The sequence below is a fragment of the Megalops cyprinoides genome, chromosome 2 (assembly GCF_013368585.1).
Source record: "Megalops cyprinoides isolate fMegCyp1 chromosome 2, fMegCyp1.pri, whole genome shotgun sequence".
NCBI classification, from domain to species: Eukaryota; Metazoa; Chordata; class Actinopteri; order Elopiformes; family Megalopidae; genus Megalops; species Megalops cyprinoides.
The window spans coordinates 30,805,861-30,877,949 of record NC_050584.1 but is presented as its reverse complement, the minus strand read 5'-3'; the positions used below and the strand labels follow the sequence as shown (position 1 = coordinate 30,877,949).

Sequence of the window (72,089 nt, the reverse complement as noted above, 5' to 3'; positions counted from 1 at the left end):
ACAGCCTTTCTCTTTCTTTTAGTTAACGTCCTGCATTCTGCTTACAAAGGTTCTCCTGCTGTTATTGACCTTACCCAGTCCCAGTGATGTAACCCCTGAGCAATGCCTTTTAAGATGCTCCCCTAAAATGAATTCATTTAATTAATGAATTAAACTAATTAATTAAACAAACTTCCACTGTGGTCTGACAAGATTACAGCTCTATTCTATAGAAGTACTTTAATTACAGACACATTGGGTTGTTAACAGAGCAATCTTATTTCAAATTTCATTTTGCATTACAATATTAATGACTGACACACCATTTTCCAATCTTTTTTTATGCCTGTATGCATAGACATGACAGACTCAACAGCATAGAGTAGTACATGTATATACATTAATAAAGGGTGCAGTCTCTCATGAAATCAGGAAATGACAGTGAGGCTGCACAGCTGCCCTAACTTCACTCCCTTTAGTTGATTCGTTCTTTATACTAATAGCTTGAGTACTGTTCTGTGTGCTAATTATAGTCCCTGTGTAAAACAAATTGAAGAGAAAACAAGCATACGCAATTCTAAACAACAACTGTGTTTTATACTGAAATTACAGTTTTTTTTTTCTCTCTTTGTTGTCTGGGTATTATCCCTTTCTAAACATTTGGCAAAGCCTGAGTTGAAAGTGTTAATTGATCATGACTGCTAAATAGGCTACAATTATGCTCTCACTAATTGTTTTCGAAGAATGTTACACTCTGTTCTTCCCAAATTATCCTTTGCACAATCTAACCTAATGTTGTGGACAAATTTATTATGGTGTGCAGATCTCCCACTCAAGGACACACACGCATACCTGGATAAATATTTACATCCTGAAGATACCCTGCTGCTGTAATTCAACACATCTCCAATCCACAAGAAACATGTGCTACTTCAGAAACTTTTCTCAACATCCCTTTCTAAGAAATAAAAATGTGTGTGACAGTATACACTGAGAACTGTTTTGGAATTCTGTCAAAGACAAAGCACTGTTTTCTAAGCCATGCATGAAGAGTCACTTAGACTGAAAGATCACCTTACAGTGACAAGAAGAAAGAAGAAAGGCAGGAAATATATTTGTACTGCAAGCTGAAATGTAATTCAAATGGTATTCAACATATGTTCATAACATACAGATCTATGGTTGTTGTCACAGTTCCTGCTCTTTACCAGGGTCATAACCTGATAAGGAATAATCAGAATGAGTGTATGTTCAGCCTCTGCTTTAGTGTATTCTATAAGTGAAGGACAAATGCATGGCCTTGTGAGTCAGGCAAACTTGGTGGAAGTAACCCATTGCTCCTACCTTAGGAAGGAAGGATACAAACCAGACTAGGTCAAGGGGGATATTTATATACACCACAAAATTGTCCTATGGGTGCCCGTGGATATAAGCATCATACCAGACACTAAATGTTCCAAAATTTCTTTTTTTTTTTTTTTGTTTGTTATGGGCCACATTGATGCAGAACTTTCACTCGCCATCTAATCTGTAACCAAACAACAACTCACTTGCTTTTTAGTTTGCACAAACATCTCTCATAAATTTAAATATTTGCACACTTTATTGTAAGTTCTCATAAACACATGGAGTTATGTTTTTCATTTTAAGTTAATGTTATCATGGATTTTGTTGATATGACCGGCATTCTTCTCATGCTTTTTACTTTATCACTCATGGGCTGCAAAGCTTTCATGACCCTGTGTCTTCCCCTTCCTGTTAGGAAATGTCGCCAAGCTCAACAGCAACCCAAAAGAGACAATGTATGTCTGGTTCACACCCAGCCCCTGGGTACAAATCATGTCCAAGCTGTATCCCAAAAGACAATGGAGAAATACAGCATACAGTTCCATCATCTCAGTTTCATTGTGTGAATAAGGAACAATGTTTCTCTGAAGCCCCATTTCACATGAACACATCAGACAGTCTGACTTTGATGTCGTACACGAACACTGGTCATTTTCATCCATAGTATTGTGGTTGCCATAGAATAAAACAAATTATTGTTCTAAAGTTAAAGGTAATATTCTTCTTAAACATAAAATATTACAGATTTCATTCAAATATCTTAAACGAATGTATACACATACAGTCCAAAGAGAAATAATAACTCTTTCAAATCAGCTAATACGTATGACATTTACCAGCGTAACTTTTCATACCTTTATAACTGATCTGTAGTTAAGTGTACATCTTTGTATTCCAGCAAGTAAAGCGTTACTGACAACAGATAACAGAATATATACTTAACATGCCAGAATACAGTGTATCAGACACTCCATTTACTTACTCTTGCTACTGTGGATCTCGTGGCGTTAAAAATCTGTGGCAGGAAACTGAAACAGTATTGAAACCACACTGACCTACGTGTAACTGACTGCTTTAATCCTTCTTAAATACATAGTTTAGGATTTATTCCCAACTTATAAACAAAGTTATTCCTATTTATAAGCCGTTTTAAAAGAAAATATGACTATAGTAAATCTGAATTGTCGTTTCAAAAAGTGAGTTCTTAAGAATATACGACAACGGTTCCTCCGAGGCAAAACAGAAATTTAAAGAAAATGCAACCAAGAATTACCCTTCTGTGGTGAAGGAAACTTTCTTACCCTTGTGATATCTGCGGTAGCCTGTATGCTTACAACGGCGGATTAATTTTTGTTTCAGAGTGTGACCTCATGTCCTTGTAATTGCGGCACGATTTGTCGCCTTTCCGTTATTTCTGTAGCTAAGTATTGTATGGTCCTCTAGAACGACTGTACTGCCCGATGCCGGTAGGGCGGGGACTTACCAAAACTGAGTTCAAAAAGATCATCGTCAACAATGTCTTCAACAAATGAGTTGACAACCAGGGGAGTTCGCTTTTAACTAAACAGTTATAACTGAACCCTTCATTTGTAGGTTTTTTTTTTTTCCTTGCGTCCTTTGGGCATGTGAAAAGAACTGAAAATATACACATTCGGGCGTCACTCTTGAGTGGGGTATGGATACTTTCCTCTCTGTAAACCATTTAGATGTAAGACGTATCCTTCCTACAATTAAAATTGTCTATTTGATATAAATGTTGGTCACATCTCAAAGGAACAAAAGTATAATATGCAATTGTAAAAAAAAAAAAAAAAAATGGTGTGAATTGTTTTAACCATTAAGTACTCAGAGAGAACTTACTTACAATTTTAACTACACTCCACGTTGTAATCCCATGTCTAAAATCCATTATTCAAACATTTATTTAAATACACAGCACAAAACATTAAAAATGTATCCATGCAAAGCTATTTCATATAATGCCATACAGAAGCACTTGAACACATGTTCAGTACTGAATTCTCAGTTCAGTGAAACAAATCTGCTGCTTTCTTTGGGGAGGGGAGGAGGGGATGGGGGCTGGGGTTTGCTTGGTGCAAACTGCATCAGTTTGCTACCGTCATTTGCAGTTATCTTAAGCTGGATACTCAGTATACATTGGCCTACAAATGCTTGGTGCACTCTACCCCCCTTTCTTGCATGTCTCTGTTCGAGAGTCTAGTTTTTCAGGAAGAAGCCTTCTAGTTTACTGGTACGAAGCTACCAGGGAGTCTCCTTTTCCATTTCTATGGTTGTGAAGCTGTTTATATTGGAACAATGCATCTGAAAGGCTTTCAGTTGACACATAGTAAGTGCAATAATAAAAATAGAATGACATTTTCCACCATGAGGGGTATCCTCCACAATCCTAATAATACTGACATTAATAATTACTGGTATAGTAATAGTCATAATGATTATAGCTCTAGGTAGCAATTAAATGGGGGCCAGTTGCAAGAACATGCCTTAGGCAAAGGGTTCAGATACTGGAGAGTGATTGAATTTTCAGGTTGTTTTTACATCCAGATCTGACTTGTGGAAATGCACAAAAAATGAATACGAATAACATGAATAAATCCATTGAACAGCACTATCAACCTAACCAGCCCAACTAAACCTGCATAGCCTTGTTATTGCCAGCAAAAGACCTGGAAGACCTGAGCGGAAGTGTGAGAGGAAGTGAGGTCACCAAAGTCTCCAATCCCAGATTGTCACATGTAATCACTGCAATGTGTATTTGTGTGAAATATTGCTATCCTTTTTTAATCCACTGGACCCATAACCTTTTAAACAACAGGTTTCTGTCAATGATGATGGCAAACTGTCTCCCACAATCACCCAGCTTGAGTGCATTATTTGTCCCTTCCTGTATATTCTGCATACTAACAACGTATTTATCTCTGGTTATCCATTTTTCAAATATGTTCATTGTGATGGGATGATCAAGCAGTGAATTCCACACTGCAGTAAGGAGCAGAGAGAAAGAAGCCACCCAAGAAGTGTGAGGAAAAGGCAAACAAGGCAGAGCAAGGAGAGAGAGCTTCTGCAAGCCTAAGAGGCCAGAGATGAAGGGATGAACAGAGAGTAAGCCCACCAGGACCAAAGATGGAACAGCATGCACCACCAGTTCCAGCAACTCCAGGACCAGCCCACATGGACAGCGTGGCAGGCAGAGGAGCAGCCAGAGTTGTAAGTGTACCTCAAGGAATTGTTTGCAAAGTGGGTCAAGTCAGAGCAAAGGACTGAAAGAGATCTCTGAAACCGTGATCCTGGAGCAGTTCCTGTGGACAGTGAGTTGGAAGTCTGGATAAAGGAACATGACCCCAAGACTGCAGAGGAAGTAGGATGCCTCACAGGGGTTGTTGCGTCTGCCAGGGAGGGGAACTGACGCACCAACTTTCATTGTGACAGCTGCTCGCATCTAAACATGAGTCTGATGTGGGTGAAAAGAGGCATGGTCATGCAGTAACTAAGGTAAATTCTGGCAGAAAAGCATACATCAACCCTCCGAGGAAATTCTCAATTTGCGTGGACAGCGCACAGGTAATGGCAACCACAGCTGCCAAAAACCTAGGGATAACTTTGGACAGCAACTTGTCCTTCAAAGAGCATATTGCAGCCACAACCAGGATCTGCAGCCTCCTGTTATTCAACATAAGGAAGATCAGACCATACCTCTGTGAACAGGCAGCCCTAGTGATGATCCAGACCCTCGCTGCTTACAAGGTTACAAGGTTCTTTATTTGTCATTCGACATGTTAAAAACACGAAGAACGAAAACTGTTCCCCAGGACCAGCGTTTAAAATAGATAATAATAAATAAATAAATGATCAAAACCTAAAATCATATAATAACTAAAACACATTGTTAAAAAAAAACTAGCAACATTGGGATGTAGTGCAGAGGGCAGCTTATGGCACTGAGTTCATGAGCCTCACAGACTGAGGGAAGAAGCTGCACCTCAGCCTTGTTGTCTGAGCTCTGAGGCTGCGCAGCCTTCTGCCTGAGGGGAGGAGGGTGAACAGTTCATGGGCTGGGTGGGTGGGGTCTATCATGATGTTCGTTGCTCTGGTTCTGCATCTGCTGTTGTAAATGCCCTCCAAAGAAGGGAGGCTGCTGTTGGTCATTTTTTGAGCAGATTTAACCACTCTTTGCAGTGTCTCAGAGCCACAGCAGCCACAGAGCAGTTGCCGTACCAGACAGTTATAGAGGATGTCAGGACGCTCTCCACCACACACTGGTAAAAGGAAGTCAGCACAGCAGCACTGAGACCGGCCTGCTTCAGGCGTTGGTGAGCCTTCTTAATGATGCTGGCTGTGTTCATGGCCCATGTAAGGTCATTGGATATATGAAGACCCAAGTATTTAGCTGTGCTCACCAGCTCCAAGCTTATCCTCCAATGAAGAGGGGAGGAGGGGTGTGAACTCTCCTCCTAAAGTCCACCACCATCTCTTTTGTCTTCCCTACATTGATGCACAGGTTGTTTGCATCACACCAGTCAAGGAGTTCTTCTACCTCCCTTCTATACATAGACTCGTCGTTGTTGGAGATCGGACCAACAATAACCGTGTCATCCGCAAACTTCACAATATGATTGCCCAGGTACCTTGCAGAGCAATCATGCATGAGTAGCGTGTACAGGAGGGGGCTCAGGACACACCCTTGTGGGGAGCCGGTGTTGAGTACGATGGTGGAGGACGAGATGCCATGGATCTTCATGGACTGTGGCCTGCCTGTCAAGAAGTCCAATACCCAGTTACACATAGATGGTTTCAACCCCAACAGTAGCCTGGACCTCTTGAAACAGACAGGCACCACAGCTTGGGACAGAGAGGTGTCAGCACCCCCGTGAGTTCCTGAGCACACTCTCTTAGACCCCGTCCTGGAATGTTGTCTGGTCCTGCTGCTTTCCGAGGGTTGATCCTCTCTAGCGTCCTCCTGACGTCCACCACAGACACAGTGAAGGGCAGCTCACCTGGTGGGACTGTAAACCTGGTGCTGTGGGAGGAGTTGGATGACTCGAAGCGGGCGTAGAAGGTATTTAGGACATCAGGCAGTGATGGATCTCGAGGGCAATCAGCATCCCTCCCTTTGTAACCAGTGATGCTCTTTATACACTTCTACATGCTTCGGGGGTCGTTGTTGGCAAAATGACTCTGTATCCTTTGGGCATAGGTCACCTTTGCCCTTTTGATGGCTGCATCCAGTTTCCTCCTCGCTGCTCTCAGTGTCACTGGATCTCCAGACTGGAAGGCTGAGCCCCGTACCCATAAAAGAGACCGTACCTCTCCTTTTATCCAGGGTTTCTGGTTAGGACGGATGGTTATCTTCTTTGTGATGGTGACATCATCAATACACTTGCTGATGTATCCACACACAGATGAAGCATAGTCCTCCAGATCCACCCTGCCCTCATAGGTTGCTGCTTCTCTGAATACCTGCCAGTTGGTGCACTCAAAACAGTCCTGGAGTATAGAAATGGCTCGAATAGGCCACACAGTGATGGTCTTCCGTGTGGGCTTGTTGTCTTTGAGCACAGGACGATGTGTGGGAACCAGCAGGAGGGAGGTGTGGTCAGAGAAGCTGAGGTGGGGGTGGGACACCGCCGTGTATGCCTCCTGTCTATTGGTGTAAACGTGGTCCGGCGTGCTATTGCCCCTGGTCGCTATGGAAACATGCTGGTGAAAGCATGGCAAAATGTCCATGAGTTTAGCCTGGTTAAAGTCCCCTGCTACCAGGATGAAACCCTCCGGGTGTTTTGTCTGGAGCTCACAGTTGTGATCATGTAGCTCCCTGAGTGCCATGCTAATGTTAGCGCTCGGGGGGATGTAAACAACTACCATATACACAACTTTGAACTCCCGGGGCAGGTAAAACAGATGGCATTTCAACGATAAATATTCCACTGACTCAGAACAATGGCTGCTCACCGGACTGCAGTTTGTGCACCAGCGCTTGTTGATGTAAATACAGAGTCCTCCTCCACGAGTTTTCCCCGACAGGTGGCTTCGGTCGGCTCGGAAGAGGAGTAGCCCCTTGATCTGGTAAGCTGAGTCCGGCATGTTGTTGTTAAGCCATGTCTCTGTCAGGAAAAATACACAGCACTTCCGCATCTCTCTGTAGCTGCTTGCTGGCCTCCCGGCGTATGTCATCTGACCGCTGCAGCTGATCCAGAACGCAGCAGCCTAACTGACATTCAACCTCCCCAAGCAGACCCATGTGACACCTCTCCTTGAGTCCCTCCACTGGCTACCAAGTTCAAGACCTTGCTACTAACCTTTAAGGGACTTAACGGATCAGCCCCTCAATACATACAAGACATGATAAAATCCTACAAGCCTGCAAGAGTGCTGCGCTCTACTACCTCAGGTCACCTCTGTGTCCCGAAATACAAGGGCAGCATCTCTCGAACCCACCTCTTCTCAGTACTGGCACCACACTGGTGGAATGAGCTTCCTGTCAAGATTCAAACAACACACTCCCTGGACACCTTCAAGAAAAAACTTAAAACTTATCTTTTCAAGCAGTATCTCTAACCTGTCTTCCTCTCTATGTCTATCTATCCTATTGATCGCTATTTTTATTAAAAAGCATTCTACACTAGCCTAGCACTTAACTTTGTATCTTACTGACCTCTTGTAATACTTTGTGACAACTATTATTAGCACAGTGATGCACTTATTTGGAAGTCACTCTGGGTAAAAGCATCTGCTAAATGAAGCAATGTAATGTAATGTAATGTAGAAAACCACCTGACAGGCTTAGCAGGCAGGGGATGAGGTGCAATAACTATGGGGAGCTGGGGTACACCAAACCTTTTTGCCAGGCTAGGAAGACAAAACAGGCAATGTTATGTTCTGTACCATGACCAGGAACTCAGATCTCTAATCTGCAGGGTCTGGGTCATGTTGTGTCTGTCCTTGTGAGTACCCAGTGTGTAGATGCAATAACAGATACCAGTAGCTCCCAGTCCTTGGTTCTGGATAGCTTAGTGCCAAGGGAAGAATAGGGAGAAGAGGCTAAAGTAAAAGTGTACTGTGTACATGATGATGGCAATGTCTACCACACAGCAAAGGTGTTCTTGGCAGGAGATAGTCAAATATTTTTCCTACCAGTGGCCTTAGCCTCTAAGTTACCCTATCCAGTAGTGTTAGGCCAGAATGTCCTCACACTTCTTGATTTGTTGCCACAGTTAAATTCTTGCAATGTGGTTGTGACAGGGGCACAGAGTGCAAGGCAGGCATTTAAAGTACTACCGTTCAATGGGATGAAATTGGAAGGTGGTTCTGGGAAAAAGGGAAAGTCAAAATTGCAAAAGCTGCTGAACTGGAGCCACTACCAAAACCAAGATCTCATGTAGACTTTGACATCCCTACCAATATATCTCAGATGGAGAAAGATGACCCATGGTTCAAGAAACCATTACATGATTCAGGAAAGTGTATGTCTTGATGGGGTTAAGCAAAGAGGTCTAGGTTACCTGGAGGAGGAAGCCTACATTTTGAGAAATTCCATCCAATATCAGAGGGAGGGTAATACAGAGGCATTAGCATTGCCAGCATCTATGAAACAGTCATGACCTTAGGACACACAGTACCATGAGCTAAGACATTTGGGAAAGCATAAAATGCTGGCAAGGATTAGAAGTCATTTCGCAAGGCTTGGGATGTACTCTGAACTTTCTGAATTCAGAGGCTCTGACCGGGACCAATGGCTGCCCTATCTCCTCAACGGGATTCTCTCTTTTTGAACTCCTTTGTGGGCAGCAAGTGAGAGGACCATTTGGCCCTGCTGAAGGAGTACTGGGACGGTCCAAAGGAGGCAGGTGAGAGTGTGGTGTCCTACGTGGTGAAAATCAGAGAACAGCTGGAGGAGATGACTACATTGGCCCAACAGAACACGAGGGAAGCTAAAAGGCAACCAGAAGACCTGGTACAACCAGAAAGCTGGGACCAGAGTCTTTGAGCCAGGGCAACAGGTGCTGTTACTGCAGCCAAAACATGGCAGCAAGTTGCTTATGAAATGGCACAGCCTTTATGTAGTAACGAGACAGGTGGGATCAGTTACTTATGAGCACTATGTGCCAGAGAGGGGGAGGAAGCACCAGACATTCCATGTTAATCTGGTGAAGGAGTTCCACCCACATCCACCACCAGTACAGCAGCAGGTGTTTGTGCAAGTTGAAGAGGAAGAGAAAGAATTTCCTGAGCAGTATATTCCCACACAAGGGACTTCTCAGAAGGGTTAAGGTGGGCTTAACTCATCTGGACACCAGCTCAGCAGAGGGAACTAGGTGTATGTCTGGACCCTGTCCTTTTTCAGGAGAAGCCTGGACTCACCACCTTAGCCTAACACACCATTCACCTTCAGAACTATACTCCAGTCAGGAAGAACTGCTACACAATCCCAGAGTGGTTGCCGCCAATCCTGTGACAGGAAGTGGAGGTGATGAAGGAGATTGGTGGAGCACTCGATCACCCCCGTCAATGGTGCAGTCCCAAAGTCCTGGTGCCAAAGAAGGACGGGACAATAAGGTTCTGTTTTGACTTCCGCCACATTAATGCAATTTCCAAGTTCAACCCACATCCCTTGCCCTGCATTGACCTCATTGAAAGGCTAGAAAAGGCTCAGTAAATTTCAGCCTTGGACCTAAGCAAAGGCCTCTGCTGCCTCCAGAGACCAAAGAACTGACAGCTTTTAAGACACCTTTCAGACTATACCATTTTATTGCTATGCCTTTTGGCCAACAGGGGACACCAGCTACATTCCAGCAATTGATGACCCAAATGCTGCAGGGTGCCACAGAGTTTACTGCTGCATATTTGGATGATGTTGTCATCTGCAGCCAGTCCTGGGAGGAACACCTCGTTCATGTCCAGAAGGTACTTCAGCTGATCCAGTCAGTGGACCTAACCATAAATCCCCAGAAATGTTCCTTTGCTCACAAGGAAATCCAGGACTCGGGGTATGTGATTGGTAAGCAGGTCATCTGGCCACAGGTGAGGAAGGTGGAAGCAATTCAGTCATTTTCAGTGCTGGCCACAAAGAGGAAGGTGCGGTGCTTTCTAAGCCTTGTGGCATGGTACCGGAACAATTTCTCCACCAGGGCTGCTATTTTAAAGGACTTGACAAAGAAGTCAGCACCAAGCAAGGTCTGCTGGGCAGAGGACTATGACAAAAGTTTCAGGCCCTCTGTGGTGCTCCAGAGCCCTGATTTCACCAAACTGTTCACTCTGCAGATGAATGCATCAGGAGTGGGGCCTAGGGCAGTGCTTTTACAAGGAGAAGATGAGCAGAAGTCAGTCACCTTCCTGAGCTGCAGACTGCCCCCCAGGGACACAAGGTATTCCACTGTGGAAAAAGAGTGCCTTGCAGTAAAATGGACATGGACGCATTGCGTTACTATCTCCTAGGAAGACACTTTGTGCTAGAGACAGATGACTGAGCTTTACAGTGGCTGCATAAAATGTGGGATGCCAATGCTTGGGTCACAAGGTGGTACCTGTCTCTCCAACCTTTTAATTTTACTGTACGTTATAGGACTGGTGCTTCCTAGCATGTAGCAGACTGTCTCTCTTGCATTCCAGAGGGCAAGAGCTCAGGCAGCCAGGAGCAGAAGGACACTTGCCTCTTTTCTGAACACCACATGTGCCAACTGAAGAAGGGGGAAGAAATATAGCAGAGTGAGTCCTCCGTTCTTTAATAATGATAAATGGTAACAATGTGTACTAGGTTTACTGTTTTTTTTTTTTTTAAAGGCAACTACGTGTTGCTGGAGAAAACAGTTTTATTTACAACTGCGCTGTGATTGGACTGATAAACTGTCATTGGACTTCTTACAGGTAAATACCGTGTAGTTCTGCCACAGCAGGCGCCAGGGGGCGGCAGTGTAGCATAGTGGTTAAGGAGCAAGACTCGTAACCGAAAGGTTGCCGGTTCAATCCCCGCTGGGACACTGGTGCTGTACCCTTGGGCAAGGTACTTAACCCACAGTTGCCTCAGTAAATATCCAGCTGTATAAATGGATAACATTGTAAAGAACTGTAACCTATGTAAGTCGCTTTGGATAAAAGCGTCTGCCAAATGAATAAATGTAAAATATAAATGTAAGCCAGACCAGCAAAAGCAGCACCAAAGTTAGCATGCAGGTACATAGTCGGAGCGCCACGGTCTATGTTCCGCATGGGTTTGCTAACTACATGCATCACAAATAATATTACTACGTGAATTAAATAAAGTGATTGGGACATTGGCTTCATGCACACAAGAATATTTCTGAAAATGTGGACAGTTAAATGATTTTTTAAATATAATAAGAGTGACACAACTTACCACATTGTTTGGCGGGTTTGGTGCAGTATTAGCAGTGTCAGGGGATGTAAAAGATGGGACGTTGTCTTCCACAAAACTTTAGATCTAAAAGGCTTTTCACACTGCATATTCTTAGCCCAGGGTTAAATGTCCGTTGGAACACATGACTAATGTTTACATTCTAGAGTGACGCGTGACTACTCTTTAACAGCAAGCAGCAATGTTAAAATGTCACCATTAGCAGGGTGTTATGTGAAAATGGTGTTGAAACCCTAATTTTAGAGCTTTTGTTTGAGTTGTTCCGGCGTCCTATTGAAACCTGCCTTGGCTAGCATTGCCGACAGATGGTGGAAAACCTTTCTGTTGCGGCATGTTCCATCTAGTTTGTCTTGAAACAGACTTTTCCGACCACAAATTTAGGATCAATGCTGTTTCAGCCTGCGACCAATTTGATCTTTTTAAGTCTTTTCCATATATAGTATTGTTGTTTTATGTTAGCTAGTTTGCTAGGTACCTTTAACATATGAATGTTGCCGGGTTTGGTTAGTAATAACATAAAGCACACACGTACTGTAATGATGTGCAAAGAAGTCGTGGAATTGGACAACAAAAAGTCCATTGCAGGGGCGGACTGGCAACAAAAAGCAAAAATTGTTGAATTAATGTAATGATCACCTGACACCTAATTTGACTTAATAGCCTGCTTTTATTATCAGAATTATTTAAAATTTGCAAAAACACAGGACTAAATTAGAACCAGCAGACTCTATCCACAGGAGTACACTATATTCACAGTGTGAATACAGTGACTCACACTACATATTCACACAAAGCACACTATATTTACAGCAAACTAAATTCACATAAAGAACACTATATTTACAAAATATCACACAAAGCATATAATATTTTCAATGGTTTTTGTTTGTGATTTCCTTTCTGAAGAGTAGAGTGCATGTTTGTGTAAAATGTGTAAACTGTTTCTTTAGATTGTAGAGTAGCCTAAGTATTTAACAAATCATTTTATTGCTGGGCTGGCTATCAAATATTATATGCCTTATAGGCTATAATGCGAAAAAGAATTGATGAGTAGTTTAGAAGAAAATGATCAAATTTAGCCTACATATTTATTTTACCCATTTACAGTTGAAGTTGATGACCTTTTATAAAAACACTTTAGAGATATTTAGCGTAAACTTCTCTAAACGTTTGTGCAATGAGTCTGACTAATTAAACCTTGGAAATGGTCAAACCTGCAGCGAGACTCTAGCACTGAAACCCCAAGGTTAACAAAAATATTTTGTTTTTTAGTTAGTTCATTTAGCTAGTTCACAGCACGTAGCATGTAAGCATGACAAAGCACCTGCTCCCTGCACTCTCCTCTTTGATGTTGGCTCCTTTATCTTAGAACAGTTTGCGGCGTCAGCCAGAAAAGCCTTTTTCTTGGCGCACCTTCTCTGCACCGCCCGTAACAGGAAGTGCTTTCAACATTTGCTATTCAAAAATGAAGGGATGCAACCATGAACTCATGAATTAGAGAAAGCAAACATTTACAAAGACTATACATGGACATTCAAATACAAACCTCTTTAACATGGTAAGTCTTGCAAGCTAAGTTATATGCCAAATGCAGCTTTATTCGAGCTGAAAGACAAGCGCACCTCTTTGCCTTTCCTGCATATAGTCAGAGGTCCTTTCATGACCCAAAATGTCTAGTGTCTAGTGTATCAGCTGAACCTTGAGAATGTCCCACAGTTCAGCATGGTATCAGGAATCCCACTCAAGGACATGAGGTACTGCTCCATGGGTTTTGTCTATTTTGAGTTATTTTCTGAATCAGCTTCTCCAAGACTCATAAATAAATCAAGTTCATCAAACTGATCTGACAACAGACTGTTTTATTGATGAAGGTAAAGAATAAGGCACATATATGCTTGAAATCTGCATGTAAGGTCTCACTGCAACAGCTTATCTATGCCGACCAATAAATATTGAAGGAAACGTGACAAAATAATAGTCATAGACATTTTTGACTGATTCATTCATTTTGTCCTTACTGGCCTTGTAAAGTTTTTTTTTTTTCGCCAAGCACCCCACATTAGGAAAAAAGTGAACTGCAATTAAATTCAGATTAACAGCATGTAGGTCTCACTTCACCCTTCACCACTCACCACTTCTGGTAGTCCACGTGAATCCAAATTCCAAACAGGCCTGATGAGATTTATTTTTTTCATATTTTTTGGTTTAGCATTATATAACACAGTCCCAGAGAAGCACTTTTCAACAGCATTAATGAATCAGTTCTCAGTCAGTAATGCTAGCAAGGTAGTTACTGTGAACTACTATTGCATTGTTTCGATAGTTGCAGATGGTAACATTTTAGTAACAATGCCTACAACTGATCCTGAAAACATATAAGTAATGAGTTGATATGCAGGCAAAATGCAATAATGGATTGGGTGTTTTGAGACTTGTTTAATTTTAAATTCATCACACTGACATTATTTCTTCTTGCATTTTTAAAATTTAAAATTAAAATTTAACTTTAGTTTAAATTTAAGAAATTTAAATGTAAAAATTAACTATTAATCACTGAACACTCACTGAACCCCTCCCACTGCAATGTAATATTCTGCAATCTCAATTTTGCTTGATCTACGCTGTAATGAAATTAAGGCACAAATTTATGGTATTAGTTTTTCTTGAATTTTATTTTGAAATATTATAATATTATAATAATGTTATTATGGATGTTGCATTATCCTCATGCCACCCTTGAATGAATCAGTGCTCCACTTGGGCCACCCCAGTCAAAAAAGTCTAGAATCGCCACTGGACTCTGTCCCTTCTTGTACAATGCATCAGTGTTTCTGGAGCAGTCTAGCTTGTTGTCCAGATACACACAAAGATATTTGTACTCATCCATTAACTCCACATTCACCCCTATGATGGAGACAGGGGTCAGGTTGATCTCCATCTCCTAAAGTCCACCACCAACTCCTTTCTCTTTTTTGTGTTGAACTAAAGGTGATTCAGTGCACACCACGAAACAATGTTGTCCACTACATTCTTTTGATGTAGCCCACAATTACAGAGTCATTTGAGAACTTTTGTAGGTGGCAGCTTCCAGAGCTGTAGTAAAAGTCACAAGTGTAGAGGGTGAATAGGAAGGGTGACAGGACTGTCCTCTGTGGGGTGCCTGTATTGCTGACGACCATCTCTGACACATAGTTCTGAAGCCACATATACTGCAGTCGACCATTCAGATAGTCCAGCCCATCTACCTGCATCATCACCAGTTTGTTCCCCAGTAGAGCAGGCAGGATAGTGTTGAATGCACAGGAGAAATCAAAGAACGTGATCCCCACTGTGCTGCCTGGCCAATCCAGGTGAGCATAACAGCAATGTAGTAAGTAGATGATTGCACCGTCCATACCCACCTTTGTTTGGAAGGCAAACTGCATGGGGTCTAGGGATGCCTTCACCACGGGCTGCAGGTGAGTCGGAACTGGCCTTTCCAGTGTCTTCATAATGTGGGAGGTCAGAACCACTGGTCTGTAGTCTTTGGAAGAGCTGGCGTGCATCCTCTTTGGTACAGGAACCAGGCAGGATGTCCACCACTTCACAGTGACCCTTTCAAGGCTCAGGTTGAATAATTGCTGGAAAACACCACACAGCTGGTGGGCACAGGCTCTGAGTACCCTTAGGTTGACACCATCGGGACCCGCAGCCTTGCCTGGTCAGAGTCTGCTCAGCTCTCTCCTCACCTGCTCTGCAGGGAATGTCGGAGGGGAGAAGAAGAAGGGTACGACAGGACAGTTTAGAGGAGGAGTCATCAGGGGAGCAGGAGTGAGGGTGAACTGGAGCCCTCTCATTAAATCTGTTGAAAAACAGGTTTAACTCGTTGGCCCTGTCCAAGCTGTCCTCTATTTTCAGGCTGCTGGTCTGTTTGTAGCCTGTGATACTCCTCAATCCACTCCACACTTCCCTCAGGTTGTTGCACTGGTGTTTTAGCTCCAGCCTGATCCTGTAGCTGTCTTTGCCGTGCCTTGCTTTCTCCTTCAGTTCCTGCTGCACCCTCTTTACCTCCTCCCTGTCCCCAGTCCTGAAGGCTCTCTTCCTCTGTTTCAGGAGGTCTTTGATGTCAGAGGGTTAAACACAGTGAGTGAGAGGCTGCCCTGTTTTGACAGTACAGAAGACTGACCCATAGATCCATACTTTTGTGTGTGGGGATTACAAAGTGTCAGTGAACCAGGAAATTGAAACTGACTGCTATCCCTTGGCATGGGTGGAGGTAGGGTGCTCTTCAAAATTGACCTGGCTTCATCTTACCAGCATGTAGACGATGACTCAAATAAATATACATCAATAAACACTCAAAAAGGCTTGTTTGTGTTAAATTGACTTTCTTTTGGCATAAGTTTTGTTCAATTTTACAGTAGATAATGGAAATCCTGATAAAAGACATGAAGGTGTTGTTTTTGAATGACCTCCTTGTTATGCATTCAGTGAGTAATGACAGTTGTCATTACTACTCGCAAACAGCAATTGGCACTGTGAGTTGTCGGCATGACCTGTTGTTACGTGTTCATTGCAGTCATTTATTAAAAACCAGCAGAGTAGAAATGGCTATTGGTGTGTTCATCTGCGTTTGTGTGTTCCAGGTTCTCTGCGCATAATATAAACATATTATCAAACATAATTTGGCCGTTCTGAGTGCGACCATCTACTCAACCTTGTGAAGGTCCTACAATGTCTGTAGAACAATGGACAACATGTGAAAAGAACCAAGTGTGAGTTTGGCAAAACTCAAATTGACTATCTAGGCCATGTGCTGGATGAGAATGGAGCTCGACCATGTCAAGAAAACATGAAAGCCATACAGGAGGCTCCACCCTCAATCTGTGTGAAAGACCTTAGGTGTTTTTGGACCTAGTTAACCATTATGGAAAGTTTGTGCCACAGCAAAGCACAAAGTTTCATGTCAGAGCAGTTTCAGACTTGTGAAGAAAAATGGAATCTTGCACACTGTAAGTGGTCCTGAACACACTGCAACTAATGGTCTGGCAGAAAGGTAGGTTCAGACATTTAAAGCTGGCATGAAAGCTTGCCAGTTCCCCTCTAAACATAGATGACAAGATCTCCCTTTTTCTGCTATAGTTTTGTATCACTTCTAACTGTTGATATGTTCTTACACAGACACATCCACATTAGATTGGATTTTCCAAAGCCCAGTGCAAAAGAGACTGTGTGTGAAAAAGAATTGCAACAAAACATTATCATGCGAACAGAGCAGAAGATTCTTTGATATGGATGACCCTGTATATCTGTGTAGCACTGTGGGAGAAAGGCACAAGTGGATTCTAGGACTTGTGGTAAGGCAGATGGGGCCTGTGTCATATGAAGTGAAAGATGGCATGGTGACCAGCTGAGGTTTTGAGCTAGTGGCAATTCTTCATTTGAGACTGGAGAACCTCAGACTGACCAAAAGTACTGCCAGAGCTCAGTGTCTGATAGCACACAAGGACTAAATGAGTCTCAAATTAAAACACCAGAGCTCCCAGATCCTGAACCTGTGTAAAAAGGGTAACCTGAATAAAGTCACTGAAATAATTTGCTGTTGCCATCTCACCAATACATTACACCCAGATAAAAAAATGTAGTTATTCCAGCGATATAGAAGCTAAATTTAAACAAATAAAATCAATATATGCACAAATCTATTTACAGGTGTGTAAATGAACACCTACCACAAGCACATAATCTGTGTTGTACTGTGTACTTATGTTGTGATCCTCTGTGGGATTATTTCAAGACTAAAATCACTAATAACATGCTCTAGTCTCTAGCATTAACAGATATTGTTAACCACATGAGAATTAAGTGCTCGACTCCTGACAATAATTACACCTCTACAACAAAGGGTACAAATCAGAGAACAACAAGATAAAAATGAAGTCTGATCAAACATGCTTTCATGAAACTGACATGGTTTGTAATTTAATGTGACTTAGGGATTAGTTATGTCAAAAGCTTATTAACTCAATTTATATTACTGCACTCAACAGGAGTTTTGCACCCATGATGCTGAGGGCTGTGTATTAATTATTTAATATATTCTCTTTATTTCAATATAAACTAAACAGAGCTCAAACATTTGGCACATGATTCTGAACAGCAAACAGAATGTTTGCTGTCCCCACACCCAAGCTTCCACAAAATATAAAAGTGCTGTTTGCTTAAGGAAATGGTAGCTGTTATCCTCCTGGTTATTAAGTCAACTTGTAATTTATCTGAACAGCATACATTGTTAGCACAAAGACCCTGGTATGGAGCGGGTTGCGCTGAACCATGTTGCAGGGGTATAAACTACAGATTGTACAGATCCTGAGGGGTTGGTAGCAAAATAATCAACAGATAATGATGTGTTTTTGGTATACAACATCACTCAACATATCCAGGTAGCTTCAATAATGTCTAACATAGCAATTTACGGATGTGTATGCTCTACACCCCTAGTGTTTTCTGTTCTATTTCTCTGCAATCTATTTTAAGAAACCATTTTAAAGGATTGTTCCCTACCATAAACTTTATTTGATACAGAAATGCAGTGCACTGAATCATCCTAGGACCAGAGAAGTCTCCCTCTGATTTCCTAGTTACTACTTCTGAAGCATCAGTGGACCGCATTCTCTGAGCCAGGATGTGTATACTCAACTTGCATACTGACTTCTTGCAACAAGTCAGAGCTTTGCACAGGACAAACCCTCAAATTATTATCGGGTGGCTGTCTGAGAGCAATGAATCGATGTTTTATGGGGACATTCTTATTGCCAGTTTCATATTTAAGCTTCCGTTCAGTATTGTCACTCTCTGCCTCCAGTCAGAATGTGGCCCCTGTCAGATGTCACCAGAGAATCATTGAATGATGTCTGATTGCTATAGGTGACTGACCTTTAAAACTGATAAAGGGATCTGCTCTGGAAATGTTAACCTTTGGGAATGGAAATTATGATTAGATGCCATGCATGTAAGGAAGTTTGATATGGATCAACACTCAGGCTAACCCTTATTCTTTACCCAAAATCAAGTGCTCCATAAAGACTAATTATATGTCAGTACATATAGTAATGTGTCTCACTGTTTAAGTAAAAACAACCTACTGTACAGTTCTTTAAACTGGGAGGTTCACTCAGCCTGAAGCAAAGTCCTATACATTATAAATAGGTTTGTTATGTTTGATACACCAGAGTGCAAAAGACATGACTCAGGTTGTGTCTAAATGATTCCAGATTGAATCCACTTGTTTCTGAATTGTCATCTGAAGGTTGCTGGCATTAACCCTGAGGGGAACAGTCGTATGTGCCAGCACTGCACTTGCATGGACTGGTCACAGTCTTTAAGGGGTTGCAAAATTTTGTTCTTTTACCAAGGAAGGAGATTTATGACTGCAAACTGTAAGATGCAAGTCAAAAATGCCCAGGGCCCACAATAAAAACAGCTAAATAACATATTAACAAACTGCCAGAGAGAGAGAGAGAGAGAGAGAAAGAGAGAGAGAAAATATGCTCATTTTGGAGGCACATAATCAATATTTATAAAAATATAAGGGTTTAGTAGGCTGAAAGCACCAAAGGGAAAAGAGAAATATATGTTAAACTTTTTAAAATTAAAAAAGAAAAGGATTTAGCTGTAGGGTTTTCATTGTGCTTGTTGTCGGCTCATCTCAGTGGAGTGTAATTTTCAAATACCAAACAGAAGAGGCAATAAAAAATTAAATTGCAAGTATAGTGAGTAAAAAATTGAGGCATTATAAATTCACTTTAATTTAGATAATTAGACCCAAAAGGCACATACTGCTGAGATAATCTAAGAAAACTCATCCTTTAGGATTCATATTTAATGTGTAACTTGGGTCATAAATAAATCAGTAAATTAATGAACTAAAAAAACTGTTCATTAAAAGTTGGCCATTTAACTTGGTTACAACTTTGGACAAGGGAAATGTAATGAATAATTATCAAGATATTGAGTGTGGCAATACAGTTTGTTTTGATCTAATTTCACAAATAAGGAATGTTCAACAAAGTGCATATATATATATATATATATATAGTACTATATACAGTATGTAATAATGTAATTTAAGACCAAATTACTGAGAATCATTTACGTTCAATGTTACCTGGGAAAAAAGATGTATGTAAAATCTATAAACAAATGTATTTTTAATGCAATGTTTACATCATTGTTATATTAAATACTTGTGACATTGAGACCGATCATTAATTTACGCCAAAATTTAATTTAGTACAAAGAGTAGTACAAAGACTTACATAATGCACATATTTTATAGCATCACTGAAATTCAGACTTTTACTCTTTTACAGACTGCCATTTATGCCTATTTTCATATGGTTCATAAATTGATTATTTTTGAACCTATAGTTATTCATTGCTGTTATTTGTTCTAAAAATGTAGGCTACATTGGCATATCCTTCTTTGTAATTTAAAGATTGCTCACTAGACATTTTCATTAACTACAACCTTTTAACAAATAAACCATTTATAATATGTGGCAGCTGTAAATACTAAACCTTAAAGACTTCATATTCTCCTGCAGGTTATGAGCACTGTCCTTTTTCACAGACATACCTTATTATGGCAAATTCTGGAGCAGATGTACTGTAGGCTCATTAAAAATCAATGAACAATGGGCTGTGATCAAATTCCCAGAGTTAATCTGTATGCTGTTTATTATCATCTTTAGTACAATTACAGTATTTTATATCTGTTGTGAGACATACTATTCTCATGTCTGTTGTTAAATTTCCAATGACCCTCTATTATGTTTATACAATTTTGGCCAGGTAATTATAATCAGACATTTTTTTTTTCTAAGAAATCAGAACTTGTATAAAACAAATTAATTGTGTACTGTGGGGGATACAAGAGAAACTTGGTCTTTATTCTTGTTCTGACAGCAAAAATAAACTGGGTTGAGAATTAAGCAGCAAAATTGTTAGTTAAATTGTTAATACGACTTAAACTGTACAGCGATAAATCAAAATAACTGCACGGGGATTAAATTAATTATTGGTGAGATGCATTATTTATTGAGGCTCTAATATACAATTCCGTAAACATATTTGTTTCAAATTACGAACTTCCACAGAAATAGAGGTCTCTACTTAGCACTGGGATTCGTTGATGTTCGTGCAGATTATATCTGCATTCAGTTTTATCTTGTTGAGATGCCATTCTCCCTGGAATAAAAACTGTACTTTTAGAAATAGAACTGTACATTATCTCCGTTCGGTCGGTAGAAAAACTCAACAGCTACTTCAACTGGTCATATAGGCTACTAAAGACGAACTGGTAATAGCACAGTAGTTCCTTCCTTAAAATAGTATTCACATTTTAATATATCTTATCAACTAATCCATTTTCCACGAAAGCCATCTAAAATAGTATTAGGCTACTAATCGCAGTTGCCCCCGCCTTCGAGCTGACCTCTCCTTTCATCCTATCGGTAAATAGGAAAAAAAAAGTAGTCGGTACTGGTTTCGAGAAAACAGTCATTGCACAGTGTTAGGATTGTTAATTGCAGGCTATTTCTGACGGATATTGTGCTGCGACTTTCCATACCTTGCATTTAGCCCCACCTACTGCTCGCTTGGACAACCAGTTTAAAAGTAGAATTGTTTCGACGTGGTAATGCTAAAGATGTTAAAATCCGTAGAAAAATACAGTCAATGATCATTTTAATATAGTTTTGATTATGATTATGTTACACGTCATTAGCCTTTAAGATAAGTGATTGACCTTTGTTCAGACATTTTTTAATTGGCTCTCGTGACCGTTTTCCAGTGGAAATGCTGTCATTTATTGACATCCCCCTTTGACAAACAAAGAGGCTGTAAGTAGGCTAAACTGGCCTACAAGAGGACTCATTTTACGAGTAACCGCGGTTAACTCCACTGGTTTAGTGTAGGTAAGAACTGCTACACTGGTTACTATTCAGACATTTTAAAAATGCGAATGATCCGATTGCTTTGCTGTGGTAATTTAGCTGGCGGACTGGGGTTTCAACGCCTATAAACTAAATATGCAGCAAATGTGTAGTTTAGTCAAAAATGTTGAATATACACTATCTTTACGGCATATCAAGTCTGAGTCTTGTCTAATCTGCTTGTCTGTATAATACTATCTAGTTGAGATTATTTTGTCAATTTATTTAGTTTAGTTTATTATTTATTTAATCTAGTGACGACGTTTTAAACTTTCCCTTGCGGTCCATATTTTATCACATATTAAACTACAAAATACGAACGTGTGTGGGAGAATCAATTAATTCGATTGGTTTATTTGAGAGGCTTGGCCATATTACGTCATGCAGAATCTTACTAAACTAAACGTAAGATAGGTTCACTTACCGACTTTCTCAGTTCAAGAGCACAACAATTCATTAGCATCGATGTTAGGACTGACGTGTACGAAACTGAAATAAAAAATTGCACTGTAGTCGATGACAGTAAACTTTTTGAATCGGGCTGTCTCACTTGCCACGCAGGTGCTTAAGGATTTGTCTAGATAAAGAGGACAATTTGAGAAAAAAGCGCTAACGTTAGCTAGCTACCTAGCTAAGTTAGTTAGCAGATTAACTTGTGGTAAGCATGCGTATCCTTGCTTTTTCTCTTTCCATACGAGAGGAGCCTCGGCTAATCAGTTGCTTTGGAATTATAAATCATCAGTACACCTGCACAGTGGTGTTTTCTTAATGACACCGTAGAACCTACGTTATGTGGCTAAATGACGTCTCTAAATGGAGGTTATAAGAAAGAGTAATGAAGACTGGTCTAACTTAGTTTACTCGCGTTAGCTAGTATGCGATTTGGGCAAAAGCGAATGGTGACACTGCTGTACCCTTGAGTTATTTTAATGTGGCTACATGCGGTTGATTCTCCATTATGTCATTTCAGCACTAGATACCGTCCACATCTTTGTGTCTTTTAGACATGAACATCGCATATCACACACTAAGGTGCTACAATTCGACATGCCGTGCGCTAAATATAAACTCTATCAGAAAATTGCGTCAATTTTCAACCTCCTCAGTAAGTTCTTATCCTAACATGTCATTTAGGAATAATGTCTTTTCTGGTTATGTAACTTTGAATGCAATTTTGTGTCCAAGCATTGTTTGTCATCTTTGTTTCTAAGCAATATTCTCAACTATTGTTGGTTGATCAGAGTTTCATTTTTGGGTAATTATAACCATAAAATTGGTATCTGGAAACTGCCGAAAGCTTTCTGGTCTGAATTCATCTGGTTCATTTGTTGTTTCTTCAAGCATGAGATGGCATCTTTTAGGCATAGAAATTCCAGAAGAATTGAGGGTCTGGATAAGAATGTGTGGTGAGTATACATGTTCAATAGTGGTTTCAATAATGTGAATATTTCTGTAAACCTTGAAATCAATATGTGTTAAATACGTCTTAAAATGTATTCTGGGCATGTCCGTCTGTCCCTAGGGTGGCCTTTACCTCTGTGGCAGCAGACCCTTCCATTGTGAACCTTGGTCAGGGATACCCAGACATTCCTCCCCCTGCGTACATAAAGGAGGGCCTGGCACAGGCTGCAGCAGTAGACAGACTGAACCAGTACACAAGAGGCTTTGTAAGATTGATTTTGCTCTGAATGTGAAAATGTTCCTGAAAACTTCCAGACAAAAGAAAGCACAGTGCATGTCACATTTGTTATTAATGATCTGAAAAGATGGTCTGTGCTGAAATGGTGATTTATGTACACAATGACATCAGGACATCACTCTTTACATTTTTATACTGGCATGTGGATTAATCTTTTCAAAATGTTAATACCAATGATTGAAATAAATGTCTTATGTTTTAAACAATGGATCTGTGTAAAATAATGTCATGTACACATGTTTCTGTTTGTTTCTAAACAGGGGCATCCACCTCTAGTCAAGGCACTGAGCCAGGTCTATGGGAAGGTATATGATCGTAAAATTGACCCATTCAAAGAGATTTTAGTCACAGTAGGAGGATACGGCTCTTTATTCAGTACCATGCAAGGACTAGTAGAAGAAGGAGATGAGGTAAGTAACTGGGTACACTCAGTATATCAGCTCACTGGATTCATTTGTCAGCATTGTGTCAAGGCATAACCATATGAGGTGGCTTTTCATTTTTTTTCCTTTTCATTTTGTTTTTCATTGGTAATATTGACTAAAGAATTAAAGTGTTAGCTTTTCTCATTGCTTACAAAACCTTATGACAGTAGTGGTAGAGATTAATGAAGTATGCAAATGAAAACTGTTGTCCAGTTCTCTTACCGTCTCTTATTGTCCATTCAAAGGTTATAATTATTGAGCCTTTCTTCGACTGTTATGTACCCATGGTTCGAATGGCTGGAGCAAAGCCCGTTTTAATACCCCTGAGACTTGTAAGTTTTGCATCAGAACAGTTTGACTTTTTTGAAGAATGGTCTTCAAGCTTATGTATAAAGTAAATACAACAGCAATCCATTTTTTTCTTTTGCTGTATTTCAGAACTCTAATAACAAAGCAGACATCACTAGTGCTGACTGGAAACTGGATCCAGATGAGCTGGCAAGTAAATTTAACTCAAAGACCAAGGCTATCATTATCAACACACCCAACAATCCTATAGGCAAGGTGAGTGTTCTGTATAGTGTAGTCTTTTGAGACCGTCAGTAGTGACTATGGCAATGTGATACAACTTAATGATCATATGGACCCTGAAAGCAGCATTGTTTGTTTCCAAATTAAGTGTTTTTCAAAAAATACAATGATTGTAATTATTCCCATCCGCGAAAATGCCCTTTCACATGCTTGAATTCATTATTCATGCAAACAAGGTCACCAGGGTCAGAAAATGCAAAGCAGCACAAAGCAGATCTACATCTGTATTTCATAGAGGATAATCTTCTTGCTAGCATATGCCTTTCCATTGCCAAATATAACACTTAAGAGCATAGCTGTGTTACTCTGGAAAACACATGGTGTTTTAACTGTTACGTGTGTGTTTATAAGGCACTGTATGTATGGAAGATATCATGCCATAGTAGAGTAACTCTGGATAAGAGTGCTGCATAAGTGAATGAATTATAATGAGAGATATGCATAGTTTTATCATCAGGAAATCACTGGTTAAGAGTACTTTTTCTTGCTGGGATCCTCTCTGGGCCCATCTCTCGAATTTAAAAATATGCAATAATTTTAGATTCTTGCAGTGGTAGGTAGTCCTGTCCTTGCAGAGGTACCATTCTTATTATTGCCAGCAGTTATTGCTCCCTGTAAATGATTCACTTTAAAAAAAACTTACTACTGAAATCCACTGCTTGGAATTGCATGTGCATTTGTAGTCTCAGTACTTGTGCCCTCTACAGATTTTCACCAGAGAAGAGCTGCAGGTCATTGCTGACCTGTGCAACAAACATGACACACTCTGCTTCAGCGACGAGGTTTACGAATGGCTGATATACAAAGGCCATGAGCATATCAAAATAGGTACTTTTTTCCTATTTAGGTCTATTCACTTGGAGTAGAAACACATTGTGAAACTAATATGCTGTAACTGTGGCCTGAAGTGAATCTGTGCCTTGTTGACAGCTACTCTCCCTGGTATGTGGGACAGAACCATCACTATAGGCAGTGCTGGGAAGACCTTCAGTGTGACAGGCTGGAAGGTGGGATTACCTCTTGCCTTTTAAAGTTAGACTGCTTCTCTCCAAAGATGACTTGCAAAGTGATGGCTTCAGTCAGTCACAGTGTCACTGTGTAACGGTTGGCTAGGGAAATGTCCTTGCTGTGCTTCTCCAGACTCATCAGCTGCAGTTTTTCATTAGTGTCCACTTAATTTTCAGGCAGTAGTGTAGCAAACATGGGACACTGCACTTCAAAACATGTTAGCTGAGGGCTAAACCAGGCTGAGCAACTCTAGCTCCTGAGTGTGGCAGGGTTTCTCAGGTCTTCATTATTTAAGTTATTATTTGAAGTGGAACTGAAGTTTCATATATAGCCTAGGTTAGGTGCTGTAAAACCTGCAGGATTCTGGCCCAAGATGTCTGGGATTGCCTGTACATTACATGTTATAAACCTTTCTAACTTAAAACTGACAAAAGGTGTCAACAAAGACAGCATCACATGGTTGGCTGTGCTGTGGTAGCAATGAACAGAATTGTTTCTTCACATTATCTTGTTTTTTCTCCGTTTTGACCATGATTTTCTATCAAATGACACATTTAAGAACAAGTGACTGTTGCCAAATACAAATACATCCACTTATTTGAAATGGGGAGCTACTGATCCTGTTTAGCTAAATCTGTCATTGTGTAATATTGTAGTGACCCACATTTTATTCAGCATATTGCCGCAGAGATTGCTTTGTCACGTTTACAAGTGTGTTTTCTTTTTAGCTTGGCTGGTCTATTGGGCCAGAACATCTGATTAAACATCTTCAGACAGTCATGCAGAATACCCTGTATACATGTCCTACTCCTTTACAGGTAAATAAAATGCTTAATACTAAGTTAAGGCTCAACTGTAAAATATTAGTATAAATAGTTCATACCCATTGCATTAAGATTTCTTATGTAAAAATGGGTGCCTTACACAAAAAGTCTGAAACCTCAAGACCTCATCCATACAGTTTCACTGTATTGTTTCTGTCAAATGCTTGACAGCCCTGTCTTAAAGAAGTCATACTGCTGTGCTCCAGTTAAAGGTTTCCTTGTCTTCCTTACATAACTTTTGGCATGAGAAATTGTGATGAATCAAAGACAAAACTTTTGAGTTTCCTTCTTTACCAAAAGGGTATAAAAAAACTAACTTCTTTATGAGTCTTTGTATTATTAAATGAACATTGAAATGTTTAAAGGCTAAATAGCTTTAATTTTTTGAGTAGCCCCTATAACCCCTTTAATTTCAAAGCATACTTACAAGTGTGCAAACTTCTGCATCTCGCTCTGAGTCAAAAAAGGTGTTGTGGGGACTGGACAAAGGTAGCCTGTTTTTTCCCCACACCAAAGGTTGCATCTGTATCGATTCTGTAGGAAGCCGTAGCTCAAGGGCTCCTCCGGGACTACAAGCTCCTGGGAGACCCTGCCTGCTACTTCACCTCACTGGCTGAGGAGCTGGAAGGGAAGAGGAACCGTATGGCTGCCATACTGAAGTCCGCTGGCATGTCTCCCATCATTCCTGAGGGAGGCTACTTCATGATCGTGGATGTGACTGCACTCGGTGAGTTTGTTCGGGTCTCTCGTGCACATGAAGGAGTGTCTCGGTTTTAACCGTGATGCAGTCAGGTGGGGTAGGAACACTTCTTTTGCTGGAGCCATCCTGCCTTACTGTGCTTACATTGTTCCCAGGTCTGAATCAAGGTGGTAATGACTCGCATTGTATGCCTACCAGAACGGCAAATATTTCTGGTTATGCCATGCATTGAGTAATACCAACGGAATGGGTTTAGTAATTTCCTTTAATTCTTGAGGACTCATTCCTTGCTGTTGTGCTGTCTTCAGCACTGTACAGTACATACCACAGATATCAAATATCAGTGGTATTTATTACCAAGTCTCTAGTGACCATTCATTTTGTATGCCTCCAAACTTAGGTTGTGCTGGTCATATATGAATTCAGTGATGAAGCATTCCATGTTGACCTCCATATTGATCTTTTCATGAGCTTGTATCAACAGGAAAAAGGAGGCTGGGTCACTGGTTAGGTCAAGGTAGGGGTGTGACCAAATATTTCAGAGGAATTTGGGTCACAGTTTCACAGGTCAAAAGTGGAGGTTTAGAAAACACGTCATTTTCATACCTCCACAATACTGTTGCAGGATCTAGTTCATTTTAAGGTATTCAGAATTACGATACTGTAATGCTGATGCATATTCTTTGTTCTTAAAAAGTACAAAAGTGGTAATAGTTAAAACCAGAAGCTATCCAAAGAAAAGTGCAAAAGGCAAAAAACACTGCATGACAAATTTTACATTACAAACATAATGCCATGGGAGACACAGATAGAAGAGCCTATCAGCAATACACCAGGTGGGTGAGGACTGAACACAGAGCTAAATAAGAACTGAACAAGTGCTGTTTTAACATCTGCAACTACTTTGCTGGCCCTCTAATGGTAAAACATCATTAGTGAAGGTACTTCTCAGTCAATGAGTCGGTGAGTGAGGGAAAACTACTCTTTCTAGGGCTGTTTCTTCCAGTCACAGGCAAAAATCAGCAGAATGCAAGTTGCCATGGATAATGCTAATTAACAACATAAGATAATCTCAGGCTACACAGCAGCACATTGAATGGTTCATGTTTGCCTGTTGGAGCCATCTGTTACTTCCTTTCCTCTGTGCAACACTTCCCAAGCAGAGAAACCTCTCGTACAAAAACACTCAGCAGTTAATTAAAATGCACACTTTAGTGTGCAGGCAATGCAAATAAAGCAGTGAGACAAAAAAAATGCCTCTGCTTACAAAAAAAGGCTTTCTTTTGCAGACAAAGATCTGTCACACATGGGAGACGACGAGCCATATGATTACAAGTTTGTGAAATGGATGATCAAGGAGAAGGTACTGCATTCATTTCCCCTGCTCATGTAGAATGCCTAGAATCAATACAGAATGTACATTTTTTCATACTAAAGCCAAAAAGGTTTGTTTCTAAGACTACTATAGGTAAATGTATATGTATGTAAATACACACAATCCCCCTCTTGATGCGCCTCCTTTTTTCTAGAAACTGGCAGCTATTCCAGTGACAGCATTCTGTGGAGAGGATTCCAAGAAGCAGTTTGAAAAGTACATTCGTTTGTGCTTCATAAAGGTAATAAAAATGGCCCAGAGGCATGTGTAAGAAGGACAAAATGTCTCCATCCTCCTAAGTTTAACACACATCCTACACCTGCCATTCAAACTTCTGTGTCTCTGTGTGACAGGAGCTCTCTGGGGCTCTAGTACGTTTAGTCCTGATACATCAAGAACATTTAACATAATCGTCTTTGGTTCTCTTTCACTTGGCAACTTGTTCACACACTTTGCCTGATTATGTCTCCTATTCACTTCATTCCTAGTGCAGGTATAAACAAAAATGTTTCTCAATAACATCCTTTTTAAAGGCTAGTTGAGATAACATAAAAGGATGTCACAACTGAAGCTACAGCAAGACAATACAGCTGTGAACAAATAGGCATTGTGGATTCAGTGGAAAATAGATCCTCTTTGCAAACAGGAGTTTATTTTGTACAGATTTTGCAAGGTAAATGCAGGCAATAAAAGTCAACAATGATGACATATCGCCTGATAAAATCACATGATTTGAATTGGCCATTCCAAGCACAACAGCACATAAAGCACACACAAAGCAAACATCCTGTTTGATGGTCAAAGCCTTAGATAGTGATTCTTCACCAGTGGAAACCCACTCCAGACTTATTTAGAAGACCTTCATCTTCATCTAAGTTATATCTCACGCTGCCCTCTTGTGGTCTGCTCAAGCTCTTCCTGCCAGTGCCACTCATGCTCCCTTCTAGGTACAGGGTTTCTCGTTACACTCTGTCTCTAAACTGTTTAAAAGTCGTAAAGGTGCTGATTAGGTTGGAGGCTTAGTGGGCATTTTGATATGCAGTACCAGTCAAATGTTTGGACACACCTCATCAAGATAATGGGAAAACATGCATTCAAAGATACTGTATTTTGACTTGTGCTTAAATACTAAAATATAAGTTTTTAATCATAAGATTGATTTTTTGGTCACTGTATAATCCCATTTATGTTATTTCATAGTTTTGATGTCTTAACTATTGTTCAAAAATGTAGAAAATAGTAAAAATAAATTATAAAAGTTCTGTCCAAACTTTTGACTGGTACTGTACATTAGTGACCTCCTGTCCTCCTTGTACTAATATAATAGTTGTACTAATGTTTTTCTTTACCTTTCTGTAGCAAGACAGCACTCTGGATGCAGCGGAGGTTATTCTGAGGAACTGGAGCAAAGACACATCCGCCTGATGCAGTGATGTGACTTCCACGCTGCCTACACATATGGACTTGCACAGTAGAAACACTAGTACATTTTCTGCTTGACACAATATGGCTGCAGCATATCCTACACATAAGGGGAATCCTAAACTAGTGCCCTTTCTTTTGGTGTGCCACATGACTCCACTAGTAATGTATTAGTTGCAGTGTGGAATTTCTTTTTCCCATGGCCTTTTTGATTAACGGTACAAGTATTGCCCAGTGGGGATACACTATCTAGGCTTTTTTTTCCTGAAATATACTATATATAGCTGTTTAATGATCTTTCTTGGCTATATTTACTACCTTACCTACCTTTTGTCTTTTTGAAGCTGTCTCTGACACCCTTGTAGTTATAAGCTTCTGTGCTTACCTTATATCTGAAGACTTGAAAGCATTAACAGCCATTTCAGTCCCACCACTGTACTACTTTGTGCTGAAGAACACATGAATGTGCAGTCACTTTTGTAGTATGATCAAACAGAAAACTGGATGGTATGTAATAATTAATTTGCCGCTGAAATGAGATGTGCAGGAGCTGGATATTTTGTACTGCTAAATCTTGATGATTGAGTCTATCAAGACCTGTGTACACAATGAAAACTAGAATTTTTTGATAGTTGATTGTCTCCTGGCCTCTTAGTGCACTGTCTTGAGGATGTATCATAGTATACATAACCAAAGGGTGAGTGTTGAGGAACCATAAAAAGTCAAGTCGTAATAGCAGGATCTCATCCTGTCACGTCTGGACTACTGCGACTCGCTGCTTGCTGGCCTCCCAAGGATCAAGTTGAAGACCTTGTTACTAACCTTTAAGGGATCAGCCCCCCATTACAAACAGGACATGATCAAGTCCTACAAGCCAGTAAAAGCGCTGCACTCTGCCACCTCAGGTCACCTGTGTGTCCCGAAATACAAGGGCAGCATCTCTCGGACCCGCCTCTTCTCAGTACCTGCTCCACACTGGTGGAATGAGCTTCCTGCTGAGATTCAGAAAACGGACTCCCTGGGTGCCTTCGAGAGAAAGCTGAAAGCTCATCTCTTCAAGCTTTATTTCTAGTCTACCTTCCTCTCTATCCCCATTTTCTATAAAAAAGTGCTAAACTGGTATAGAGTGGTCAAAATGTTTGAATTCTGTCTCCCTCTTATGACGTTTGCTGCACACAAGTTGATAAAAGGCTTTGTATTCAACCTGTTCCAAATAACATACCATTGTGTCGCAAGTGCATGCATATCACCACAATGAAAACAGGATGGATGTGGAATTGAATGACATCAATGCTCATAATTTAAAATAACTACATGCAAAATATGTAGCAAAGAGTTTAAGGTCACAGTAAGGAGAGGATGTGTGTCTTTTCTAGGGGAAAAAAAACAGCCCAATTTTACTGTTAGCCAGTATTTAGACTGATGCACTTCCCATGTATCTGATGATACCCCATTAACTTTTACTGTATGCTGATACAATAAGGCTGTTGTACTTACATGCATTTCAATGAAAAACTGAATGCTAGGGGACTGGTGTTTAAAAAAAAAAAAAAGTTAATACAACTGTATTATAGAAATAATAGGGAATATTCAAACTTTCTGTGTATTTCTCATTAAAATCATTAAAGGCAGAATGAGAAGTTTAAATAAAGGGTTTTTACACAAATGTGGATTCATGAGGATTGCGTGAAACATACCTTAAATTGAAAAGGAATTTCATCACAGCTTTAGCTATAGAACTGCTTAAATGGATGGAACTTTATAATGAACACTTGTATTTTACTCCTGCAGTGTCTTCAGATTATTATAGCCATTAAGATTTACTATTCTGACATAGGTATACAAAATTTTGAAATGAAATATAAGTCTGAGAAATTTGCAAAGTATGGGTGAAATTTTGTTTTCCTGGTGTTCTGTTGTAGGACAAGTGAATGAGTGATACTGATCAAAGTTTAAACCTCAGCTAAATTTTCTGCGTTTCTTATGTGTATGGTCTCTCCTCTGACATTTTTATCTGATAAAATTATTAGTCTGGTTTAATCCTGTTTAATTTGAAAAAGAAATTGAGTTGTGTCCTGTTATATTAATATGGTCAGTCTGGATGGTGTTGATAGGCATGACAGGAGTGATCTTTACTGTTGTTAATCCTAGCACTTTGTCATCAGATAATAACATCCCACTTCTGTAATTTGAAACGGCTGTTATCTCTTGAAAGGCCATTAAGCATCTACAGAAACAAAATACAGGAAAACAGCAGAGAGGCCATGGGACAGCAGGGCTCTTGGAATAATTTGGTAAATATGGTTAATAGCACATACAGCGGCTATTTTACAAAAATGGCCTCAATAAATGGTTACAATTGGATGATAGCTGTATTAACATTTCCAACAGCTCTGTTTAGCAGAATATGAGATTGTTCCCAAGATCTGAGAAGTGTCTGTTTGTTAAAGAAGTATGTTTTATGAATAATTCTTTTTCCTCAAATTATGGATCCTGATAGCATAGTAATTTAAATCATACTGGTATGTAATGTGAGCATTTTAAGAGCATCACGGCCGTTAACGTAATTCAAATGTAAAAGTCGTTACGAAGCACAGTTCTGAGTGGAGTGTGTATTGTTTATATAGTGTTGTTGCTGATCTTTCACATTTGAGCACTAGGTGGCAATATGCTCAATAAAAACTTTTTTTTATAAAAAATATTAATTTATTTATTTTAAACGTCTGAAACTTACTCAGTACCTTGCCCAGATTCTGTCATGACCAGCTATATTGTGTGGCCAAGATAGAGTTTTTTTTATGTTATCCACAAAAGTAATTAGCATTCAGATTGTAGAAATTGGCCTCCAGATATATTCATATTATTGATAAACTACAACAAAAGATGCATAAACACTAAACATAAGAGAAGCATTTAAAGCAAATCATGTTTAATAGTGTCAAAATTTTTGTTAGCTACAGCATGAATGACAGGAATTATTTTATTTATTAACTGCATTTCTCGCAGTTTGTATTTTGTGTATCCTATGACTGAGATTCTAGTGAGATGTGTAAAATAGTCTTGGATTCACACATTTGTCGAGGGATTTTTGACAAGTCCCCTTGACAGAATTTCTCTAGTGCCTTCAAATACCATGTTTTGTGAAGACATTTGCTTGTGAAATCCTTTCTTGAGTTCAAACCACAAACGATATGTCAAATGGAGGTCTGGTCATTGTGACAGCTACTCTAGAACAGTGGTTCTCAACCGGTGTGCCGTGAGGCAAAGTGAGGTGTGCTGTGGAATTTTGAGGAACCCGATGCGTTTGTATATAGGTGTGTGAGTGTGCGCACTTATACTCTGTGAAAAGACTGATGTTTTATATTGTGCTATTAACCCTTTCGGACGTAACTTATTAAGCTTCTCATAGTTTTCAGTTAGCATTTGCTACATTTTTAACATTAAATCGCTGTTTCCTCAAGGCTAAAATTAGCTAGAATTTTTCCTATCTACTGTTCTAATCGCACCGGTTTTAGCATACGCGCTAACCGGCAAATCACAGCGGTGTGACTGTACGTGCGAAAAGGTTAATGTAGTAATGGAGTTTTGTTTTATTTTATGTATTTTAGTATGTTGCTGTTCATGATGCCGGACTATGTCGGACAAGTTCTTGCTCTGATGCACTGTGGAGAAGCTAACTGATGTTCCTCCACTGTCCCTTCGTTCCTAAAATAAACGCAGGGAGATCGCGACGCATAGCGAGTGTGCTCAGGCGTGCGATGGGTGCCTCACTAGTTGCTAGCCGGTTTCCTACAGCACAGTAGTTCGGTACCATGTAATGTGGTTCCGAATGATTTCCGGGTTTAGTTTTCAGTCCATTAAACAACACTCCTCCAGTTATCGTTATATTTACTTATAGTACTTGTTACGTTTTGTAGTTTAAGTAGGTACCGTGTACATTGGTGTTTTGTGTTCTCCCGCTCTCTCTCTCTCTCTTCCGGATGCGCGGTCTCGGTGTGTGGAGGAAGCCAGCTGCTCGGGGAAGGAGGTGGTAAGAGGAAGCGCGCGCCCTGACTACGTCCCTTTTCTGAGGTTTCGCCGTAGGTTTCGCGCGAACTTTAAGGAAGGTTCATCGTAGGAGTGGAGGGGGGGAGGAAGGGATATTGGTAGTTTGTTTTATTAGTATATGTAATGTTTGTTTTATTGTTATTTTGTTGTGGTTGTCATTTTGAATATAATGTTACCTTTTTTTGTTTTGTTAAACTGTTATTCAAATATAATTCATCAAGTTTCTGAATGTAGACTCCCTAGGACTCCCCTGTTCAGGGGGTGTTCGAGTCTATATATAGTCAGCATGACAGACAGAATGGAGAGTGAGCTGGTGTCTGTGCAAGCCGGCATGCTGAAGCTGGTTCATTTGAGTTAATTTTGTTATTATTAGCTTGTTTTTTTTTTGTTCTTCTATTGGAATTTCATTTTGGTTTTTGTGTCTGCGCTCCCTCTATGAGGAACAGTGGTGGCTACCATTTTTGCCTTAAATAATAAATAAAAATCTTTCCCTGGGAATCCTGAGACCTGCGTGATTACTGCTGAGCTGGTGTGGCCACTTAGTGTCATCCTGGAGACTCAGGTTGTTGCCTAGGTCTCACATGCACTTCAATGCGTTTTTAATAAATAATACGATTGCCTGTCTGATTTAACTATCTGTTTGATAATTATTTGACAGTCTGCTGTAGTGCAATATGGGTCAAATCTCGCTAATGACATTAAAGCCTATCATAATGTGTGTTCTTCATAATCGATAACCAACTTTAAGTTGGTGTGCCTTGGCATTCTGGTTTGACCTTTGATGTGCCTTAGCCCCAAAAAGGTTGAAAACCTCTGCTCTAGAAAATGCTCTAAGGTGCCCTCTTTGAATCCATCTTTCCTTAAGTTCTAGCAAAGGAAACTAAGACCAGAACACACTACACCAGAACACACTACACTTATATAGTTCTCATAGGAGATGACTCTTCACTACATGTCCTCCAACTTTTGATTCTAAAGACAGAACATTGAAGTGGAGGACCTACAGCAATGACAAGGCCACAGAAGAGATCTCTCAAGTGTGTGACACCCCGCACCCCCTTTGCATCAGTGGAGGCTTGACTACCACAATCAGCAGGGTAGGGGAGCTTCACACCCAAACTGCTAGGGAAGATTGGTGTTCTTTTCAATGGGCAGACTTCCCATTGGATAGCATCAAGCTTTCACTGACATAAAGGACAAGTAAAATACTTCATAGAAACCACTGGAAAATGTCTTCTCTGAAGTTTTTGACATAACCACACTTTGTTTCCCAATGTGAAGATGAAAACAATCTACAGAGGACAGTCCACAGAGGCGTGCAAGTCCCACATATGTGCTTTACAGTTTCTGATAGAGTGATCCTATCTATTCTCTCTAAGACACTGGAGGCAGTTGGAGACAACTGGAGGAGTTGTCAGCATCGCCATCCGACCAGTGGTACAGACCTGTCTAACCTTGTGCCACTAATCAGATTTCAGATTCAACAGACAGGTGGACAAACTACTTTTGCTGTGAATGTCAGTTTTTTCCTTTGTTGATGGTGGTTTTTTTTTTTTTTGTAGCCTGTACCAGACTGTACCTAGTATTTCATTTACATATTCAGGTTCTTATTTGTCAAGTTGTGTGCAATATACTTAGTGAATTAAATAACATACCTTCCTAAAATGCATTTAATTTTCCATCTATTGAAACAAAATGTTGTGGAGTCAGGAGCAAGCAAATGGTGCTGTAATGTGAGTAAGGACAGAGTGATCTACCTCGCAGAAAGCCCTCACAGCTGCATACCTAAATCCATGAAAAATCACTTGTCCAATTGTTATAAAATATGCCAGGAATATTTCACCATGTCTCACCACCGTTTCAGTCATCTCCATTTCACCATTTATCATATAACCTTGATTAAACTACTGTATGTGAAGAGACCAGTTTCTTTGTGTGCTAAAATGCAATGGCTAGTTCTAACTCCTCTTGAACAGTCTTTCATAGCTGCCAGACAGGTTTAACTGGCTCCTGAATATTTTGCCTTCTTTCTCCTTTACCCACACTGCATAGAGAAAATGGACCTTACTCTGTAGAAACTCCAGCCCAGCTGGAAGTTGTGTGTGGTGTGTCTGTTCCTATACAGCTGAGTTCCTGGAACATTAACTCTTCTCAACAGTGCAAACATGACTTTGAGCTGCTGCACATTTTTTGCTTGTGCTGCGATATGCAATGGATCAGCTGTGCTGCCTGGCCTGGCATCTGTCATGGGTCAAACTGTAAACAGCTGAACAGTAAGCTTTTTACTCCCTCCTCCAGCGGAATGGCCTTGTAGTGGTGTTTTCCATTCATGGATGTCTATTCAAACAGTAAACCAAGCAAACTACTCCACCCCAGCCCCCCAACTTCCCCTGCTCACTAAACAGTTCCTACCACACAGATATAACATATGAATACAGCCTCTGGGAGGAAGAGGAAACTAAACAACTCAAACCCTAACCTCTTCCAAAATGCAAATCTGCTGAAAGACACATATAGGCAAAAACACTGTAAAAACATTTTGCATTGCTTTTTTTTTCTTCTTCTTCAATTTACGCATTCACAATGTTCATAATAAATGTGACCATGTTTCTCCCATGAGAGCCATTTTTACTTCAATTCAGTCAATAGTCGTCTCTCAGTGTGCTCAAGTAGCAATTTAATGTACAGTATACAGAAAAATTATTTACAATCAATTTCATAATTAAGCTAAAAATCGATCTTTTTATAAAATACATAAAATTAGTGCTTTGAACTTGACTACATACACCTTGCCAACATGACTTTAATCCCCTTTCATCATTAAAAAACTGTACAGCTTCTGTTAGCTCAAGTGGGTACATTGTCAGCTCATTGTGTGTGTGTTTCTCCCACTATAGCCTTCCGATTGACACAAATAAAGACCTTACATTAGGCTGTATTGTGTAAAATTATTAGATTTTGGATAATTAGCTTGGCTTTACCAAATGCCTGCAGAAAACCTTTGATTTGTTTTGATCTTAAGCACCACCTTGCCCGAGCTTATCCTCAAAGATTGTCTTGTATTATCTGAACATAGTACAGCTGTTGGCATACAGACACACAGTTTGTCAAATTGTCATATAAAAACATTTAAGCCCCACAATACAAAATACCTGACTGAAAGTGCAAACACAGAACCGCTATTCCAGAAGCGGTTCTCACCCAGAATCAGTTCTCATGTTAGCACAATTACAGGACAGATGCCTTCAAGAGAGCCAGAACTACTCAAGTCACTTTGACAAGACTTAAAAACAAAGTCTGCTTTGGCATATTACATGCCAACAAATACTACTTATGAATATATATTTTACATTCCATTTTGGAGCAGTCCAAAATTGCTTTTAATTTCTGAGCTACCTTATCAACTTTGATATATCCTTACATCAATAAATGCTCTACATGAAAAAAAAAACATGGTAATTCTATACAGCAGATGCAGTTGTCTAAAATACAGTACAAAACTATAATATCTTTTCCATCGATTGTAGCAGATAGAGTATTGTGGAAATATGCACACCTGAAAACCACCCATGCATTCACAGTTTTGTTCAACATAAGAGTGCTTTGAAAGGGTTCAAGTTACTCCATCAATATAGTCTGTATATTGCCCATGGCTCATTTAAGACCCAAATATTCAAAAACGTATACTGTAGCTGGCTTTGGTAGGTTTTCAGTACCTGTCAGTTTTTGCATGGGAGCCCTTTATTGGCAATATACAAACATGTAAGGCATCCTGAAAATAGAACATAAATACAAGGTAATCAATAACATTGTATTCAAGTCTGAGTACAATACACATTTATATCTAAAGTCAAAAGAAGTCCAGCTTGTTTGAACTGTAACTTGAGATAATTCAGTGTGTTTAAAAAAAAATAAAAACATCCTGAGCCTTAATGTGACACATTCTAGCCCTGAAGAACAAATTAAATGATAATCATGGCAACTGTATTTTATCAAAGGCGGAATACCTGCACACTAATCAGAAAATCAAGCAGGTGAAGTGTGCTGTTACAGTACAGATCCAAGCAAGCGATGATCAGGTCTTGGAGTTGTATCCTCAGCAAGTCTGTTGAAAATCATCCCAGTGCTCAGATATTACTATACCATTTGTGGCTACTTCTACTACTTAGTGGTGGAATGAACTCCCCAGGGAGGTTAGGACAGCGGAATCATTGGCCATCTTCCAACACAGACTGAAGACCCACCTCTTCAGACTGCATCTCAGTCCTACTTCAGTCCCCACCCCCTAACACCTGATACCTCTAGTATTCTATTTTATGTGTAGTATTGTGATGCATTTTGATTCTGTGTTCTGATTCTGTGCACAAGTTAACTTGTGGTAGGGCTTGAATAGTGTTAAGCTTACACTCACTGGTCTGGTTGTTAGCCTGGTCTGACACTGTTGCTTGTTTAAATTTGAATGGATGCACTTATGCTCTGCTGTGACGGAAGTCACTCTGGATAGGAGTGTCTGCTAAATGCATGTAATGTAATGTATTTGCAGGTCCTTTGAATGGCACTGAGTGCAACAGGAGACTAGAAGAGTACAGCTGCGGATGACTGGAGAGGATAGTTAGCCTCTACGGGCAGTGGTCAGTTTACAGTGTTAGGTTGGGCACAAGGAGCTAGCACCAGTCTGCGATGTAGCTGAAGTCGGAGAACATCTCCTGCTCTTCCCCCGTCAGCACCCTGGGCTCACGAGTGGGGGTCAGAACAGGGGCCTCTGAGGTAAACTCATTGTCAAAGTTGCTGACGTCCTCCCTCCCTTTGATCGTTGGCCTGAAAGGAGGCTCCACCTTCTTGGCGAGTAAACCACTCCAGTCCACATTCTGGTGTGGGGAGAAAGAGACAGAGCAAAAAGGGGTGAATGGGTTGTGTTTTCTCTAACGAAGGCAGATAAATTCATAGTGCTGACGTACTCTGAAGAAAGGGTGCTTCTTCACTTCCTCTGCGTCGCTCTCTCCTGCTCCGAGACGCCCTTCTGGATTTCTCCTCAAGAGCTGTGGACAGTGGAAAAAACATTATCAATGTCAACGTTGTCAACACTGTTGTCAAGACTAGAAAGAAGAGGATAATGAAGAATACCGATTTAAAAGATACATTCGCATTGTTTAAAGCTCTCATGGTGTGCACACATTTGTGTACAGATAAAGTTTTATCTTACAAGGAAGACTTTTGTTTTCACTTTTCATGTAATTGGTTTTCAACCCTCATTTAATAATACATGACTGAGAAGGTTAAATTGTTTGATTCAAAGATGCCTCATTTGTCCACACTGATAGCTGATCATCTTTTCTGATAAATGTAAAGTATGGTTTTCATGTTGATATAGAACAAGTTAAAAGAGGTACAGATCAATACAAATAGTTATAATGAATCGGTCATTTAATGAACCCTATAAACGCACCCTTCTCATAATGGAAATAGCTTCTGTGGAAAGAAACCTGGGGTAGTGGATTTCATCGTTGACAATACTGTCAAACACCTCCTCTTCATCATCACCAGGGAATGGGGACTGGGCACAAGGAGAAAGGGACACATATACAGAGTATATTACATAAATGATGCAACATCACACTAAGCAATATCACACTGGAAATTCAATTTCATTAATTAGTGCTTTGGACTTCCCTTGGAATTTTCATTTAATTTAATCAGCAATACATTGATTCTGGTTTTGTCAACCTGCACAAGGTGTATTGCACAAGGTCTTTTCTGTGTTCAGTTGCTTTTCACAAGGAGACTCTGTCAGTGCTCTGAGCACTGGACTGAACACAGAGGTGCTGGAGACAAAATGCTGAGTGCCCACCTCCCCGACCAGCATCTCGAAGATGAGCACGCCCAGCCCCCACCAGTCCACTGCTCGCGTGTACGACATCTCTGTCAACACCTCTGGGGCCAAGAACTCAGGTGTGCCACAGAATGTGCTGGTGCGGTCTCTGAATCCCATTCCTTAAGGGAAAGAGCAGACCAACCAGAGTAATGTGTTCATCTAACAAAGGGTCATTCAAGTGGTGTTCCACCTAATTTTTAACTGCTTTCAATCATCAATAACAAAAAAAAAGAACTTTAAAAGATGGTCAAATAAAACTTTCAGCTTCACCTGAAGCTACTGGTTTGTTCTCATACCTTCTTTGCAAAGACCGAAATCAGCTATTTTCACATAACCCTCCAAGTCCAGCAGCAAGTTATCCAGCTTTAAATCTCTGGAAGTGAAATGAAGGATGCTTACTTGATTTGAGGAACAAAAAGTGCCACTGATCACTGAAAGGGTATTTTTAAAAATTTTTCAGCAGCACACTGTGAGAAAAAAACTCATACTGTGGTCAAGGAAAAGGAGAATGCCTTTCTTACGAGGGCAATACAATTTTAAGTGCCCTTAGAGAGGCAATACATACAGATGATGAACATGAAAAATCTTAAAGGAACTCTGACCAGCAAGAGTGAAAAATAGATTAATGTCTTGTGCACTGTGAGAGCTTACCTGTAAACAATCTTATGGTCATGTAAGAACTGCAGTCCAAGGACCACACAAGCAGCATAGAAACTATTGGAGAAAAATGGAACTTATTTTAGAAACTATTGGGAGAAAAATGGAACTTATTTTAAATTGTAAAATACTGACGTCATCATCCATGAAGCTCATTAATTGTAACTGAACATTGTTGTAAAGGGAAATTGCACAGAGTTGGTTAATTTGAAACTTTCTGCAAACAATGTGTCAATATTCATATTTAATACAGTACTGTTATTGTATTTTGTTATTTTACTTCCAGCATGCATTCAGGTAAGTATTTAGGATCTGACCATAGAATTGTCAAGACTATAAAATCAACTTTGCCTTAATCATTGCTGGAAGTGGGAAGGGGAACTGTGTTGTTACTTGCTCAGGGTAGATAGTAGCCCTCCAAGCACATGATCTGGAGTAAGCCAACTCAACATCTTAAACCCATCCACACCAAACAAAATACAGAAACTGATGCTGAAGTCAGGCATTATATTCCTTTATATCTTGCTACTCACACAGCTCGGGGTTCTGAGAAGACATCAGCGTGAATGTGCATCATCAGATCTCCTCCTGCTGCATACTCCATCACAAAACACACATGATCTTTGGTCTGGAAACAGGCGAACAGGTTGACCAGGAAGGGGTGCCTAACACTGTTCACCGTCTCAAAGATCCTCTTCTCACACATTAGGCTGAGGAAAGAACAATGAAGGATGAAAGAACAATCAAATCTGACCCACATCCTTACACACGCTCTTAAAGCAGCTGGAAAAAAATTCTGCGCTCAGAGCTGCCTTACCTGTCCACTTCATCACGAGCTACAATGTCTCCTTTCTTTAAGGCTTTGATGGCAAACATTTCACCTGTGCTTTTGTACTCTGACAGCAACACCTGTTCAATGACAAGTAATCATTAAAGTGCCAATACTCCATGAAAGCAAAAGCATGTTTACAGTCCCAGCTTTTTCGTAACACTTGGCATCGATCAGGATATGAACTTACCTTTCCAAAATGCCCCCGGCCTAAAACTGCAACACATTTGAAGTCTGTAAGACTAAACTGGAATTGCTGTTCTTCCCTGGCAAGAGTTGGAAATAATATTTAGGTACACTTCAGACAACATCCATTCAAATATCCAAGAACATATCCCCTATCCATCTGCACATTCTCAGAAACATGGGGTTTATACTTCTTCATGTAAAATAAATCTAGCTGTAAATATGGATAAATAGAGTAAGAACTCAGCCAAATAAATATCAATGCTTTTGAGTTAACGTCTTTGAGACTATATGAAGATGTACCTTGTTTGTGCAGTCTGTGGAGCAGTTTTTAGCTCTAAATCTGGTGGCTGGATTTCCACAGTACTGTCAGGCTCTGGTCTGACAACCAAATTGTTCCTATCATTCAGGAAATCAAAGGTTGCCAAAGCATCCTGTAAAAAGGCACTTGTATGTTAGAAGGAAATGGTCTAGGTGAACTGTCTGATTAAATTAGAGAAATTTTTATTAAAATACAGATAATTATACAGGGTTCCTCTCCCTGTTGGCCTTATGTTACTGACTGAGTGACAGCCTGGCCCAGAACCCACCTTAAGGCCAGTTTTTACCTGCAATTCCTGTCTGCCTGGCATCTTGCTCTCTGGCAACGGCTCTTTGAGCTCCACAGCAATGGAGTAACGCTTTGAGGGAGGGGTGGTCTCTTTGTCAAAGTTCACCATAGAGTCACTGAGAAGAGTCATAGTTAAAAGCTGTATGGGTATTGCTGGGACAGCAGAGCAATGAAATTAAACTGAAACATCTCTATGCTAACTAAGAACCAGGAAACAGTACTTTAGTTTACAACCTCACCCATACTCCTGAGAGCATTTATATAGCTTGACTCTTGCTGCGCTAATTGAATGGTTAAGAACCTGCCCCTGGTGTACGAATATGTCCGAACCATTGCTCCACTCTTTCCCACACCAGTTTCCCAGTGATCTCCTTAATGAAAAAAGTCCATTCAAATGAAAAATAATGACATGAAAAACATCCTGGTGATTTCAGACTGTGTAATGTTTTCAGAGGAGCAGGAGGGTACCTGAAGGGGGTGGAGGAGATTGGCTGGATGTTGGAAAAGGACTCTGAGGACAGCTGAGGGGCCTGGGGGCTATAGGAGTTGTTGACAGAGGGGATGGCTCTCCTCACCAGTCGGCCCCATGTAGCGATATTGATGTTCATCTGAGGAGCACGCAGGAAGGTCTTTCCTGGAAAGAGAAGGTCATACTTGATGCACTGCAACAGACCAAGGCCTTGTCTGCCATATAGAGCCAAAAAGTCTGTTTTTGGTCTACATTAAATCTGAGTCACTCTGTTTATATAGGATGTTAAATCGTGTGTTTCCACGGCTAAGTCGACTGCCTATTTAAAATATGCCCACAAAAACATTCCAAAACCGCCCAATGAGGACCAGCTTCATCTACAACTGGTATACAGTATAAGCCCCACTGAAAGCGAACTGTTCCCAGAAAGCTGCCGTCTTGAAATCCTTCAAAATTCTAAAGACTCACTGAACAAGGATAACTGAATGCTTTAAACTGTATCTTGCGCTAATTATGCTTAATGAATTTACACAAAAAGCCTCTAAACCTGTAGCTCTTACAGAGCTTCTTACAGTGGCCTCAAACCTAAAGCAAGGCAATACTACTGCCATTTCTACGTTTAAAATACACAAGAGGTAGACTTTTACTATAATTATCATTGTTGTTGCTAATGTGCTTAACATATATCCTTGTCCAGGAAGACTTCACCTGCTACATCCTACCACAAACTTACATAGCACAATAGATATTTACGAGAGCAACTGATGATAGACTGTGCCACATTTGGGATTACAACCAAAGACAATTAATCAAATGCTCTAATCTGACCACCACAGACTGCTAATTACCCTGCTGCTTTGAGAAAATCTTCTTTTGCCTTTGCAGTTTGGGCCTCCTCTCAATAACAGGATTGAAAAATGTAACCTGTGCCGAGAAAACACAATGAGGATTATCTGTGTAAGCAGAACTGAGGAAATGTGCAAACAGATATGACTGGTGTGAAAAAAGCAGATACCTCAGCAAAAAGTGTGCCGTGCGGCTCAAGGTACAGGCACATTCCATGACGCTGGTTGTCCAGGAAGTCCTCGAGTCGGAGGAACTTCACTGCACATAGCGAGCGCCAGTCTCTCCAGTAGACTGAAATCTCCAGCTCACGTGACTTTGGAACAAAAGTGAATGTATTAAAACTTTTGTAATCCAATAAACTCTTCATTTTGCAACACATCCTAGAATCTATTGTAAAAATGTCTATAGATTATCATTTTTTATCAATAGGTTTTATCAGTATTTTTATTTTATTTTTTTTCAGATTTGCACATTTTTTAGATAGATAATCCAAGGAAAAACTGAAGACAGGAATTTACAAGATAGATTAATAAGAATGTCCACAGGAATTCTTCTTAATCAAAGACAGCCCAGTACATAAAAGAAGCTGGGGAGTGGAAACTAGAGTGAGAAAAAGCACCAGCAAAATTTGAAGTAAAAATTAATTCTGAAAAGTTTTATTTTTCCATTGGGGGTCTCTGGTGTTCTTCTCACTTTATTGTGTTATTTTTACCTGGTGAACTCATGAGGGCGAGCTGAAATATTTTGTTTTTATCCTTTGTGCATGTGCGCTCTCTCTCATTTGCCCAGTAAATATCAAACCCGACTGATGACCGTGGTTCTCTGTGTCCTGATATCCATGTCCTGTCATACCAGAGGTGTAATGCAGTGCCTATCACAAAACTGAAAATCTGTGCTGCACTTTATTTCCAAGTATATTTAAATGTGCAAATAAATACACATAATTAATATCATAATACGCAACTTAGCTTTTTTGTGAAAATTTTGATTTCCAGCACAGGTTACATCAGGAAAGCAACCCCTGCTCATAACTCTGTGTCTGAGGTGAATCAAGATTCAACCTCAAATGGGATTTAGCGTGGGGCTCCCAGAGACACATTGTTACATACATTGTGGGGGCAGCTTGCATTTTTCATTATGAGCAGGCCTGCAATCAAAGCCTGTATAGCCTGTACCAGTAAAATACAACCCTGACATAATTTTTAAAAATTTCTATCCCTTTTTAAATCGTATCTATCCGTTGCTATCCCGTGTCCTTTGAATTTCATTTTGCTTGTATTTAATGAGAGTTAAGATGAAAGGTCCTTTGCCTTGAAAAGCCCCTATGTCTACTTTCCAGCTTTGAGTGAACTTATGATGTGTATGTGATTGTACATATGTGATTGATATTGTGTGACTGAACATGTGTGACTGGTGTGGGAGTTTTACCCGGTCCAGCTCCAGTGTAAACTTCTGATCCCAGGCCTGGTTGTTAACTGGCTTCCAGCTTGTCTGTCCCACTACTGTGTTGTCCAGCTTCAGCACAGCACTGACCTCATCTGGAGTGGAACAAAACAACAACTTACACTGAGGCAACTGGAGTACTTTCACCACAACACAGCAAGATCTCACATAAGCACAACATCACTCTGACAAGATCTCACAAAAGCACAACATCACTCTGACCTAAAACTCTACACAAGCATGGTGTTACAGTGTGAGGCCAGAAGGCAGGCACAGTGAAGATCATTTACTGAAAATAAAATTTATGTTTGAATTTATAAAATTTATTGCACTGGTAGTTGGCCAAATCTTCGGTGCTGGATTTAGTACTTGGCCAGGTCCTAAAAATACGGATTCGGTGCATCCCTTCCAGTAATTGCAACTTACAGCTGGACAGCATTTCCCAATAGGAGGGGGACTCACATTCCCTATTTCTGGAAAATCATTTTATGTTCAAAATATTTTTCCGGTTGGCTGAGGTGATCAAAATCCTAGCTGCAGAGGACAAAAGCATTTGAAACACTCCAATGAACCTGCTCTACAGCTGCAAACTATGGTAATTTCAAGAATCCATTATTCAAAAGTCATATGTTAGAGCAACATCCATACTCTGTAAAAACAAAATGAAGTGTTACTCAACTGGAAAAATCATCGGTTTTGGAGAGGCTGCGACTGCTGCCCCCTTTGTTTTTGTTTGCCCTGCTCATGAGGGAGGACCTGGTTTCACTTGGACTCCAGCTGGGCAGAGGGACAGAGCTGGCTTTGACCCGGCCCGGTACAGTCTTCAGCAGATCCTGACAGCCCATTAGTCTCACATCTAATGTACCTGTAGGGCATACAGTTGCAACTGGGTAATAACAGCAAGGGGCATGTTTTTTCTTATGCATTAGACCCGTCAGAGCAATGCCAAAACAAGCAACAGGGGGAATTTGCCAGTTTAAACATAAACGTTTGTAAATCTCTTTAGACAGCTTGGCCTGGAGAAATGTTAGCACTGGAGGGCACGTCTCTTCTTCTTCCCCTTGTACAAGGTGACGATTTAAGTTACCAGGGGGGTTGCTGTGTTTGTGGGAGGAGTCAAGGGGAGACGTCTGTTGCAGCTCAGGCAGCTGTCCATACTGTTTATAGATGCAGGGTTGTATATAATGTCCATGTACTCAACAGTCACTGATTAATGCGGTGGCTTGTGTCCTGTATACATACATTGTGTAAACTACATCAAGGAGCTGTTCATTTAACAATGTTAAAAGCTTTGGATGACACTGGCAAAGCTCTGATCTTCTGAGTGGGGTGATGCTGTTAATTTTCATTGTGTGTTTCAGACAACATGCAGAGCGCAGTTCATCTACTGTCACTGCATCCTATGAACACAATGAACACAGTACTGAAACAGAGCTAGGGTCTATTCAGGAGAAAAACATGCAACAACAGGACACACCACAAAGAGTTTACATCTGCAGAAGCCATTATGTTTTGACAGCATGCAGTCATTTGGCAAATATCATTGTATTACAGGAGGACATGTTTTACCTGTCAGTGCAGCTGGTTTGGTGACTGTGCTATACTGATTCTGTGTGGAAATGATACTTTGCCGTGGACTGAGGTGTGCTGATGCCACTAAAGAAAGTTCCTCCATGATAACAGAACTTTTGGGATGGTTTTTGGGAAGCTCATTTAGCCGCTGCTCCAGAGAATATTTCAAAAGGTCCAACTTCTGACTGGATTCCTCAAATCTTGCTTGAGCCTGAACAGGACAAGACAACAGTGTGTTAAGACACACAGGAAAATACAGGTTTTCTGATGTGTTGTATGCATTTATTCCATTTAGATTAAACTGGCTTCTATTTCATGTCTGCCACAAGTTGTTATTACTCTAAAATGGTGCAACATCGTGGTCTGAAATTCTCCATACAGACGTGATTCGTTACTAAATACAACAGGCTCTCTGCCTGGAGGGAAGGCAATCACAAACACTGCGACCCCGGTGCATCAAAAATGAAGCCATTCTCATGTTGTGGCCACTCGTTTCACTCCCTTATTACCTGAAGATTATAATCTTTTTTTAACTCAATATCCGCACTTGCTGATCTTGGCAGTACGGTGACGCACTGTGTCGATGCGGACACAACAGAGGGGGATCTATGGACTGAGCAAGGTGTGGAGTTTACCTCAGAGTAGGCCTTCTTATCTGTCAGTTTGCCAGAACCCAGCAATTTCATGACATTTTTGGCACCTTCAAGGACAGCGTTCTCTACCCGCAGATGATGGCGGAGCTCTTCCAGACGGAGGTCCAGCGGGCTCATGAGGGGCTTGGGGCTGGAGACTGCAGGATGGTAGAGGGGCCACTGTATGTTACACTGCACTGATCTTGCCGTTTACCCCTGTGCATATGTAGCTAATTTCAGAAACACTGTTGTTATTACATGAAATGGGTGATCTCAATTTGTAGTAATTCCATTTGGACTGAACTGATCCACTGCTTTTCTGACTAACCGCCCCCAGACTAGGCTCCCACCTCTCCTCCACCCTTACACTCAGCACTGGCAACCCACAGGGCTGTGTGTTGAGCCCCCTTCTCTACGCCCTCTACACTCATGACTGTGCCCCCACCCATCCCACCATCATCAAGTTCGCGGATGACACAACTGTGGTTGGACTTATCTCAGGAGGAGACGAGACAGCCTACAGGGATGAAGTCCAAAGACTGGCAGCGTGGTATTCAGAGAACAATCTCGTCCTGAACTCCTCAAAAACAAAAGACATCATAACAGACTTCCGGAAGAGTAGTGCAGACCCCGATCCATTATACATCAACGGGGACTGTGTAGAAAGGGTCCCTGTTTTCAGCTTCTTGGGTACGCACATTTCTGAAGATCTCTCCTGGACTACAAACACCACCGCAGTAGTCAAGAAGGCACAGCAGCGACTCTACTTCCTGAGGATCCTCAGGAAAAACAACCTGCAGGAGAAACTGCTGGTGTCCTACTACCGCTGTTCCACCGAGAGTGTGCTGACGTACTGTATCTCTGCGTGGTATGCCAGCTGCTCAGCAGCGGACAGGAGAGCCCTTCAGAGGGTCATCACTACTGTCCAGATGATCATCGGCTGCTCACTGCCCTCTTTGGAGGACTTATTCCAACATACTGAAAGACCCTTCCCACCCTGGACATTAACTGTTTGACCTGTTGCCCTCTGGAAGACGCTTCAGGTCCATCACATCACGAACAAACGGACTTAACAACAGCTTCTACCCCAGAGCCATACGAGAACTGAACACTGCCAAACACTGACACTGACTGTTTGGGACCTGTGTGACTATCAATACTAAAATACTTGCAGTTACATTTATAGAACACTGCGCAGATGTTTACATTTCATCTGCACCTTTGTATGCATATATTCCTAACTGCACTACTTGTACATAGGGCCACTGAAATTCAGTAAATGTCCTGAAGTGCAATATCTCAGCTGCTAATGATAAGAGTTATCGTATTGTATTTATATGTTATATCGTATTGTTTTATAGGTTACAGCAAATATATACATTTTATATTTCATTTATATATCTAGCATTTTAAATTAGTTTAGCTCGAACTCTTTTCTATTTTTAACTGCTGTCTGTTATGTGTGAATGCACCGTCAGGATTGCTACTCAATTTTGTTGTACCCGCTGGGACACTGCTGCTGTACCCTTGGGCAAGGTACTTAACCCACAGTTGCCTCAGTAAATATCCAGCTGTATAAATGGATAACATTGTAAGACAACTGTCACCTATGTAAGTCGCTTTGGATAAAAGCGTCTGCCAAATGAATAAATGTAAATGTAAATGTAAATGTACTCTGTGCAATGAAAATAAAGGAATCTATCAATCTATCCATCTATCTATCTGCTTGTGTTGATCAATGCACTTTCTCATAGAATCATAAAGAATAAAAATCTGAAAAAGCCAAGCTTTTACACGCATTACAACCCGATTATATAATATGCTTCAGCATTATGAAAATGGAGAGGGATCTTTAAAGACACTGCTTTCCCCTACATATTGCATTCAGCCATCTCCTGATTTTCACTGTTCATCTGTTAACTGATGTTAACTAACAGAACATCTTACATAACGACACTGGACCCCCAAAGCGTGAGAAAACCGAAGAACCAGTGGAAATGCGCATAACAGAAACAGGTCATAAGGCTTGTTTACGAAGAGGCATACCAAGGGGGACAACTCACCCATGCCGTCATGGTTTTCCAAGCTCATCTCAGTCATCTGGCTGGCTTTCAGAATCTGCATTCTGATAAACTCGATCTTTGTCTTGCTGTCCTGGAGCATCTGTTGAGCTGCTGCGAGCAATTTACGGTCCTACCAAAGAATGAAAATACAAGACAAATGCATTTTAAATAAAGCATGAATGAAGGTTGAAAATAATACATCTATATTTTTGCATTATTACAAATACATGCATGTCTTTCGCCACCAATGATCAGACAATTTTGATACTGGAACAGCTAAATAAAAATTGTTTTATTTGTGTAGATTAGGGATGGAATTTTCAAATATCTTCTGTCCATGGCTCACAAGAACAAATATCTGAATGATTAAATTCTTCCTTTCCCTGCATGAATTAAACTCCAGTTCTTCCTGCAAAAATAGTTACTCATGGCAGATACCTGCATTCCCTCAAGCTTTTAGGCAGGGATATCAATGCTAATGAATCGCCTTTTTCACAGGCTTCTTTGCCTGAAAAATAATTAAAATTGAAAATAATTAAATTCTGGATTTTCTACTTATTTTGTTAATTTACTAGCATTCAAGCACTGATCAAAGTCATAGATTAGTGATATCATATTTAAATATTCCAGTAATCTAACATTCCAGTCTTGTCCTGAATGCACACTCCCCTGTAACTGTTATGGTCTGTGTTACTGGAATTCTGACAAAATGCTTGACTTAGAGAAATATAAATATGAATTTGATGCCTATGTATGAATTCCTTTAGAAAAAAAAAATCTTTTCAAAAAATACTTTTAGCTACAGTGAAGAATCTAAAATATCAGATAGTTTTGATTTGTTTAACACAAATCAATTGTAATTGTTTTTTGGTCGCTGCATAATTCCATTTGTGCCATTTCATAACGTTGATGTCTTTACTAGTATTCTAAAATGTGGAAAATAGTAATAAAAAATTAAAAATAAAGAGTTGAATAAAACTTTTCACTGGTACTGTACATATATATGGCAGCGGCAGTGGTTAAGGAGCAGGACTCGTAACCAAAAGGTTGCTGGTTCGATCCCCACTGGGGCACTGCTGCTGTACCCTTGGGCAAGGTACTTAACCCGCAGTTGCCTCAGTAAATATCCAGCTGTATAAATGGATAACATTGTAAAGAACTGTAACCTATGTAAGCTTTGGATAAAAGCGTCTGCCAAATGAATAAATGTAAATATATATATATATGTGTGTGTGTGTGTGTGTGTGTGGAAGATCTGAGAGAAGGCAGTAAGCCTGTTCAGACACAAAATATGTTCTATATAATACATTCACTAGTATTAGCATATAAAAAGCAGGCAAAACATAGCAACATATTTTAGAGTATATCAGATTTACGATATCTTAAAATCTTTTCAACTATGTTTACAACAACAAATAAGCACTGTCACAATCCTAACAACCTCTCAACCTGGTAAGACATTGTTTTTTCCTTCTTCAATATTCATGTTTTTTAGGGCAATCAATATTTCATTCTGTGCACATTTTCATTTCTTCTAAGAACTTTATCTCATCTTCATCTCAGACCTTTATCATTTGTTTTGAATTACTTCACATGTAGTGTAACTATATTTAACAAGATTCTTTATAACCACCAACATGCTAGAAATATGCATTTTTGACATACTGAGTAAAAGCATGTTTAAAGAGACATAACAGTGAAACCAAACTCTTCTGAATACCAAAGCTTAGAGAATGTCTGCATAGCACCCATACTGAAATGGTAGTTTGAAAATGGCAAAAAGAAGAAACTGTGTTACCTTTGGGGAGCCGTTGGAGTACATCTGGATCATATTCTCGGCCCCCTGTTTTACCTTCAGCTCAATGTCATTCTGTTTCTTTAGGGCTGCTAGTCTGCTGCTAATGGTGCATGTCCGGGCTTCACTGTTGGGGGTGTCAGGCATTTGTGGGCACTCTGAAACAATGCAAACACACAAAAATGAAGCTCTGAGAAGAAAAGATGGAATTCACTGGCCATTTGATGTATTTCACATTTACATTCTATAACCGTAACTGAAACCATGAGAGGGATACGTGTGTGACATGTGAACCATTCCTGAACCATTCTTGCAAATATTCTGAACAACAGCCTGACATGGTTGGTCATTGGTTCTGAAGCTGTACTTCCACTACTACAGGTCTAGGACAGTTCCTGTGGTCATGTGAGTTTGGACATGAACTCCACACCTTTCCAGTCTTCTACCACAAGACACTTGACCTGTGATAAAGAAGGTATGCCTTACACAACAACATGGTGCTAAAGCGTCAGTCAAACATAGTTTGAAGGTGCACCTCTTCTGCTGAAAATGATACAGGTCTCAGAAGCTTCGGCCACTTTTTCAGTGTCTAATATAGTGACATCTAATATATTGACACTTCTAAAGCACTAATTTCAAGTGAGGTCTTTTTCATAGTATTCTAATTTTATACTATATGGTTGTGAGGAAGATAGTGTCACTTACCTTGCATCTCAACATTAATAATGCATTATCTTTTAAAACCGCAAAAAGTAGTCAAATTATGTGGACAGTACAAAGACTAATGAGTGTATTACCAGGATAGCAAATACTAAGAATAAGGTTACAATATTTGATAATGAGATCAAAGCAGAGGATGTCATCAAATCTTTTTTTATCATCAGTTTATGGTAAAATGTTATAATGGTTGATGGTCTTATTTTCTGTTCAACAGGGAAATGTCAATTGTCCTTTTCAAGCCTTGTGCAATATACACAACTGACAGATTAATAAAGTACAACATTATCGGAAACATGTGCTGACAAGCCCTATCTCAATGCTTTACACTGAAGAACAGAAAAGGTTATTAAGTTTGGGTGAGAATTTTCCAGGTGAAATGGGAATAGTGCAGACACTCAACCACCTCTATTGTCAACAGTTGCAGTCTAAATCACGTTGACTGTTGTAAAAAAAAAAAAAAAAAAAAAAGACTAAAAATGCCATTTAGCCTTTGGATTAAGTCACCATTTCATATAATGCTGCATGGAATTATGAATAAAAACAGAAAGCACCAGTACCTGTGATAGCAGAAAAGGTAAGCCTACGTAATCATAAATATATCATAAAATACTTTATTTCCAGATATAATTTCAGAGCCTGTTCTATATGCTGTGCACCCTACGTCAACTGTATCCAACTGAGCAAGGTTTTTTGAGGGTTCTGAGAAGTTTAGGACAGGATTTTCAGAAATGTGCACCATTGACCCCATTCTTCAGCGCTGAGCAACAGCAGATGACATCAGTGCTGGAACGCAGCCAGAGGTGATCTTTTAACGTGTCTTCCGGCAGTGCACACCTTGGGAGTGCTGGCTCCTGAGAAGACAGCCACTCCTGGAGGAGGCAATGCGTTGTTGCATGCGATGCACAGCATGCATTGTCTCTCACTGCATCACCATATGAACACCTCTTTCCACAGAACTGGCTGTGTGGACCCAAACTTTTAACTAGATGGATGCCAGACTGAATGCTAGGTGTGACGCTGTGGCATTGATTCATTAATATCCAACTGCCTAAGGGGAAGACCATTTTGGATCATTTAGAAGGCTGACCTGAATATGTGCATTTGATAAAAAGGTAATGTAGTGTAACACAAATATAAAGCGAGGTCACAGAGCCTTAACAAGATGGCTTATCAACCAGTCCTGTAATGCATGGTAACCCTGTAGACCTGCGTATGATCGACTGACTTGGCAGTGAGTCGGTACCTCTGGAGCTCTGCACACAACCTCTCTCAGCACAGATCCCGCCACCCTAAGAGCACCAGAGGGAAAAAAATCCAGTCTGTGGAAAGCTACTGCTTGAAGAAGCCAAGTGATGCTGTGTGGCAAAGGAACTTACAGAGAGGAAACAAAGATAACATTGCCCTATTCATTTCAAGAAGAAAAAAAAAAAACTTTCATACAGTGAGAGATTAATCTTCCTGGATTATTTATACTGTATTGCTTGATTACTGTTCAGTGACATGGCATCATTGAGTGGCTTTAGTGGCTTGTCGGATAACTAAGTACTTTATCTCCAAAGAGACCTCTCTGAAATCAGTTCCAACTTCCTTCCTGTATCAGGTAAAAAATGAGGGTCCTATGTAAGAAAACAGAGTACATGGAATCCAAACAAACATGAAATATTTTATCAACCACACATCCACCATTAAGAGTTCTTTGTTCAGTGTTAATAAAAATTAAGCAAGGTACACATTTTGACATGTGAGATCAGTGTTAGATTTCAGTGTTCCCCTTATAAATAGATATTTGAAGAGCAGACAAAGTGTATTCCAAAATCCACGAGACAGAACCTCTAAAAACAAGTGCAGACAGCCACACAAGTACATCCACTGAAACATGCCTAGTTCAGCATCTGGATGGAGGCATGACTACTGTAAGGGGCAGACAGCACAGGAAATTGAAACTGATATTTCACTCTGCAAAAAACTCTCTAGTCAGAAGGACATTAGATCGGTTAAAAGCCAAAAATTGTCTCTGTGCAGTGAACCAGCTTTTTATTAGTTTGTCAAGAGCTGCACTTAGCCTACATACTTCCACCTCTCTACTGCAAGAGGACACTGTTTATTGCTTTAAAACATTGCTTCTTAATTCCTTCATCCTACCAAGAACTGACATGTTCCAAGGGTGAATTCACTCAGTCTACAATTAAGCCCATGGGTAACTTAAGTAGGGGCGGCAGTATAGCACAGTGGTTAAGGAGCAGGACTTGTAACCAAAGGGCTGCCAGTTTGATTCCCCACGGGGGCGCTGCTGCTGTACCCCTGGGCAAGGTACTTAACCCACAACTGCCTCAGTAAATATCCAGCTGTATAAATGGATTACATTGTAAAAAAATGAACTTTATGTAAGTCGCTCTGAACAAGAGCATCTGCTAAATGCCAATACTGTAATGTAACATGAAAGATGTAAATAATAAATAATAAACAGAGATTCCACCCCCTAAACCCTCTCAGGTCAGCTGTGCACTGCCTTAAGGCAATCTCCTGAGTAACTGAATCCAGACAGGGAAGTTTTGCAATCAGGAGACATGATTTTTAAACAGCGTATCTGTCCATACCAGTCTCTATGAAGATCTTGATACAGATTAAAAAGATGTGTCTTGACACAGATTAAAAAGAAAGAACCTGTACATTACATATTAAAATATGAATTTAAGGTTCAAAATCAAAAACAACATCTGAGAATTGTAATTCCATGAGAGTTTGGATGTCATAATAAAAAATAAATTAAAACAATTTATAATTTTTTTTTTCCACAAGGGATGTCTTGAACCAGCTTTAATAATTCTGTGAATGCCTTCATACATTTTCCTGCACAGCAGTTTGTAATCAAACACACTGTGACATGCCAAAATCTTAAAATTTAACATCATTTCCTGGTTAATTTTTAAGAGGTTCTAAAACTTGTAGTAGGGCACAACTAGGAGCCACTTCCTGTCCTAATCCCGTCTCGCTAGTGAAGGGGGCTGGAAATAGCTGAGGCTGCTTTTACACTGCTATAGCTGAGCTTACATGCACTTCCACTTAAAGTAACAACTTTGCAATATGTACAAACACCTTCTCCCACTCTGCCCTCTTTCTTGCTCCACAGGCATTGCCAGCCTAACTCTGCTGAGGTGAAAATATTATTCCAGGTCTCTCTAGACGGGCCAGTTGGGAAATCTCAGAGGCCTACTCCTATGTACACTCGCTACCTTTAACAGACACCACAGAGGCCTCAACCCCTCTCATCATTGGAAAAGGTATGGTATGAACGCACTCCCGCTATACATTAGTTCACACAGAATATTTATTTGTGCAAGGGCAGCTTCAGGAAAATAATGGATTATATGAATTATCGATTAAGAATTGCAAGGAGTAGTATAGCTCAAATAGACAGCATATCATAACTTCCAATGTACAGTAAGACTTACAACATGGGTTTATAACACATTTTCCAACACCTTGGGTGCCCAGGGACCTATGCGAGGATCTTGTTTGTGGACTTCACCTCGGCGTTCAACACCAACAACCAGAACTACTCCACTAAAAACTTTCCCAACTCACTGTGCCTGCCCCCACCTGTCAGTGGATTATCAACGTCCTCACAAACACAAGCCAGCAAGTGGGGCTGGGGAAACTCATATGGTGGACTTCAGGAAGAATCCCCCATTCCTGGCCCTCCTCACCATACTTGGCAGTGCTGTCTTGGCTGTGGAGACTTTCAGGTTTCTGGGTCCTATAATCTCCAAAGACCTGAAATGGGAGACTAACACCGTCTCCATTGCAAAAAAGGCCCAGCAGAGGATATACTTCCTGCTCCAGCTGAAGTTCAACTTGCCACACAAACTGCTGATTCAGTTCTACACAGCAATCATCGAGTCTGTCCAAGCCAGTAAGTGTGCTGCACTCTGCTACCTCGGGTCACCTCTGTGTCCCAAAATACAAGAGCAGCATCTCTTGGACCCACCTCTTCTCAGTACTGGCTTCAAGCTTTATGTCTAGTTTACCTTCCTCTCTATTATATCTATCCCTTTTTTATTAAAAAAAAAAAACACTCTACGCTAGTTTAGCACTTAACTCAGCATCTTACTGACCTCTTGTAATACTTCTCGATAACTACTCTTAGCATAGTGATGCACTTATTTGGAAGTCACTCTGGGTAAGAGTGTCTGCTAAATGACGTAATGTAATGTAATGTAATTTCCTCACCACCTCTGTAGCGGTCTGGTTTGGCTCTGCCACCAAGAAAGCCATCACCAGACTAAAGAGCGCCATCAAGACTGAAGAAAAAAATCATTGAAGTTAACCTGCCAACACTCCGAGATCTTTTTAATACCAGAGCCAAGAAACGGGAAGGCAAAGTCATTGCTGACAACTTGCATCCTGGCCACCACGTACTGGATTTGAACTCCTTCCCTCTGGCAGGCACTTCAGATCACTATCCACCAAAATAAGCCGACACCAGAATAGCTTCATCCCACACAGTATCACACACTGGAACTGTTAAACTAGCAACATTTCAACGTATCTCTGTTCTGCCCACTCACAGTGCAATAGTTGTACAACTATAGTTGTACATATCCATAGTATAAGATAAGATATCCTTTATTTGTCCCACTGCAGGGAAATTGCAGTGTTACAGCAGCATAAAGTGGAAAAAGAACAAGAAATAATAAAAATAAGTAATGAAACAACATAAATAGTAGATAAATAAAAACAGACAGTGCACAGTTAAACAGACATTAAACAGTACTATTGCACATGACTGTAGTATACACAATAAACAGTAATATTGCACATGAGTGAATTCCATAGTGTACTTACATGCAGGCTATCTCATGCTCATTGTGCAATAGCTGTATATAACACAGTACAATAGTTGTCTATAACTCATTGCTGTACAGACCCACAGCCTGCACTCATGTACACTTTAACTCATTGTGCAGTAGCTTTTAACTTACTGTACAGTAGCTGTTCATATTTATTCTTATACACCTCATTCATTACATCCTTATTCCATGTATATGTCCTGCACAACAGTTGTTTGTTGTATCACTACTGTTGTTTGGTATTTGCTGTTGTCACATTGGCATTGTATGTGAAAGCACTACAAGAGACACTGGAACCAGAGTCAAATTCCTTTACGTGTAAAAGCATACTTGGCCAATAATGTCTGATACTGATTCTGATTATGTAAACCCTTCCACATCAAATGACACATTGCATACAAATGATCTGCCATTTTTACTCTCTCGTCACCATTCACACCGCAGGCTGATATCACCTAAATGTATGCAAATGGATAGATTAATGGACAGATTCACGACCTTCAGTAATTACAAGCTATGATAGTAGGAAGTTGTATGAAGCTGTGATCAGAGATATTTACACAGCTTTAAAGATTGCTAAATGTGTTTTTGCCACACAGCACTTTAATATATGTTAACATCTGCATTTTGAATGAAGTTGTGGATTTCAATATGGATATGTCAATTCTGGAGCTAGCTATACACAACAGAATTTTCTGAGTGATGGGCATTACACAGGCAAATGTCTGTATTGTACACATCATCTCATTATTAATTTATGATTTAAACCCTTAGAAATGATCTGTTCAAAGATTTTGTAATTCTGTAAATTTTGAACATCCCAGCTTTGTGTGACTTTGTGTGAAATATTACGTTACCCAGGAGATCCTCAGGATCCTTCACTACGATGTGAGCGTTCAGTTCCTGCAGCTCCTGGTGCAGTTCTTCTACCTTCTTATTGGACTTTTTGAGCACGTTGTCCACGTAGGCCAAGCTCTTTTTGTCAGTGGTGACCTTACGCAGGTTCTCAGCACCCTCCTTGATCTTCAGCTCCTTGCGGATCTCCCTCTTGATCTGGTCCTTGATCTCGTCCAGCTTCTGTTGCACCATGGTGTCCGACAGGTCAAGGTTGCGCCAGAGGCCCAGGCACTCAGACACCATGTGACTCCTGGTGTCTCCATGGAGAGGAACCAAAGCTGAAAGGTCAGCAGGTGTCTGGAACAAGAGCATTAAAGCGCAGGCAGCACCACAAATTCTCATTAGAAATACTGCAATTACCATAATAGCCTTGAATATACATACATACATATTATGGGTGGCAGTGTAGCATAGTGGTTAAGGAGCAGGACTCGTAACCGAAAGGTTGCCGGTTCAATCCCTGCTGGGACACTGCTGCTGTACCCTTGGGCAAGGTACTTAACCCACAACTGCCTCAATAAATATCCAGCTGTATAAATGGATAACATTGTAAAGAACTGTAACCTATGTAAATTGCTTTGGATAAAAGCGTCTGCCAAATGAATAAATGTAAATGTATATACACATAGAAGAAACACCCTCCAATAAACCCACATGCCCAATTATTTTGAAATATGAAAAAAGAGGAATAACTTCAAAAAAAAAAAAAAATACTGTCTGAACGTACGTACAGACATCTTCTTGGTGTGTTACATTTTGTTTGGAGTCAATCAATTGCTTCCACCTTAAGATACGTGTGTCTATGTGATGGGACTGTACTGCAGTCATAGTGAAGCAGGCATGAAAACTTTGTCTTTCCAGGCCACTGGCTAATACATTTCTAATATTTTGCTGGATAGAACTGACTTATTACTAATAATATTCACAAAATTAAGAGATTAACATATAAATTGATGCCCATGGTGAAAAATTTAGTCAAGATTTTGATGTTATATTTACTATGTCAAGACATGGCTTTTCTGCAACTACACTGCAAAAACTGAAATTCAAGAAAGTTAAAAGCTCTCATTTGAAAGAAATAAATTTTCTTTGCCATGATAGATAAATAATCTCATTAAGCACGTTCTGGACTATTAAACCTGTTTTAACATATTCTGTCTTAATTGGTCTTAGATATTTAAACTATTCTTGGACAGTATATTTGACAAGAAACGAGTCAAAATAATGGATTTCACAGTGTCATGTCAATGTCCCAAATATTTATTATACAAAAACAAATGGTTTCCTTCTTTTAAGAAAAAGACCACTCTTACAAGTTCTCAGTTCAAGAATCTTATGAAAAAGACACAAACATAATGAAATGATAATTGTTCTTTTCCCCCCATTTATTTCATTTATCACTGTCAATCGGCAAATGAATACAAAAATAGCCCAATCACATCACCAAGGTAATATTTCATAGGGACAAATGTAATGTTCCTGTGTCTGAAACTAATATGGTGTGAAGTCTACAAAGCTGTCTGCATTTACCAGTACAGTTGCTTCAGCCAGGTTTGGAACCCCAGTTTTATAAGACATGTAATCTCTGTCATAACAGAGAGTGCTAACAGATACGATGCTGAATTCATGACAAAGATATTTCAAATTCAGGCATATTGCCAGAGTTTACAGTCTTCACAAGTAAGGATTCTCACACAACCAAAGGATTCTCTTCAATGCCATCTGTGTAACTGCAAACCTGCCTCCTTGAATTCCATGTGGTCTTGTTTTCTGTTTATGCTTCTTGTTAAAGTATAAGCAAATGAAATTGTTTAGGTCTAAACTGATGGTCCAAATGACAGCCTTGGCTCGCCAGCAAACCCAGGCAAGTCACTGCAAAATGGTCAACGACATTAAAAAATCGCTTTTTTATTTGCTAAGGCAAATTTGAACTTGTTATTAATTGAACAATATATTAACTTTTAACAGTTTAAAGTATACTTAAATTAATAAATATAAATAAACACAAAACACTTAACAAATTTACATAACAAATCTGCATAATAAATAAAACCTACCCCAACTATAATTTAACAATTATAATAATAATAATTTAATATAATTAAAATATTATTAACAACTATAATTTAATAATCTAACACTAAATAACAGTTACAGTACTGTAACGTCTGTTTCGGAGCACCAGAGGGCAAATATTTCAATCGACAGCGCTCAGGCATTTAAGTGGCAGTGAAATGAGGGACCGAAATCTGCGTTGTGATTCGGTCCGGTCGATACCGGTCGTATAGGTCATATGAGATCACACTGATGCAGACAGCAGATAAGTAAAGCAACTGCGTGTGTAGGACCTAATCTGACTGATGGCAAAGCTGGGTCTTAAAATAAGTAAAGGTGAGCGCAGCAATGCACCTGACGCCCCATTTTGCTTGTTTGAGTGCCATGGGTGGAAGTGCGTGCCTGAGTTTGGTCAGGTGGCAGAGGGGCCAGACCCATACTGTATCAGCGTGCCTCACCCTCATGTTCTGCATTCACACACACTGTTGAGCAGTCACAGCTTGCAGCCAAGGAAGTCAAGACACAGCCTCAAAGGTCCAGACTGTGTGTTAAGTTCTATCCTATTTGCCAGAAAACCATTGTCAATCATTGCCAGCAAAGGTTGGCAATGGTTGGATCTTGGCTGTGTACCTGTAGTAAGTTATGAGATTCCATTTGACAGGTGTAATTTCTTTTGACGGTTCCAGTGTACACTGTGCTCTGCTAAGAACCATAAGGCTAATATGACAATAGTAGAGGGGATGTATCGAATGTAGGGTTTGAAATTGCCATTCTATTTTGCCACCAGAAATAGAGAATTACACTTAAAGTTTCATAAAACCTGAAAATTTGCTGAGGACAAAAAAATTCTTTAACATCATTTCACATCAGTTTTCTATTTTCCTTGCTCAGCCAGCTAAAAACCCAGTGCACCAATAACCTCCATAACAGGCAATCTTTTCACTGTGACTGAAAATCATCTGTGGTTAAAATGCACCTCACAGATGCATCGGATGTAATTAAAATGAGACAGTTCCCTGTTTCAAACCACAGGTGACTGGCTTTATACAATGTTTTTTTCTACCTTTAGGATTTCAGGTGAATCCACACAGAGAACACTATGTTCCTCGAAATAAGAGCACAATCAGAATCATGTTATTGGGAGGCCTTCTTGTGGCATATCTGGACTTAAAGTATGTTCAGGTTAGGGCTGCATGATATAGCCGTTGCGATACTGAATAGCTATTTAGCGCAATAACAGCTATCCCCAGCATGTGGCTTTAGGTTTCTTCCCGTATTTTTTTTTCCCTTTAGTCATACCTGATGCGGGAGGATACCTCCAGTTTTCTGAGGCCATGTGAAATGCCTCCAGGGGAAAAAAACACCACTCACAGCAACAGCACTATGCTGCTTCCACGTGGGAGATAGAAACACATAGCTACAAAGATTAAGAGTGAAAACATATGCTGTGTGTTTTTCAAAGCTAATAGGTAAGTTAACAAACATATATTGATATTGTTTGTGATAAAAAAGTGATATTTTTCTGCCCCGGAACATTTCACTGAACTTTGGAGATGTGCTCCTGCATCAGGTATGACTAAAGGGAAAAAAATACGGGAAGAAACTTAATGCCACATACCAGGGATAGCTGCTATTGAGCTAAAAATAGCTATTCAATCAACGGCTATATCGTGCAACCCTAGTTCAGGTTATTCGATGACAATGAGTCCATAGTAGTAGAATGAAATTTGCCTCTGCTGGGAAAAGGAAGGCCCTGTTGGTCAGGGTCCATTAAACAGACTGCTCTGAGCACCTTGCAACTCGTCAGGCATTGTTACATCGCTAGTCACTCAGATGACATCAAAGAGATACACCTACCCACCATTCGCTGTCTGTTCTACTGGTGCACTGTGAGACAAGTAGAGTGAAAAATAATCTAGCACATGCATTTTGGAGGACTGCATTTGCTGTGCAATGCTCAATGTTTCAGTATTACAGTGAGTAAAATACAGTTTGAGATTCTAAAATTAGGGGTGAAAATGCATGAGGAAAAGAAAATAAAATATTTTGTCCATGACTTTTACTATCATTCAAGATTTTCACAAGGCAGTGTAAAATCACCACAGCACAAATGTTCCTAGAGCCACCATCATCGAAAACTGTGGATCTTATTTATTAGACCCCTTGCAAATCAAATTCGGAGCTCTGTATATTATGAAGCCAATCTCAAAGACATGCTATTCAGTCTGGCTTGGTATGCTTTCTTTAATGACTTCAATGCCACCATTTTTCATAGCAAGGAATAAAAGTTGCATTGTGTAATCTAGAGAGGAAAACACTACTTGCAAATAATTTACAGGTAAAATGGAGGTAATTCCTATCTGCACAAGCTATGAAAACTAAATCATAAAGCAACATGTGATTCAGCTGTACAGCGTCATACTGACAGAAGTATTGTACTAATAGCAAAAGCATGCAAGGAAGGTCAGAAATGACCAGCAAGAGTAGTAATCTACCAATCACAAAAATTACAACTAGAGCCCTTCAACAGTATTTCATCAAAACTGCACCGGACAGACTGAACTGCACTGCATCAAAACAGGTGGACAGATGCCTATAAAAAACTGTCAAACATTTCAAGACGTAAGACGCCTATAGAACATAAAAACAGAACAAGGGTCAAGTGCTGAACAGGGGCAAGCACACTGCCTTTCACGTGACCATAAATACACAACATGGTTCTCTTTTTCAGGAGCTTGAATATGTTGTTTGAGAGGCTGTGACACAACCTCTTTGCGTTACTGGCCTTGGCCGTTTCCCACAACGTTTACAGCACTTCTGACAATCATTTGCAAAATGAGGCTTCTGCTACATCAAACTTGATGTTACTGAAAGCCTGCTTCAGTAACTCTTCATTCTGGTTAAGTGTGAACTGTCATAATACACACCTCAGACTATAATGAACAATGCAGGGGACAGAAATAGCATGCAATCTATTTCTGACCCTTCGACTAAAGGAGCTTTGCAAATCTGACTCTGGACCTTTAATACAGTCAACTGGTGGAAAGTTGAATCAGACCCAAAAAACATAACAGACAGCAACAGAAACTGGAATTTATTTCATAAAATAATAATTAAAAATAAAACAGAGGCAGAATATATTTAATTCAATATCAGTAAGAAACGGCAACCAAGAAGTATAATCTTCCTCTCCTTCATTTACCTTTAAGATCTATGAGAAAAAGGCTCTATGACCCAAAGAACCAGCCATCTGAAGCACCTTATGCTGAAATTTACGATTTGAAAATAGTGACTAATTTCCGGGAACTATTGCCACCTGTCAAAATGACAAAACATTACTGAAAGAGTGTTAATTACTGTAACTACTCAGTGGACGAGCTGTGAGACAAATATCCTCTACTGACCTAGATTTTTTATTCTTTGTAAATCCAGCAAAGCCTTTTCATATATTTAGACGTTGATGCTGCACTGAATGGGTACCAATAACTCTTCTAATTAAATTTAGTTCTGGAGCGCGACTAACCTAGATAAGTTAGCTGTCTATGTGTGTGTTGGAGGAAAACTCTGATGCAAGGAGACTACGCTTAGACACAATATCAACAACGAGCATCCAACAGAATAATGTTGGCTAACGTTAAATCTAAACGCCAACTGCTTTTCCAAAACAACAGCCGCAAGCGTTTCGACTGTAGTCGTATTATTGATAAAACTGATTTACTGCGCGTGCCCCAGAAAACACGTGTTTCATGTTTTTGAGGATAAACAAATTTCATGTTTTGGGGGATAAACATAACAACAAAACAGGTCTATTAAAGTCCATACAAAGCGAGAACAATCTGCTGGCTAAAGTTGCCCCACTGCTCCTGTGATGGGGCAGCAACAGCAAAACTAACTAAATTACAGGTTAGTTCATTTAATGTCACTATTGAAAACAAACTAACTTGTCGTTGGACCGAATAAAATAAAGTCTGAATTAGAGACACTGCCAAGGATTGGGTCGGTCCAGGTTAACTTTACTGCACTGACAGAGCTGTCAAAAAGCCTGTGGTGCGACAAGGAGCTAGGGCTAGCTAACAATGTTCAATCTAATATGGCATTTTCACATCCCAGTTGCCTTTCAGACTATTTAAATTCGCACATCAGTCATTGCATTTCCACATATAATCTGCTAATCAACAATCGACATCTACTTCAACAGTTGTTTTCTTAAGAATGGAGATGTCAGCTGTTCCCTGATGCCGCAAAACAGTTTGGGATGGTCGAGATCTTACTTCACTTACGTTACTCCAGAGAAATACTGCCAATATTTAACTACACTACTACTAGCCCCCAAGGCAACTACGTTAAATAAGGTGCAACAGGTGCCTGAACAATTGGACAGTTTTCAGCCACAGTAACAGACTGACGAGCCACTTTTGGAAATCAGTTTTGTATCAAAGTACTTAATGAACACTTGCATTACAGCTATATGGGATTCTGTTAGCCAGCCCCCCAAACGACTTAGCTAATTATCCAGATCTATGTTTTCTAGGTAGCTAATGTGGGGACATTAAGTTTGGGAAATATAAGACGAACAGATAGCTAGTCTAAATAAGTTTGCTGATTAGACATACGTAGAAACTCATTAAACTATTTGGCTAGCTATCTGATCCGCGCCAAAGCAACAGTTAGAATATTCTAATAATTTCCTAGGCCTCAATAGTACTTCCCAAGCTACCCTTTTGGGAGAAACGGGGACATTCCCTCCGAAATCCATTAACCGGAAAATAGCCATCTTCTGAATTCTGTTACTGAGTCAGCCAAGAACCCCGAGAAGTTAACGCAACAGATTTTCTGTAGTTAACAAGACTACATTTATTACCACATTTAAAGAGCAAGCCAAGTTTCCTTACCTGCACAGAATCGTGCGCCATCTTGGCTGTCGGCTTTTAATCCAAGTATGTTGAGTCGCACGAAAGAATAGAATTGCACAGTTTCTCCCCACGTTGACTTTTGTTTTCCCTTTATGAGTTAAAAACAAAAGTATCCATACTCCAGCGACCAGACAATGTGTCAGCTTGGAAACGCTGGAATTTCCATGTCACTGCTTTCTCCGGTACTGGCAAAAATAAGGCGAAGCTAACAAAAACAATAATTTCCTTTTAATTTTTTTATTGTTTGCCTAAATTTGAAGAAGACGATCTGCTTTACAATTTAGTTGAGCAACCTCCGCCCCAACCATCTGTGCGCTCTGTGCCCAATGCCTTTTACTCCGGACCACATTCATTCACTTTCAGTCATGTGACCATAAACTCCATGCAAGCATGAGGCCAACACATTCTTTCCTGGTGGAATAGTTACCAATAAATACGGGGCTCAAATATAATCTTTCTACAGCTATATGGGTCTAAATCGTCCTGTGCAAGGACATCATAAACCTAATAAAAATAAAAACGACAATCATGTTGTTATATCTAACTGCGTGCCTGTGAATATGCTAGGACTGCTGTTATCTGTCAAAATTGCTTGCCTAACAATATGTTTAACGGTCTCTACAGTACCAGTAAAAAGTGTGGACACACCATACTTTCTTTATTTTTTTACTACTTTCCACATTTTTTCTTGTTTTCCAAGGATCTCTCTCTCTCTCTCTCTCTCTCTCTCTCTCTCTCTCTCTCTCTCTCTCTCTGTGTGTGTGTGTGTGTGTGTGTGTGAATGTATAGACAGATGTGGATACAGATACAGGAGTATATATACGGGTCCTGAATATGAGTGACCCATTCGTAGAAAATAAGCGCAGAGATGCAACTACATTTCTTGACAGCATTTAGTGTTGCAGAATTGCTGTTTTTAGGCTGTCAGACATCAATTACTTACCCACTTAAGATTAACTATTGTGTTATGACCCTATGTTATATTGAAACAAAAAGACAGACATCTGAAATGAAAATGTATTGCTTGTACACAGTCATTTGCTTCCAGATAAGCAAGCAGATCTTGGCTGTCATTTATGTAACCTTGTGGTAGAGAAGATAATAACTTTGTTGCATAACACAAGAACTGCTGTCCTGTGGGTGATTTATTCACATAAAGGATTCAGAATGTCTTTTGATAATTCAAAGCTTTTAAATGGCTTAATCCATTTGATCGCAGTTGGAACAGGGGAACTTTGTTGTTTGTAGAATGAGATTGCAGTATGCTGCAGATTTGTCTCTAAATCTGTGGCATAAGTGTGAGTATATTTTGAAGTCAAGATTTTGATACTTAACTACTGCTGGCTTCATATTCTCCTTGTTTCCCACATTTATCTATTTGTTTAGAATATCTTCTCTCATAAAATATTCTGCAAGTTGATTGTTGGAGTAGTTTATCATGCAAGGCTGCAGCAACAAGAACAATACCAAAGGCTAACAATACCTGCTATTGAACCTTTCATACCACTGTTGATACAATCACATTTACTTATTTTCAGTTATTTTGATTTTACAGTCCTTGAGCTGGCCTCTGAATATATGTTTGCTGTTAGTGCTAATGACACTGAAGTAGTATGTTCAGCTCCTAATCTCCACTGTAGGCCTGAAGTATTATCAAGCTGCATATTTTCAGTAGCAAGAAATTTGCTGTGACTTAAGCATGCAGATGTCTATGGATATATGTATTACTTCATTACAATTAATCTCAAAGACAGTTTAAATTAATTCATTGGGAGACAGGTCTCAAACCACTGCAGTTGTTGGTTTTCCGTTACTACACTTCTTGAGCACTAAAAGCGAGATATTTTCCCATGGTAGCAATTGTGCTTCCTGCCCTAAACCACATGCTCCTCTATCAAATATAATAATCTTACCTAACTTTTCATATAATAGTTTGCATATATAGACATGTATTCTCCCTTGATATTTCAGTAAAAAATATGTGTGTCATAGCATTGCCACAAAAAATGTACTGTGGTTTAATTTGACTCCAAGCTCCTTATATTTCTCCTCAGTTCAAGAAAGATCTTCTGTTTTTATTGTTAAACTGTCAAATAATAGTATCATATAAGTTGTTTTGGTTAAACTGTAACAATAATTATTAGAACTGTGTAAAGGGGAGCCCGTCTCAGTACACACTATAAAAATTCCTTTGCACATATTGTGTGAAACCTCAATGTAGAGTTAAAAGCTTAAGATGTTATATATAACATATTATGGGCAGGTGAACTACCTCACAACATCTAGACATCGACTTCATTCTTATTGTATAAAACACCATGTCACCAGATAGTGACTACAAGCATCTATTCTAAGAGGGGACACCTTTACTAAGCTGCCACCCACCTTATATAATTACCCTGTGAAACACATGACTGCTTCCTCAACTGTGACATTATCCTCCTCAGGTAGCAGTAAGGATGACCAGCCTGCAGGGTCATCTGGTAGGCTGGCACGGCGCAGGGTGAGGTAAAGGATGTCCCTGCATACAGACGGGGACACCGGCCTATGCTGGTGTTCTATACCCAATCTTTATGCAGCATTACCTCAGCGTGTAGTCATGGGGTGAGGTCAAGAGGTAAATCATTGCGTAACATTTCACAGTGCTCAGGAGAGTTGAACCAGTGTTTCAGGTTTTTGAGCAAATGTAAGCTCCTCTGTTAAGCATTAAGAAGATTTTTCCTCTTGAATCCAATACAATGGGTGTTTCTCTCGTTGTATTTCACGTAAATGGACAAACTGAAGATATAGCATGTTGAAAAAAAAAATTAAGTTTTGGCCTCCCTCCCCAAAAATGGTGTCACTCTTACCAGGACAAACAGGAACTGTACAATCTGTGTTGTGGAATGGCAATGTCTAACGGCCTCCCCCTGGTGGTGAGACAGCATGACAGTAAGCCTTGTGTCAGGTTTTACAATGAGAAACACAAAACTAAAACAGGGTTTTAGTCTGCAAGCAGGAACTTCCCCATCACTGGTGTCCTTGATATAACTGATCAGCACTGTTCTACTATATGCTAATATCCACCAGAAATATTAGAAATATCCCCACTGCTAATTACCTCACCCATCTCATCATTTATCAGGAACCACTGCTTCGGGTAACTGTGCTGACAGTCTAAAAGATGATTTGGGTAGATCAGAGCATTTTCTTACATTTCAGGCTTTGACTCCATTTATGTAACACTCTTCACAGATTGCTCTGGTGGGGCAATTGACAGTGTGCAGATACCATACATTTTCAATAGCACATGACCTTGGCCTTAGGTCCTGCGGCTCTTATGATCACATTCATCTTTGAAAGTTAATCTCAGAATGAACTTTTTACTCTTTGTCATTGTCTGCAGATTTTGCCACTTGTAGATAACCGGATGCTTAAAGGAATAGCTTGTTAGTTTGACCAAGTAAAAAGCAAAAAGAACCCATCACTTACAGTAAGTATATACAGTGGATCTAGAAGGTCTCCACACCCTTTCAAAAGTTCTTGTTTTTGTGTCTTAAAGGCTGAAATCAAGACAAGTCTGCAGACTTTTAAATTAATACTTGGTAGAAGCATCTTTTGCTTTGTTCACTGCAGTGAGTCTATTTGGATAAGTCTCTACCAACTTCTCACAAATAGGTTTTGCAATTGATGAGTAAACACTTACTAGTTTCTATTCCTTGAGACTCCTGATACAGAAATGGCAGCACAGGCACATCTAAATTTGTACCTGGGACCTGCATCCATCGTTATAAGTATAAACATAATAACAAATTGGTTGGTCATTTATAACATAGTTTTGCTATATTTTTAGCTAGTCTGACCTCATGCATGGTAATTTTAAAATGTGCATGTAAATGTAGCAATTTGCCTCCAACAGAATACAATGACAACTTATTGGCTTTGCTTGTTTTTGAGTACACAGTTGCTGGTGTATGAACTCACCAGGAGGGGGAGACAAAACATTACAGGTAAAGGAACTTCCAGTTTCTAGAACATTTGAATGGCCACTTCTGACAACCCCTGCATGACAGGGTCGTGGAAAATAAGGCTGTAATCTATTGTGAGACTGAAAAATATGGAAAATCATTTTGTGAGATGTAGCACAAGTGCATCATTGAGGACAACTGCATGCTCAATGAAGTATAAAGCCTTTTTCAGAAGCTTATACAAGGGGTCCTCCATTCACTCCAACACTGAGAACATATAGCACATATAGGAACTGTCAATCTAATTAAAGCTATGTACTTACAGTCACATTTCTGAAATCTGGGGTGTAAAAGAACTCTCTGAAGTGTAAATTTAGGGACACACGGCTATAATTAAGACAATCATTGTGCCCTGCTATAGTTACAAGTCTAACAATCCACAAAAACCATTGACATAAATCCAGCATAATTTTGTAGAGGAGGACCACTACAGCCTCCATCTGTGTTTAATAGCACTTCAGCTCTTGGCATGTATCTACATTTCTCCCCCCACACTGCTATACCTTACAGCACCTATTTTACTACAAATGAAAGGCCAAAAATGTTGTTGTGTATAATCTTTCTAAATGATACAACAGTGTTCTGCTGATTTTCTGCTTGTTTACCCAGGTGTATTGGATGGTGACTATGCAATTAGTGCATATGAAACAAAATCCCACACCACAGTTACATTAATGGATGACAGCAGTAGCAGTACATGACTTTGTAATACCCTATGAAAATGGATATGGCATTCAATACAAATCGAGGCGCGTAATATCAGGTTTTGTGAACTTGAAGCCAGGTTGCATGCATAATCATTGTCAGCTGTGAAAAGCGTTGAATACAATTTCACATTTGGGGCTAAAACACATCCTTTCTTTTGTTGAAATATACATACAGGAGGTAATATAAACGTCACCTTTTCACTCTCTGCACTTTCGCCTGTCTGGAGGCCAGAGTTCCAATTACATACACAATTCACAATTCATTTTAATGCTGTGGAGCTCTACATCTGCCACACAGTGTGGCTGTGCATGACTGTCGCGCCTCAAATTATAACAAATACCAGCTTCCTTTATTTCACAGGATGCTATAATTGTGTTGCTCAAATTTCAGCAATTATTTGAAGACAAAAGAGTTTGACTCAATCACATTCTGGATGTCAGTCATGGATGAAACAAATAAGGGATCCAGTCTACGAGTCCCTTTACTGGTATCTCTGCAGTCAGGGTCTGTGATCATCTTACATGCAGGGTCAGTGCCTGCTTCTTTAATGCAAGTCCTGTGGCACTTCTCACCCTGGAGCAGGTGGTAGAACTCATGTTTATCAAACAGCTTAACGGAGGAACAGGCGCGAACAGGAAGCTTGAGGCAGCCGGACATTCATAGGTTTTCTGTGACACGACTGCCATCCGAGTTGTAATGCACACAGTTCCCAGAACATTGTCTTGCCCCACTGATTTCTGCGCCACATATTGCATATGTTTTTAGAGATGTTTTAACAACAAACAGAAGGTCATAGGAAAGCCTGACTCATCCCAAGACTGACTCCAGTTACAGAGATAACTCACCATAGTAAGTGAAGAGGTTGCATTAAAGGTTCCATGGAGTTTTTTCAAGGTCCAAGTATGAGATCTCTGTTTGTGACTTTCAGGCTCTGATAGTGGGGAAATTTCTTATGGTCAGAAGTCTTGCTGGACCTAAGTCAGTTGTGAATGAGACATTCATTTTAAAGGCATCAGTTTGGTATGTTTGCCTGGCATGTTCTCGTGATATGTCAAATTTATCTTTTTATTTTAATGCAAAATCATAAATGGTATCATATACAGTATATGACAATATGGTATTAAGACTTTTATGGCCTGTAATTCTACAGTGATATACTGAAATATTATTTGGGATTTTAGACCAGAGAGGATTTTTTTTTTTTTGTATTTCATTTTACCTCTGAGGGGTGATCTTACACACTAAGAGGATTTGATTTGGGAACATCCTTGTTTAACCAATTTTCTGAAAGAATTCAGTCTGATGACACCACTGTAAGTTAAGCAGGTTTGTAGTCACAAGTGTGGTCACAAGCGACCACAATGAATTATTAGATATTTTCAGGGACCTATCCTAACTTCCTCTCTCATCAGGTGAACACATATGAACTGTGACTTGACTGGAGAATTAAAATGCATGAGAATGGAAGAGGTGTCCCACAGCAGTTCCACTCTTGTCCCCTCACACATATGCCATATGCCACAATGGGCCAGAGCTACACTGCCAGCGCTGCACATTACACGTTGGGAAACAGCTTGGTGGACACATAATTAATTTGTTCAGGCGTCTGCCGTTTATTTTCCAACCTACATTTTGTTAATTGGACAGAGGAGGTTAAAATCAAATTAATGGCTGTGGGTATGTGAGTCGGACTAATTACATGGCATTTGTTAAAATGTATTAATAAGAGCCTTTTGGGAAAATATGACAGGGTTATATGTAAAAGTAAAAAAGTGATTAAAAAAGTAACAAAGCCATACATTTTAATGTATAGAATAGTGTGATCACATAATAGACCTCTAAAAGTGGTGCTTAACAACAGTGTTGGTTATGATGATATTAATAATAACCATATCACAAAGCTGTATTATTCTCAATGTTGCTGAACGAAGTGTTTGAACACCAACAAGCCCTGAGGAAGGTGGAAAGATTTGAAAAGCTGAGCATGCTGTTGATTCATGTCTGTTGAAATTCATCTTACAGAAGTAAATCATCCTGAGAGTGCTCCTGATTCCTGGGGGCTAAAACATTCTAGATCCCTCTCAGAACGCCACACAGAGTCAACCTTTCCGGTAATGGCCTGAGTACTCAGGTTGAGTGAATTGATTCAAAATACATTGGAAGCAACCTAAAACGGCTATTCAACACCACGTCTTACCCTCACAGTAAATTCCGAAATATACAGTATCCACTTGCTTGTCTCAGTGAAGACATACTTAAGTTTATACTCTGGCACAGAATATGGTGTATTAAAAAAGTGTCACTTAAAACGCAGGCAGTTGCCTTCCAGCATGTATGGAAGAGCACCAGACACATTTCGCTGCCATATTTGCTGGAAAGTTGTAGAACTCCATCACCATCCATAGACCCCCATCTCATCATTTATTTACCAACATGACATCTGATCTGTAAGCACTGTTTAATTTTTGATGAGTGGGCTGTTTAAGATGATTAAAACTTGTAACGCTTTCTCTTACTTCTGTGCTTTGATCTGGATTAGGCCTTTCCTAGTGCAAAGTGAGTTAGTGGCTGCTAATTGCTTCTAGTTCTGTATTTCAGCAGTCACAAATATTACACGCAATCAGAATAAGAACATGTTCAGAGACAGTTTTAAACATAGACAGAGTTATTAAACAGTAGACTTTATTCATCTTTCATTTGCATTTTATCTTTGGAGCTGATAATATGTTAAGTAATTGATACTTCATCATTATGTATCTTTATACTGGGATATAGAATTAGTAATATACCAGTTTACCACCACTGAGGCAGACATGACAGGGGGAATGCAGGGGCTGTGATTCTGCATGCTGTTTGTTCAGGTCCAGTTTGTTCAGGACTTGGGCTCATTGGAGAAAGATGTGTGTCCAAGCACTTGGACAAGAAGCAGCTGAGATGTTCCGCAGAGTGTTTATCAACCTCCCATCTGCTGTTTCATCATGGAATACTTCTTCCATTTTTTGCATGAACAAAAATAAAACATTTTCAATAGCAACATTTAACATGAAATGTGCCTTATGTGAATACCCCTCCCATGAATATGATTTCCAGTAGTAACATGTAGTTCACAAAGTTGATATAAGTACCACTCTTCTGCCTACATAAAAATCTTTGCAGATGGTGTGAAGTGGAGTAAGTAAAAAAG

General features: G+C 39.9%; 3 protein-coding genes across 11 annotated transcripts in view; 1 reads left to right on the top strand and 2 right to left on the bottom strand.

Annotated features, from left to right (window-relative positions):
* Nucleotides 1–2,728, bottom strand: part of lrrc8c (leucine rich repeat containing 8 VRAC subunit C) — a 10,951-nt gene extending 8,223 nt beyond the window's left edge. Inside the window, exon 1 of one of the 2 annotated variants that reach the window (XM_036521495.1) lies at nt 2,628–2,728. The gene's annotated coding sequence lies outside the window, so the exon portion shown is untranslated. The remainder of the gene's footprint in view (nt 1–2,627) is intronic. The other variant, XM_036521496.1, reaches the window with a different exon arrangement.
* An 18,866-nt stretch (nt 2,729–21,594) lies between these two features.
* On the top strand, nt 21,595–30,312 carry LOC118772625 (kynurenine--oxoglutarate transaminase 3). Of its 6 annotated transcripts, none has more exons than XM_036521131.1 (14): nt 22,153–22,348; nt 22,667–22,795; nt 23,032–23,096; nt 23,213–23,357; nt 23,650–23,799; nt 24,060–24,146; nt 24,253–24,378; nt 25,113–25,233; nt 25,336–25,412; nt 26,142–26,231; nt 26,778–26,964; nt 28,227–28,300; nt 28,467–28,553; nt 29,672–30,312. In XM_036521131.1, exons 2-14 carry the CDS (start codon nt 22,697–22,699, stop codon nt 29,735–29,737), a joined length of 1,374 nt encoding a protein of 457 aa, XP_036377024.1. In that variant the 5' UTR covers nt 22,153–22,348; nt 22,667–22,696; the 3' UTR covers nt 29,738–30,312. The 6 variants fall into 6 exon arrangements, with proteins under 6 accessions (XP_036377025.1, XP_036377024.1, XP_036377022.1 ...); XM_036521129.1 differs by having other exon boundaries at nt 22,661–22,795; XM_036521130.1 differs by having other exon boundaries at nt 22,695–22,795; nt 29,672–30,311.
* Nucleotides 30,313–38,256: 7,944 nt separating this feature from the next.
* On the bottom strand, nt 38,257–64,521 carry LOC118772572 (serine/threonine-protein kinase N2-like). 3 transcript variants are annotated; one of them, XM_036521020.1, is made up of 22 exons: nt 64,170–64,521; nt 57,183–57,519; nt 50,759–50,913; nt 48,961–49,090; nt 46,901–47,055; nt 46,263–46,476; nt 45,373–45,558; nt 44,679–44,788; nt 43,420–43,563; nt 43,253–43,328; nt 42,404–42,569; nt 41,934–42,051; nt 41,629–41,759; nt 41,330–41,405; nt 41,128–41,219; nt 40,844–41,020; nt 40,305–40,367; nt 39,950–40,026; nt 39,630–39,772; nt 39,228–39,335; nt 38,740–38,820; nt 38,257–38,649 (listed from the first exon to the last, which is right to left on the bottom strand). In XM_036521020.1, exons 1-22 carry the CDS (start codon nt 64,188–64,190, stop codon nt 38,446–38,448), a joined length of 2,964 nt encoding a protein of 987 aa, XP_036376913.1. In that variant the 5' UTR covers nt 64,191–64,521; the 3' UTR covers nt 38,257–38,445. The 3 variants fall into 3 exon arrangements, with proteins under 3 accessions (XP_036376913.1, XP_036376914.1, XP_036376916.1); XM_036521021.1 differs by lacking the exon at nt 57,183–57,519; XM_036521023.1 differs by lacking the exons at nt 50,759–50,913; nt 57,183–57,519; nt 64,170–64,521 and adding an exon at nt 49,399–49,470.
* Between the last annotated feature and the right edge of the window lie 7,568 nt (nt 64,522–72,089).

Excerpts from the sequence above, each read along its gene's own strand:
- LOC118772572 (XM_036521020.1), bottom strand. The coding sequence starts at position 64,190 with ATGGCGCACGATTCTGTGCAG. Across the intron at positions 57,520-64,169 it reads TGGCGCACGATTCTGTGCAG|ACACCTGCTGACCTTTCAGC; the intron begins GTAAGGAAACTT and ends CTCTTGTTCCAG. Across the intron at positions 41,406-41,628 it reads CCACAGACTGCACAAACAAG|GGAAGAACAGCAATTCCAGT; the intron begins GTACATCTTCAT and ends AACTCTTGCCAG.
- LOC118772625 (XM_036521131.1), top strand. The coding sequence starts at position 22,697 with ATGAACATCGCATATCACACACTAAGGTGCTACAATTCGACATGCCGT. Across the intron at positions 24,379-25,112 it reads CCAACAATCCTATAGGCAAG|ATTTTCACCAGAGAAGAGCT; the intron begins GTGAGTGTTCTG and ends TGCCCTCTACAG. Across the intron at positions 28,301-28,466 it reads AATGGATGATCAAGGAGAAG|AAACTGGCAGCTATTCCAGT; the intron begins GTACTGCATTCA and ends CCTTTTTTCTAG.